Source organism: Bombina bombina, chromosome 1 (genome assembly GCF_027579735.1).
Source record: "Bombina bombina isolate aBomBom1 chromosome 1, aBomBom1.pri, whole genome shotgun sequence".
Taxonomy (NCBI): Eukaryota; Metazoa; Chordata; class Amphibia; order Anura; family Bombinatoridae; genus Bombina; species Bombina bombina.
In genome coordinates, this window is record NC_069499.1 from 167,151,039 (window position 1) to 167,223,127 (window position 72,089).

The window sequence follows — 72,089 nt, forward strand, 5'->3', positions numbered from 1 at the left end:
AGCACGACGTCTTGCCATTTGGATGAAGACTTCTCCCGGCTTCGTTGAGGACTTCTGCCCGCTTGGATGAAGACTTCTCCCGGCTTGATGAGGATGGATGTCCGATCTTCAAAAACTGTAAGTGGATCTTCGGGGGTTAGTGTTAGGTTTTATTAAGGGTTTATTGGGTGGGTTTTACTTTTAGATTAGGGGTTTGGGCACAGAAAAAGAGCTAAATGCCCTTTTAAGGGCAAGGCAATCAAAATGCCCTTTTCAGGGCAATGGGGAGCTTAGGTTTTTTAGATAGGATTTTATTTGGGGGGTTTGGTTGTGCAGGTGGTGGGTTTTACTGTTGGGGGGGTTGTTTGTATTTTTTTTTTTTTTACAGGTAAAAGAGTGATTTCTTTGGGGCAATGCCCTGCAAAAGGCCCTTTTAAGGGCTATTGGCAGTTTAGTTTAGGCTACGTTTCTTTTATTTTGATAGGGCTATTAGATTAGGTGTAATTAGTTTAAATATTTTTTTTTATTATTTTGTGTAATTTAGTGTTTAATTTTTTTGTTATTTAGTTAATTGTATTTAATTAATGTAATTTATTTAATTTTAGTGTAATCATAGGTGTCAGTTATGCAGGTTAGTTTTTTTTTTTTTACAGGTAACTTTATATTTATTTTAACTAGATAGTTAGTAAATAGTTAATAACTATTTACTAACTAGTCTACCTAGTTAAAATAAATACAAACTTAGCTGTGAAATAAAAATAAAACCTAAGATAGTTACAATGTTACTATTAGTTATATTGTAGCAAGCTTAGGGTTTATTTTATAGGTAAGTATTTAGTTTTAAATGGGAATTATTTAGTTAATGATAGTAATTTTTTATTTAGATTTATTTTAATTATATTAAAGTTAGGGGTGTTAGGGTTAGACTTGGGTTTAGGGGTTAATAACTTTAGTATAGTGGCGGCAGTGACATTGGGGGCGGCAGATTAAGGGCTAATAATATTCACAGAATTGCCTGGTATTTCGGCGCTGGACTGTCATTGGGCAGGGTCAGACTGATATGCGTCAGGATTTATTTTTCTTTCATGTAATTAGCAAGAGTCCCATGAGCTAGTGACGTATGGGATATACATTCCTACCAGGAGGGGCAAAGTTTCCCAAACCTTAAAATGCCTATAAATACACCCCTCACCACACCCACAATTCAGTTTTACAAACTTTGCCTCCTATGGAGGTGGTGAAGTAAGTTTGTGCTAGATTCTACGTTGATATGCGCTCCGCAGCAAGTTGGGGCCCGGTTTTCCTCTCAGCGTGCAGTGAATGTCAGAGGGATGTGAGGAGAGTATTGCCTATTTGAATTCAATGATCTCCTTCTACGGGGTCTATTTCATAGGTTCTCTGTTATCGGTCGTGGAGATTCATCTCTTACCTCCCTTTTCAGATCGACGATATACTCTTATATATATATATATATATATATATATACCATTACCTCTGCTGATTTTCGTTTCAGTACTGGTTTGGCTTTCTACAAACATGTAGATGAGTGTCCTGGGGTAAGTAAGTCTTATTTTCTGTGACACTCTAAAGCTATGGTTGGGCACTTTTTTATAAAGTTCTAAATATATGTATTCAAACATTTATTTGCCTTGACTCAGGATGTTCAACATTCCTTTTTTTCAGACAGTCAGTTTCATATTTGGGATAATGCATTTGAATCTATCATTTTTTCTTACCTTAAAAAATTTGACTTTTTCCCTGTGGGCTGTTAGGCTCGCGGGGGCTGAAAATGCTTCATTTTATTGCGTCATTCTTGGCGCGGACTTTTTTGGCGCAAAAAATCTTTTCTGTTTCCGGCGTCATACGTGTCGCCGGAAGTTGCGTCATTTTTTTGACGTTCTTTTGCGCCAAAAATGTCGGCGTTCCGGATGTGGCGTCATTTTTGGCGCCAAAAGCATTTAGGCGCCAAATAATGTGGGAGTCTTATTTGGCGCTAAAAAAATATGGGCGTCGCTTTTGTCTCCACATTATTTAAGTCTCATTATTTATTGCTTCTGGTTGCTAGAAGCTTGTTCACTGGCATTTTTTCCCATTCCTGAAACTGTCATTTAAGGAATTTGATCAATTTTGCTTTATATGTTGTTTTTTCTATTACATATTGCAAGATGTTCCACGTTGCAACTGAGTCAGAAGATACTTCAGGAAAATCACTGCCCGGTGCTGGAGCTACCAAGCTAAGTGTATCTGCTATAAATTTTTGGTATCTGTTTCTCCAGCTGTTGTTTGTATTGCATGTCATGACAAACTTATTAATGCAGATAAAATTTCCTTTAGTACTGTTACATTACCTGTTGCTGTTCCGTCAACATCTAATTTTCAGAGTGTTCCTGATAAACATAAGAGATTTTATTTTTTTAAATCCATTAAGAAGGCTATGTCTGTTATTTCTCCTTCTAGTTTACATAAAAGTCTTTTAAAACTTCTCTTTTTTCAGATGAATTTTTAAATGAACATCATCATTCTGATACTGATAATGGTTCTTCTGGTTCAGAGGTTTCTGTCTCAGAGGTTGATGCTGATAAATCTTTGTATTTGTTCAAGATGGAATTTATTCGTTCTTTATTTAAAGAAGTATTAATTGCATTAGAAATAGAGGATTCTGGTCCTCTTGATACTAAATCTAAACGTTTAAATAAGGTTTTTTTAATCTCCTGTAGTTATTCCAGAAGTGTTTAATCTCCCTGATGCTATTTCTGAAGTAATTTCCAGGGAATGGAATAATTTGGGTAATTCTTTTACTCCTTCTAAACGTTTAAGCAATTATATCCTGTGCCATCTGACAGATTAGAGTTTTTTGGGACAAAATCCCTAAGGTTATGGGGCTGTCTCTACTCCTGCTAAATGTACTACTATTCCTACGGCAGATAGTACTTCATTTAAGGATCCTTTAGATAGGAAAATTGTATCCTTTCTAAGAAAAGCTTACTTATGTTCAGGTAATCTTCTTAGACCTGCTATATTTTTAGCGGATGTTGCTGCAGCTTCAACTTTTTGGTTAGAAGCTTTAGCGCAACAAGTAACAGATCATAATTTTATAGCATTATTATTATTCTATAACATGCTAATAATTTTATTGGTGATACCATCTTTTGATATCATTAGAGTTGATGTCAGGTATATGTCTCTAGCTATTTTAGCTAGAAAAGCTTTATGGATTAAACTTGGAATGCTGATATGTCTTCTAAGTCAACTTTGCTTTCCTTTTCTTTCCAGGGTAATACATTATTATCTCAACTGTTTCTGGAAGGAAGGGAACTTTTTTACCAAAGGATAAAAAATCTAAGGTAAATTTAGGTCTAATAATCATTTTCGTTCCTTTCCTCACAACAAGGAACAAAAGCCTGATCCTTCATCCTCAGGAGCGGTATCAGTTTGGAAACTATTTCCAGTTTGGAATATATCCAAGCCTTATAGAAACCTATAGCCAGCTCCTAAGTACCCATGAAGGTGCGGCCCTTATTCCAGCTCAGCTGGTATGGGGCAGATTACGTTTTCTTCAAAGAAATTTGGATCAATTCCGTTCTCAATCTCTGGTTTCAGAACATTGTTTCAGAAAGGTACAGAATTGGTTTCAAGTTAAGGCCTCCTGCTAAGAGATTTTTTTCTTTCCCGTGTCCCAGTTAACACAGCAAAGGCTCAGCATTTCTGGAATGTGTTTCAGATCTAGAGTTGGCTGGAGTAATTATGCCAGTTCCAGTTCTGGAACAGGGGCTGGGGTTTTATTTTATCTCTTCATTGTACCAAAGAAGGTCAATTCCTTCAGACCAGTTCCGGATCTATCAATATTGAATCGTTATGTAAGGATACCAACATTCAAGATGGTTACTGTAGGACTATCCTGCCTTTTGTTTAGCAAGGGTATTATATGTCTACAATAGATTTACAGGATGTGTATCTGCATATTCCGATTCATCCAGATCACTTTTAGTGTCTGAGATTCTCTTTTTAGACAAGCATTACCAGTTTTGTGGCTCTACCGTTTGGCCTAGCCTCAGTTCCAAGAATTTTTTTCAAAGGTTCTCGGTGCCCTTCTTTCTGTAATCAGAGAACAGGGTTTTGGTATTTCCTTATTTGGACGATATCTTGGTACTTGCTCAGTCTTCTCATTTTCGAAGAATCTCATACGAATCGACTTGTGTTGTTTCTTCAAGTTCATGGTTGGAGGATCAATTTACCAATCAGTTCATTGATTCCTCAGACAAGGGTAACCTTTTTAGGTTTCTAGATAGATTCAGTGTCTATGACTCTGTCCTTGTCAGACAAGAGAAGTTTAACATTGATATCAGCTTGTCAAAACCTTCAGTCACAATCATTCCCTTTGGTAGCCTTATGCATGGAAATTTTAGGTCTTAGGACTGCCGCATCAGATGCGATCTCCTTTGCTGAATCAATGGTGCAGGGATTACTCAAAGATATCTCAATTAATATCTTTAAACCGATTATACGACACTCTCTGACATGGTGGACAGATCACCATCGTTTAGTTCAGGGGGCTTCTTTGTTCTTCCGACCTGGACTATAATCTCAACAGATGCAAGTCTTACAGGTTGGGGAGCTGTGTGGGGGTATCTGACGGCATAAGGGGTTTGGGAATCTCAGGAGGTGAGATTTCCGATCAATATTTTGGAACTCCGTGCAATTTTCAGAGCTCTTCAGTCTTGGCCTCTTCTGAAGAGAGAGTTGTTCATTTGTTTTCAGATAGACAATGTCACAAATGTGGCATACATCAATCATCAAGGAGGGACTCGCAGTCCTCTGGCTATGAAAGAAGTATCTCGAATTTGGTTTGGGCGGAATCCAGCTCCTGTCTAATCTCTGCGGTTCATATCCCAGGTATGGACAATTGGAAAGCGGATTATCTCAGTCGCCAAACGTTACACCTGGGCGAATGGTCTCTTCACCCAGAGCTATTTCCTCAGATTGTTCAAATGTGGGAACTCCCAGAAATAGATCTGATGGCTTCTCATCTAAACAAGAAACTTCCCTGGTATCTGTCCGGATCCCGGGATCCTCGGGCGGAGGCAGTGGATGCAATATCTCTTCCTTACAAGTGTCATCCTGCCTATATCTTTCCGCCTCTAGTTCTTCTTCCAAGGGTATTCTCCAATATTCTAAAGGAATGCTCGTTTGTCCTGCTGGTAGCTCCAGCATGGCCTCACAGGTTTTGGTATGCGGATCTTGTCCGGATGGCCTCTTGCCAGCTGTGGACTCTTCCGTTAAGACTAGTCTTTCTGTCTCAAGGTTCTTTTTTCCATCAGGATCTCAAAACCTTAATTTTAAGGTATGGAGTTTGAACGCTTGATTCTTGGTCAAAGAGGTTTCTCTGACTCTGTGATTGATACTATGTGACAGGCTCGTAAATCTGTATCTAGAGAGATATATTATAGAGTCTTGAAGACTTATATTTCTTAGTGTCTTTCTCATCTTTTTTCTTGGCATTCTTTTTGAATACCGAGAATTTTACAGTTTCTTCAGGATGGTTTAGATAAAGGTTTGTCCGCAAGTTCCTTGAAAGACAAATCTCTGCTCTTTCTGTTCTTTTTCACAGAAGGATTGCTAATCTTCCTGATATTCATTGTTTTGTACAACCTTTGGTTCGTATAAAACCTGTCATTAAGTCAATTTCTCCTCCTTGGAGTTTGAATTTGGTTCTGGGGGCTCTTCAAGCTGCTCCTTTTGAACCCATGCATTCTTTGGTCGTTATATTACTTTCTTGGAAAGTTTTGTTTCTTTTGGCCATCTCTTCTGCCAGAAGAGTCTCTGAATTATCTACTCTTTTTTTGTGAGTCTTCTTTTCTGATTTTGCATCAGAATAAGGCGGTGCTGCGAACTTCTTTTGAATTTTTTACCTAAGGTTGTAAATTCTAACAACATTAGTAGAGAAATTGTGGTTCCTTCATTATGTCCTAATCCTATGAATTCTAAGGAGAAATCATTGCATTCTTTGGATGCTGTTAGAGCTTTGTAATATTATGTTGAAGCTACTAAGTCTTTCCGAAAGACTTCTAGTCTATTTGTCATCTTTTCCGGTTCTAGAAAAGGCCAGAAAGCTTCTGCCATTTCTTTGGCATCTTGGTTGAAATCTTTATTTCATCATGCCTATGTTGAGTCGGGTAACACTCCGCCTCAAAGGATTACAGCTCATTCTACTAGGTCAGTTTCTACTTCCTGGGCGTTTAGGAATGAAGCTTCGGTTGATCAGATTTGCAAAGCAGCAACTTGGTCCTCTTTGCATACTTTTACTAAATTCTACCATTTTGATGTGTTTTCTTCTTCTGAAGCAGTTTTTGGTAGAAACGTACTTCAGGCAGTGGTTTCAGTTTGAATCTTCTGCTTATGTTTTTTCATTAAAATTTTATTCTGGGTGTGGATTATTTTCAGCAGGAATTGGCTGTCTATTTTATCCCTCACTCTCTAGTGACTCTTGCGTGGAAAGATCCACATCTTGGGTAATCATTATCCCATACGTCACTAGCTCATGGACTCTTGCTAATTACATGAAAGAAAACATAATTTATGTAAGAACTTACCTGATAAATTAATTTCTTTCATATTAGCAAGAGTCCATGAGGCCCGCCCTTTTTTGTGGTGGTTTTGATTTTTTTGTATAAAGCACAATTATTCCAATTCCTTATTTTATATGCTTTCGCACTTTTTTCTTATCACCCCACTTCTTGGCTATTCGTTAAACTGAATTGTGGGTGTGGTGAGGGGTGTATTTATAGGCATTTTAAGGTTTGGGAAACTTTGCCCCTCCTGGTAGGAATGTATATCCCATACGTCACTAGCTCATGGACTCTTGCTAATATGAAAGAAATGAATTTATCAGGTAAGTTCTTACATAAATTATGTTTTTATCTGTGAAGGGGCATAGTGTGCAAAAAGAACGCGCACCCTGAGGAATTCTCTAAAAATGAACAGACATGGAAGTTATTCTGGCTCTCGTTCTATCTCATGGAGTGCTGTTCTCTCTTTCGATTGTTAATAATATTTAACTAGTGTTTGCGAAGCGGGAGTGCATCGGTTTAGGGGTTAATATGTTTATTATGGTGGCGGGGATGTCTGGAGCAGCAGATTAGGGGTTAATATTTTTATTATAGTGTTTGCGATGCGGGAGGGCCTTGATTTAGGGGTTAATAGGTAGTTTATGGGTGTTAGTGTACTTTGTAACACTTTAGTTATGAGTTTTATGCTACAGCTTTGTAGCGCAAAACCCATAACTACTGACTTTAGATGGCGGTTGTCAGGAAGCTACTATATAAAAAGAAATTGTATGTATACTTCAGTTATATAATTTGTAGTTTTGTGGCTGTCTCTTTAAATCCTTAAGCATATGTAATTGATGCATAAGGTGTTACCATAAGAGAAAGCTGTTTTTACTGAATACACTTTAGAAGGTAGGGGTTTTCATAAAGTGTTTACTGTAGCAGACAAAAGTTATGTTTTAGAGCAGGGATCAGTAATTAAAGACTTGAATCAAATGTTTGTAGCACAGTTAAGGTAGCACTTTTCAGAGACAGTGGTAGGGTTTACTGAGGCTGTGGGAGTAGCGAGTATGTCGGGGGTTAACTGAACAGCATATGAGGCACAAATATTTAGGCATATAGTAAGCAGAGCTGTTAGTGTAGCAAGTAATGATTAGAGCAAATAGTTAGGAATACAGTCTCACAAGCAAGGCTCTATTTAGTACTTAGTTTCAGTGTTTAGCAGAGGCAAACAGAATCTTGTTAGGACACAGTCTTTAGAGGAAATACTTGCGGTTTGGAGACAGCTTAGTTGTGAGAGGTGACGTCTGGTTGAAGCGGATCACGGAGGAGCTGCAGAGAGGAGCGGCTGTGGTATCCGGTGAGCGGTTGAAGTTGTTAGACCTCAAGTGCAAAGGCTAGGCGTCTGGGGTTGTGAGATGACGTCACAGGTACCAGGAAAATAGTAGAAGCAATGTAACTGACACATTACTAAAGGGCTGAATCCAGTTAGCGACTTTTAAAGGTGGTAAGTAAGTTTCATAAAACAAACTGTTGACAGACTTCTCAGAGAGCGAGGTACAAAGTGCAATCACTAGTAGCTATGCACTTCAATAATCAAGCAAAGAACAGGTGTGTGTGGGTTGATAATTTATAGCCAAGTGAGGAGAGGGCAGGACTATTTCTTAAAGGTACAGAATGTGACAGCGGTACGAATCTTGTCGGTATAGGCTGTACCGCTCACCTTTTGGCCTCCCAGGCAAAACTCGTAATACCGGCGCTATGGAAGTCCCATTGAAAAAGGACTTTTTGAAAGGTGCGGTAGTTGCGTTGCGTTACGGCCAAAAAATTGACTCATAATACCAGCGGTAGTGAAAAAGCAGCGTTATGAGCCATAACCCAAAACTAGTAATCTAGCCGTATGTTTCTTTGGTTTGCCCTGGGTTTGCTTTTGAATTCTACTCCTGCTTTGATATTAGTTCAGACTATTACCTGTTTGTGACGTCTACTCTGTCATGCATTTACTTCTGGATCCTGCTCAATATGACTCAAGTTTATGAGATGACCTGTGGCCTGGCTGACATTTTTGTTCCTGTTCTCACCAGTTCCTTCCACACCTCATCTATGAGATACTTATTCATTTTCCTTCATCCTCCAGTCCTGGCTCAGTGATTTACATTGTGAGGGGTACCTCTCACATGGCCCAGTCCTTGCCTTTCCTTTTGTGTCATATGCAGAAGATGCAATTGCAGTTTAAGGTTGCAATACCAGCGAGCTGCTGATGGGTACTTTTGTTTCATCTCGATGATCACATACTTATCTGCAAAACCCCCCATAAAACGTAACCAAGTTATGTCCAAACCATTTATTATATATATATATATATATATATATATATATATTTCATACACCCTATAGTGTGACATCAGTAGTTGATGTGATTTGGACAAATATATGCTGTAATGAAACTTACAGTTTGGTTATTTATTGGCCCATACTTTGTTTTAAACCTTGTCTGGATGACCTTTTTTATTTTTTATGATTTTTATTTTGGTTATGAATACATATGTAAGTTTTTTTTAAAGTGTTTTATCTACCTTTTTTTCCTTTTTTTTTGTGTTTTCTTCAGTATAAAGCCAAAAACAGCAGTTCTGTAATATGAGAAATTGCACTATTTATGTCACAAAGCGTTTTTTTTTAATCTGATTTCACACAAAAATAAAGACATTTTGAAAAATCTTTAAAATCCACTTGTTTTTCTCCTTATAGCTATTTAGTTCTGGAATTGATCCTACTTGTCTGCTCCAATAGCTGTAGGCCATTGGATGATATGAACAGAGTTTCTACTGCAGCTGCAAATGTCTGCTCCACAAACAAGGCGGTTTTACAGCCGAACAGCCAGCAGCAAATACAGCCCACCGTCTACAGTTGAAGCCAAAACCTCCCATTAATTTAGTCTTAGAAATTATTATTTTTATGACACCCTAGTGTACAAAAACGTTTTATTGAGGTTTATTTAATAAGAACAAGAAAAGAGCTAAATAACAAACACTATAGATAAGCTATGCAAGATGCTAGGTTGTAGCTTATTTTCTCAATAACGCCTTTTTGCCAGCTTGGCTCTATCTTTGGCCAGTTGGAATACGTACAATCATTTAGTTCACTTTATTTTCCATTGGTAAATAGGGGAAAGGGGGTAAAAGAGCAAAAAAGAAAAGAAATAAACAGTAAAATAAAACAAAATTATTTTAAGTGTAAACACACAGGTATGTATACCTTAACACCTTAATAAAAAAAGGAAATAGTCATAGTTCTCTAATGTGAAAAAAGATACATAGGGGCCTAGTTATCAAGCCCTCTACTTTACCTGCCTTTGCCGGTTCAATACGCCCGCCTAAGCTCGCCTACCATCGCCGCCGCGGACCTGCAAAATTTCGCCTAAGTTATCAAAAAAGCTGTCAAAAAGCCGCGCACCAAGTACGGGGCGATGAGCAGCGTACTGTGAGAGTTATCACTCATCCGATCTTGCTGCTCTTCGGCTTTTTGACAACTTTATTGATACCCCTGTCACTAAGCAACCACACTAACTACACTGTTCTACCCCCTATACCGGAGCCCCCCGCAACTAAATAAAGTTATTAACCCCTAAACCGCCGCTCCTAGACCCTGCCGCAACTCTTATAAATGTATTAACCCCTAAACCGCTGCTCCCAGACAACGCCGCCACCTACATTATACCTAGTAACCCCTATCCTGACCCCCCTATACCGCCGCCACACATAATAAAGTTATTAACCCCTATCCTGCCGATCCCGGACCCCGCCGCAACCTATCTTAAACTTATTAACCCCTAATCTGCCCCCCTACACCGTCCCCAACTATAATAAATTTATTAACCCCTATCCTGCCCCCCCTACACCGCCGCCACTGTAATAAAATTAACCCAAAAACCTAAGTCTAACACTAACCCTTACACCCCCCTAACTTAAATATTAATTAAATAAATCTAAATAATATTTCTCTTAACTAAATTAATCCTATTTAAAAATAAATACTTACCTTTAAAATAAACCCTAATATAGCTACAATATAAATAATTATATTGTAGCTATCTTAGGATTTATTTTTATTTTACAGGCAACTTTCAATTTATTTTAACTAGGTACAATAGCTATTAAATAGTTATTAACTATTTAATAGCTACCTAGTTAAAATAAAGAGAAATTTACCTGTAAAATAAAAACTAACCTAAGTTACAATTACACCTAACACTACACTACACTATACTTTAATAAATTATTCCTATTTAAAACTAAATACTTACCTGTAAAATAAACCCTAAGATAGCTACAATATAATTAATAATTACATTGTAGCTATTTTAGGATTTATATTTATTTTACAGGTAACTTTGTATTTATTTTAGCTAGTTAGAATAGTTATTAAATAGTTATTAACTATTTAATAACTACCTAGCTAAAAGAAATACAAAATTACCTGTAAAATAAATCCTAACCTAAGTTACAATTAAACCTAACACTACACTATCATTAAATTAATTAAATAAATTAGCTACAAATAACTACAATTAAATTAAATAAACTAAAATACAAAAAGTAAAAAAATAAGTTACAAACATTTTAAAAATATTACAATTTTAAGCTACTTACACCTATTCCTACACCCTATTCTACATTAAAAAGTTACCAGCTCTATTACCTTACCAGCCCTTAAAAGGGCCGTTTGCGGGGCATGCCCCAAAGAAAACAGCTCTTTTGCCTGTAAAATAAAAATACAACCCCCCAACATTAAAACCCACCACCCACATACCCCTAATCTAACCCAAACCCCCCTTAAATAAACCTAACACTACCCCCCTGAAGATCATCCTACCTTGAGCCGTCTTCAGCCAGCCGACCACCGAAGGAACCGAAGAGGAGATCCGGAGCGGCAGAAGTCATCATCCAGGTGGCGCTGAAGAGGTCTTCCATTCGATAGAAGTCTTCATCCAGGCGGCGTCTTCAATCTTCATCCATCTGTAGCGGAGCGGAGCCATCTTCAGACGAGCCAACGCGGAGCCATCCTCTTCTTCCCGACGACGAATGAAGGTTCCTTTTAAGGGACATCATCCAAGATGGCGTCCCTTCAATTCCGATTGGCTGATAGGATTCTATCAGCCAATCGGAATTAAGGAAGGAAAAATCTGATTGGCTGATTGAATCAGCCAATCAGATTGAGCTTGCATTCTATTGGCTGATCGGAGCCATCCTCTTCTTCCCGACGACGAATGAAGGTTCCTTTTAAGGGACATCATCCAAGATAGCGTCCCTTCAATTCCGATTGGCTGATAGGATTCTATCAGCCAATCGGAATTAAGGAAGGAAAAATCTGATTGGCTGATTGAATCAGCCAATCAGATTGAGCTTGCATTCTATTGGCTGATCGGAACAGCCAATAGAATGCGAGCTCAATCTGATTGGATCAGCCAATCGGATTGAACTTCAATCTGATTGGCTGATTCCATCAGCCAATCAGATTTTTCCTACCTTAATTCCGATTGGCTGATAGAATCCTATCAGCCAATCAGAATTGAAGGGACGCCATCTTGGATGACGTCCCTTAAAGGAACCTTCATTCGTCGTTAGTCGTTGGGAAGAAGTGGATGGCTCCGCGTCGGCTCGTCTGAAGATGGCTCCGCTCCGGATGGATGAAGATTGAAGACGCCGCCTGGAAGAAGACTTCTATCGGATGGAAGACCTCTTCAGCGCCGCCTGGATGATTACTTCATCGGATGGAAGACTTCTTCAGCGCCCCTTGGATGATGACTTCTGCCGCTCCGGATCTCCTCTTCGGTTCCATCGGTGGTCGGCTGGCTGAAGACGGCTCAAGGTAGGATGATCTTCAGGGGGGTAGTGTTAGGTTTATTTAAGGGGGGTTTGGGTTAGAGTAGGGGTATGTGGGTGGTGGGTTTTAATGTTGGGGGGGTTGTATTTTTATTTTACAGGCAAAAGAGCTGTTTTCTTTGGGGCATGCCCCGCAAAAGGCCCTTTTAAGGGCTGGTAAGGTAATAGAGTTAGGTGTAATTGTAACTTAGGTTAGTTTTTTATTTTACAGGTAAGTTTCTCTTTATTTTAACTAGGTAGCTATTAAATAGTTAATAACTATTTAATAGCTATTGTACCTAGTTAAAATAAATTGAAAGATGCCTGTAAAATAAAAATAAATCCTAAGATAGCTACAATATAATTATTATTTATATTGTAGCTATATTAGGGTTTATTTTAAAGGTAAGTATTTAGTTTTAAATAGGATTCATTTAGTTAATAAGAGAAATATTATTTAGATTATTATTTAGATTTATTTAATATTGAAGTTATGGGGGTGTTAGTGTTACTTAGGTTTAGGGGTTAATAATTTTATTACAGTAGCGGCGGTGTAGGGGGGCAGGATAGGGGTTAATAAATTTATTATAGGTGGCGACGGTGTAGGGGGGGCAGGATAGGGGTTAATAGGTATAATGTAGGTGGCGGCGGGGGAGCAGCGGTTTAGGGGGTAAACACTTTAGTTGCGGTGGTGTAGGGGGGAGAGATTAGGGGTGTTTAGACTCGGGGTACATGTTAGGGTGTTAGGTGTAGAAACTACCATAGGAATCAATGGGATGTCTGGCAGCAGCGATCATGAACTTTCGCTATGGTCAGACTCCCATTGATTCCTATGGGATCCGCCGCCTCCAGGGCTGGGCTGGAAAAGTGCCGAGCGTACCTGCTAGTTTTTTGATAACTAGCAAAAGTAGTCAGATTGTGCCGCACTTGTGTGTGGAACATCTGTAGTGACGTAAGCATCGATCTGTGTCAGACTGAGTCTGGCGGATCGAAGCTTACGTCCCAAAATTCTACTTTTGCCGGTGTCTAGGGCTTGATAACCAAGGCGAATCAGCCTTGCCATAAATACGCTGCGGAATTCCAGCGTATTTGAGGTTGACGCCTTGATAACTAGGGGCCATTGGGTACATTATTGAGACCGATAGGGATAAATTACTTATGGGTGAGAAGTAATGTTACAGGAGTATAAACGTTAAAAACTAACAGCTAGATTACAAGTTTTGCGTCATGGGTGAAAAAGCATCATTATGCTTCATAACGCTGCTTTTTCCCTAACGCCGCTATTACAAGTCTTGTAGGTATAGGTGTACCGCACACCTTTTTGGCCGTTGCGCAATGTCAGTACCACACTTTTTCAATGGGATTCCCATAGCGCCAGTGTTACAAGTTTGCCTGGGAAGCCAAAAAGTGAGCGGTACACCCTATACTGACAAGATCCGTACCGCCATCTAAAGTCAGTAGTTATGAGTTTTACGTTACAAAGCTGTAGCATAAAACCCATAACACCCATAAACTACCTATTAACCCTTAAACCGAGGCCCTCCCGCATCGCAAACACTAAAATAAAATAATTGACCCCTGATCTGCCGCTCCGGACATCACCGCCACTAAAAAAAAAATGATTAACCCCTATTCCACCGCTCCCCAACATCGTCGCCACTATAATAAATCTATTAACCCCTAAACCACTGCCCTCCCGCATCGCAAGCACTATTTAAATATTATTAACCCCTAATCTGCCGTCTGCCCACACCATCGCTATAATAAACCTATTAACCACTAAACCGCAAGCCCCACACAACAAAATATATTTAAATAAATCATTAACCCCTAAACCTCTGACCTACCACATCACTAACTCTACATAAATATATTAACCCCTAAGTCTAACCCTAACATAACCCTAACACCCTCTAACTTAAATATAATTAAAATAAATCTAAATAAACCTTACAACTATTAACTAAGGCCTAGATTTGGAGTTTTGTCGGTAACGACCCGAAAAACTAACGCCGGCTTTTTTCTGGCCGCACCATAAAAATAACTCTGGTATCGAGAGTCCACATAAAGGCTGCGTTAGGCTCCAAAAAAGGAGCGTAGAGCATTTTTAACGCAGCTTCAACTCTCGATACCAGAGTTGCTTACGGACGCGGCCAGCCTCAAAAACGTGCTCATGCACGATTCCCCCATAGGAAACAATGGGGCTGTTTGAGCTGAAAAAAAACCAAACACCTGCAAAAAAGCCGCGTTCAGCTCCTAACGCAGCCCCATTGTTTGCTATGCGGTAACCCTTCCTACGTCTGCACTTAACACTCTAACATGTACCCCGAGTCTAAACACCCCTAACCTTACACTTATTAACCCCTAATCTGCCGCCCCGCTATCGCTGACCCCTGCATATTATTATTAACCCCTAATCTGCCGCTCCGTAAACAGACGCTACTTACATTATCCCTATGTACCCCTAATCTGCTGCCCCTAACACCGCCGACCCCTATATTATATTTATTAACCCCTAATCTGCCCCCCCCCAACGTCGCCTCCACCTGCCTACACTTATTAACACCTAATCTGCCGACCGGACCTGAACGCTACTATAATAAAGTTATTAACCCCTAATCCGCCTCACTAACCCTATCATAAATAGTATTAACCCCTAATCTGCCCTCCCTAACATCGCCGACACCTAACTTCAATTATTAACCCCTAATCTGCCGACCGAATCTCGCCGCTATTCTAATAAATGTATTAACCCCTAAAGCTAAGTCTAACCCTAATACTAACACCCCCCTAAGTTAAATATAATTTAAATCTAACGAAATTAATTAACTCTTATTAAATAAATTATTCCAATTTAAAGCTAAATACTTACCTGTAAAATAAATCCTAATATAGCTACAATATAAATTATAATTATATTATAGCTATTTTAGGATTTATATTTATTTTACAGGTAACTTTGTATTTATTTTAACCAGGTACAATAGCTAAAATAGTTAAAATAATTACAAATTTACCTGTAAAAGAAATCCTAACCTAAGTTACAAATAAACACTAGACTATCAATAAATTAATTAAATACAATTGCTACAAATAAATACAATTAAATAAACTAGCTAAAGTACAAAAAATAAAAAAGAACTAAGTTACAAAAAATAAAAAAATATTTACAAACATAAGAAAAATATTACAACAATTTTAAACTAATTACACCTACTCTAAGCCCCCTAATAAAATAACAAAGCCCCCCAAAATAAAAAAATGCCCTACCCTATTCTAAATTACTAAAGTTCAAAGCTTTTACCTTACCAGCCCTGAACAGGGCCCTTTGCGGGGCATGCCCCAAGAAATTCAGCTCTTTTGCCTGTAAAAAAAAAACATACAATACCCCCCCCCCAACATTACAACCCACCACCCACATACCCCTAATCTAACCCAAACCCCCCTTAAATAAACCTAACACTAAGCCCCTGAAGATCATACTACCTTGTCTTCACCATACCAGGTTCACCGATCGGTCCAGAAGAGCTCCTCCGATGTCCTGATCCAAGCCCAAGCGGGGGGCTGAAGAGGTCCATGATCCGGCTGAAGTCTTCATCCAAGCGGGCCAGAAGAGGTCTTCCATCCGATTGAAGTCTTCATCCAAGCGGCATCCATCCAGAGCGAAGCGGCAGCATCCTGAAGACCTCCACCGCGGAACATCCATCCTGGCCGACGACTGAACGACGAATGGCGGTTCCTTTAAATGACGTCATCCAAGATGGCGTCCCTCGAATTCCGATTGGCTGATAGGATTCTATCAGCCAATCGGAATTAAGGTAGGGAATATTCTGGTTGGCTGATGGAATCAGCCAATCAGAATCAAGTTCAATCCGATTGGCTGATCCGATCAGCCAATCAGATTGAGCTTGCATTCTATTGGCTGATCGGAACAGCCAATAGAATGCGAGCTCAATCTGATTGGCTGATCGGATCAGCCAATCGGATTGAACTTGATTCTGATTGGCTGATTCCATCAGCCAACCAGAATATTCCTACCTTAATTCCGATTGGCTGATGGAATCCTATCAGCCAATCGGAATTCGAGGGACGCCATCTTGGATGACGTCATTTAAAGGAACCGTCATTCGTCGTTCAGTCGTCGGCCAGGATGGATGTTCCGCGGTGGAGGTCTTCAGGATGCTGCCGCTTCGCTCCGGATGGATGCCGCTTGGATGAAGACTTCAATCGGATGGAAGACCTCTTCTGGCCCGCTTGGATGAAGACTTCAGCCGGATCATGGACCTCTTCAGCCCCCCACTTGGGCTTGGATCAGGACATCGGAGGAGCTCTTCTGGACCGATCGGTGAACCTGGTATGGTGAAGACAAGGTAGGATGATCTTCAGGGGCTTAGTGTTAGGTTTATTTAAGGGGGGTTTGGGTTAGATTAGGGGTATGTGGGTGGTGGGTTGTAATGTTGGGGGGGTATTGTATGTTTTTTTTTACAGGCAAAAGAGCTGAATTTCTTGGGGCATGCCCCGCAAAGGGCAATGTTCAGGGCTGGTAAGGTAAAAGAGCTTTGAACTTTAGTAATTTAGAATAGGGTAGGGCATTTTTTTATTTTGGGGGTCTTTGTTATTTTATTAGGGGGCTTAGAGTAGGTGTAATTAGTTTAAAATTGTTGTAATATTTTTCTTATGTTTGTAAATATTTTTTTATTTTTTTGTAACTTAGTTCTTTTTTATTTTTTGTACTTTAGCTAGTTTATTTAATTGTATTTATTTGTGGCAATTGTATTTAATTAATTTATTGATAGTGTAGTGTTAGGTTAATTGTAGGTAATTGTAGGTAGTTTATTTAATTAATTTATTGATAGTCTAGTGTTTATTTGTAACTTAGGTTAGGATTTCTTTTACAGGTAAATTTGTAATTATTTTAACTATTTTAGCTATTAAATAGTTCTTAACTATTTAATAGCTATTGTACCTGGTTAAAATAAATACAAAGTTACCTGTAAAATAAATATAAATCCTAAAATAGCTATAATATAATTATAATTTATATTGTAGTTATATTAGGATTTATTTTACAGGTAAGTATTTAGCTTTAAATTGGAATAATTTATTTAATAAGAGTTAATTAATTTCGTTAGATTTAAATTATATTTAATTTAGGGGGGTGTTAGTATTAGGGTTAGACTTAGCTTTAGGGGTTAATACATTTATTAGAATAGCGGTGAGCTCCAGTCGGCAGATTAGGGGTTAATGTTTGAAGTTAGGTGTCGGCGATGTTAGGGAGGGCAGATTAGGGGTTAATACTATTTATTATAGGGTTAGTGAGGCGGATTACGGGTTAATAACTTTATTATAGTAGCGCTCAGGTCCGGTCGGCAGATTAGGGGTTAATAAGTGGAGGCGACGTTGAGGGGGGCAGATTAGGGGTTAATAAATATAATACAGGGGTCGGCGGTGTTAGGGGCAGCAGATTAGGGGTACATAAGGATAACGTAGGTGGCGGCGCTTTGCAGTCGGCAGATTAGGGGTTAATAAGTGTAGGCAGGTGGAGGCGACGTTGAGGGGGGCAGATTAGGGGTTAATAAATATAATACAGGGGTCGGCGGTGTTAGGGGCAGCAGATTAGGGGTACATAAGGATAACGTAGGTGGCGGTCGGCAGATTAGGGGTTAAAAAATTTTTTTAGAGTGTCGGCGATGTGGGGGGACCTCAGTTTAGGGGTACATAGGTAGTTTATGGGTGTTAGTGTACTTTAGAGTACAGTAGTTAAGAGCTTTAGAAACCGGCGTTAGCCCAGAAAGCTCTTAACTACTGACTTTTTTCCTGCGGCTGGAGTTTTGTCGTTAGATGTCTAACGCTCACTTCAGAAACGACTCTAAATACCGGAGTTAGAAAAATCCCATTGAAAAGATAGGATACGCAATTTACGTAAGGGGATCTGCGGTATGGAAAAGTCACGGCTGGAAAGTGAGCGTTAGACCCTATTTTGAGTGACTCCAAATACCGGCGGTAGCCTAAAACCAGCGTTAGGAGCCTCTAACGCTGGTTTTCACGGCTAACGCCAAACTCTAAATCTAGGCCTAAATAATTCCTATTTAAAACTAAATACAAACTTACCTGTAAAAAAAAAAAACCTAAGCTAGCTACAAAATAACTAATTGTAGCTAGCTTAGGTTTTATTTTTATTTCACAGCTAAGTTTGTATTTATTTTAACTAGGTAGACTAGTTATTAAATCGTTAACTATTTACTAGCTACTAGTTTAAATAAATAAATACAAAGTTACCTGTAAAATAAAACCTAACCTGCCTTACACTAAAAACTAACATTACAATAAAATGAAAAATTAAATTAATAAAATAAAATTTAATAAATTACAAAAAATAAAAAATGAATTACTACTAATAGCCCTATCAAAATAAAAAAAAAACCTAGCCTATACTAAACTGCCAATGGCCCTTAAAACGGCCTTTTGTGGGGCATTGCCCCAAAGAAATCAGCTCTTCTACCTGTAAAAAAAAAAATACCCCCAACAGTAAAACCCACCACCAACCCCCCCCCAAATAAAAACCTATCTAAATAAACCTAAGCTAACCATTGCCCTGAAAAGGGCATTTGGATGGGGAATAGTTGCAGTAATCTGAGGATTCGGGGAGTCCCCAAGGATGTTGCCCAGAAAATATAACAACCTATCTCCTCCAACTATTTAAATATCTTGCTCCCTCATTGGAACTATCAGAGTCCTCCATCGAAAGAGCCCACAGAGTACTGAGACCGAAAACAAATCCAGCTAGTCCCCTAAGGGACATAATCTTGAAATTTGCTTTCTTTCAACAAAAGGAAACTATATGGAAACAGGCAAGAGCCTAGCACTCCATATCCTTTCAAGGGATAGATCTCAACGTAACCTTCCCTCAACCGCAACAACAGGGACAGGACATCAGCGATAAAAGCTCTGGTAACCGAATCAAACAGCAAAATTCAAGATGGACCTTGGTGTCCAAAAAGAGAACTAGAGACCCACCTATTAAATGAAGAGACACTGTCCCTAATCTGGGAAGATCCTTTACTTAGAAGGTTACTCCAACCTACAAAGGTCATATGTTTAAACTGCTCGCAGAAAATTGCAAAAAGTTTTTACAGAGTTATATTTCAACTTTATTTAATATTTATTCTCTATATACAGGGAGTGCAGAATTATTAGGCAAGTTGTATTTTTGAGGATTAATTTTATTATTGAACAACAACCATGTTCTCAATGAACCCAAAAAAACTAATTAATATCAAAGCTGAATAGTTTTGGAAGTACTTTTTAGTTTGTTTTTAGTTATAGCTATTTTAGGGGGATATCTGTGTGTGCAGGTGACTATCCATCTGGCCCATCGAGACTCACTCTCATTTCATCAGTCCATAAAACCTTAGAAAAATCAGTCTTGAGATATTTCTTGGCCCAGTCTTGACATTTCAGCTTGTGTGTCTTGTTCAGTGGTGGTCGTCTTTCAGCCTTTCTTACCTTGGCCATGGCTCTGAGTATTGCACACCTTGTGCTTTTGGGCACTCCAGTGATGTTGCAGCTCTGAAATATGGCCAAACTGGTGGCAGGTGGCATCTTGGCAGCTGCACGCTTGACTTTTCTCAGTTCATGGGCAGTTATTTTGCGCCTTGGTTTTTCCACACGCTTCTTGCGACCCTGTTGACTATTTTGAATGAAACGCTTGATTGTTCGATGATCACGCTTCAGAAGCTTTGCAATTTTAAGAGTGCTGCATCCCTCTGCAAGATATCTCACTATTTTTGACTTTTCTGAGCCTGTCAAGTCCTTCTTTTGACCCATTTTGCCAAAGGGAAAGGAAGTTGCCTAATAATTATGCACACCTGATATAGGGTGTTGATGTCATTAGAGCACACCCCTTCTCATTACAGAGATGCACATCACCTAATATGCTTAATTGGTAGTAGGCTTTCGAGCCTATACAGCTTGGAGTAAGACAACATGCATAAAGAGGATGATGTGGTCAAAATACTCATTTGCCTAATAATTCTGCACTCCCTGTATAGATGTTAGAGGCACAATTATGGGCCTGAAGTTATCTGTTCCAAGATTTTTACTGTATTTTTTGCATTCTGTGTTATACCTTGATCTTAAACTGTCTAACAAAATGGGTGACTTCCGGTGGGAGGGACTAGCGGATAGCAGCAGAGAACGAGAGCTCCGACATTCAGAGTAACTACAAACTGATTTACTTTACTTTCAGCTGCTACCCCGCTTTTTCCCCACAGCTATATCTTGTTGGGCACCCTTAGCTAGGCTATCGCCAACCGATTGCACACCTTGTGTAGGGCTTACCACCAGCTCTAACCCCCGGGAGTGATAAAACAACTATACCCACATGGACGGCCATACTACACGGTACCACATAACCTACACACTACAAATCTGAGAGAATAACTCAGGTGAACCAGGGGCACTTTCGATCCACCCTCCACTCGTTTACATTAATACGAGTGACCTGGTGCACGGAAGGTCGGCTGGATTCTACTGAGGCCTGGCGGCTACTTCTCTGACCACGCAGCTTGGGCGCAAACATCAAGTGGGTAACAGGCAAGGAGCACAGTCAACAGAGAACTCGGAGGCTGTCGCATGCTCGGCAGGACCCTCACCTCATAGAACTGGGTGATGGTAAGCACTACTCTCTCTTTTACATTGTCCTGGCCCCACTCTTTCCTCACCTGGCCCAGTTCTACACACACAGACCTACCCTGCCACGAGGGAGTACCATATAATTGGGGCTCATACCACCCTTGCGACTGGCCTAGAGGTGCTTGCAATCTCTGGAAAAATAAACAGAGACGTTGTGTTTTTGCTTCTTACGTACCCACTTGCTAGTTAGACCAAGTGCATACTGCATATCAATCCTCTTCTCCTAACACTCTCATGACAAGTACTTCTCCAAGATTCCATCTACCTTTCCTGACAGTATGAGTGGTAGGTCAAAAATGTCTGACAAGAAAACTTGCCATGCGGCAGAGATACATGCTGACAGCACCCCTAGGCATGATCAATCTATGTCACACTCAGGAGATCACTCTGCCCTGATGCAGGATTTAAAATCCTTTCTACCAAAAATTGACTTGTTTCAATCAGGAATGGACAATTTAACCAGTGAGGTACGGCAATTTTCCACTCGCTTAAATGCTGCAGAGTCATGTATCTCTGAGACAGGTGACAGACAAGCTAACATGGATGTTTCACTCAAAAAAAATACTGAAGCAAAACCAATATCTCTTGGATAGGGTCGAGGACCTTGAGAACAGGAGCCTAGTAGAGATGCCCGAGACAATAAAGGGTAAAGCGTTAATGGAATTTGTCACTACTACCTTTCCCAAGCTCCTAGGTATACAAGCTGAACAACTGCCCATTGATGTAGAAAGAGCCCACAGGGTGGGCCCTGATAACCCTTCAGATCAATGCAATAGACCACGACAAGTGATCTTTAAATGTCTCCATTTTCAAGAAAAGTTGGCCCTCCTCAGAGCCTATAGATTGCAGTAAAAAGTTATTTTTGAGGACTGCCGGCTTGTGATATTCTAGGACTACTCTGCTGAGGTTACCAGACAAAGGAGGGACTTTGCCTCACACTGCTCGAAGCTTCATGAACAGGGTAGACAAGTGGCCCTATTATACCCTGCAAAACTTTGACTGATGACTACCTTTGGCCCCAAAATGTTTCTGCATTTCTAGGGGACTGTAGCTTGGCACAGTGGATGACCACATCCCAGAAAGAGATATGTAATGTATACACCCTATATGTGTTTCTTGTTGCTTTGTTTTTTTGTTGTTTAGCTTACAAGCTACTAACAAATGTGCCAAATCATCTTGCACGAACATAATATAGTCTATCCCTAATATCTTACACATTTATACCTATTTTGGTTGGTCTTCACCCCTCCATCCTAATCACACATGCTATATCTCCGACCTACACATGGATAGGGACTCTCCCACAGCTGTTCTGGGAGACCGCTAAAACGGTCCTTTTCAGGACATATTATCTCATATCTAGCCAATTTGAAACACAAAATTCAATATAGATATAATACGCTACAAACTAATTTAGGACAGGCATACTTGAAATACTGCACTTTAAAATCTCGCCCAACTTATGATGATTACATTGTTGCCAAAACGGAAATGGATGCATTTATTCAACAGCAGGCCACTACTGGCCTTCTTAAATCAGCGGGTAGATTTTACCGCTTTGGTGGAAAGTCTGGTGGATTTTTAGCCACACTCATGAAAGCGAGATCAGCAAAGAAAGACATCGCCGCCTTGAAATGTGGAGGGAAAGTTTACCGGACTCCTTTATAGATAGCTGGCTGTTAAGCAGATTATTCCTTTAATCTATATAAAAGGTAACAGCCGAAAACCTCAGACTCCTTTCATACCTTCTCACACACCACTCACACTTCCCCGCCTCACTCAGGACCAAATAGACACATTAAATGCCCCAATTACCTTGGAGGATATCCAACACACCATTAAGTCTCTGTCCCTAGGGAAAGCTGTGGGCCCGGATGGACTCCCTACTGAGTTCTACCAATTACTGCTGCCCCAGGTCTCCCCAATCTTATCCACTCTATTTAATAGCATGTTTATCTGAGAGGGGAAGCCATCTGGATATTTTACAATGGCCCATATCACCTTGATCCCAAAACCAGGAAAAGACCATGCACTCCCTGAGGCATATCGCCCCATATCTTTATTAAACACAGACTACACAAATCTGATGAAAATACTGGCCACTCGATTAAAGGGGATTCTTCCATTTTTGGTGCACCCAGATCAGTCGGGCTTTGTTCAAGGTAGATAGTCTGTAGTCAATCTAAGAAAGGTACTTCACGCCCTCAATCATTTCTGGACCAGACCCACTGTTAAACATTGAAATGGAGTTCAGGAGGCCTTCCTGCTGTCCTTGGACGCAGAGAAGGCCTTCAATAGAGTCGAGTGGTCCCACCTCTTTAACACTCTTCAGCAATTCTATTTTGAGGGCCCTTTCCTTGATTTTATCCGTAAGCTCTACTCCTCTCCTACTGCAAGCATCCTGGTTAATGACCTTAATTCTTCAAATGTCATCCTTGCAAGGGGTACACGCTAGGGCTGCCCACTTTCCGCTTTATTATTTGACTTGGCCCTAGAGCCACTTGCCCTAAAATTAAAACAAATCTTCCTGGTATTTGCTAATGGGAATGCCCACTTAACTAACTATCGGGTCAGAGATCATCTTAACCCTTTTGGTGCAGCTCAGCGGGAACTTAAACTGTTCCCATTGGTGGCACATTGGCTCCTGACTGCACTTGTAGTCCCCTCAATCGGCTTGTGACTGCATGTGTAATCAGTGAGTGGGACAGCAGTATGTTTGCAGCATGGGCAGTAGTCAGTCGGACTCTCAGAGCTCTGAGGGCAGCAGCTTCAACGCTGAGCTGAAGTCAGAAGTCAAAGGTTTTTTGCAGCTAGCTCCCAGTAATGCATTGCTGCTCCTGATATATGGATAGGAAGTGGAAGCTTAAAAATGCTTGATGATGAAATGCGAGTGTCTTTATCTAATATTACAACAAATATTCAGAAACTGTGTTCATCCCATCAACCTCATACATCCCAATAAAATGGTAAGTATTTATTGGTGATATTAAACTTTTTTTAATTCTTGCACATACATACTGTTACTTGTAAATACATTTCGCTATTATATCATTTATGTATGTGTCCGTATCTCTTAAAACAAGTTAGTTTAACCTCCTGTTTGCTAGTACAACTGAATTACTGTGTCGCGAAATGATGTAAGTCTAAAAAGTGTGTCACCAACATGAAAAGCTTGGAAAGCTCTGCCCTAGGTCTTTAGAAGCACATATTATATTGTTGCCTAAGCCAAATAAACCACTGGATCATCCATCTCACTACAGACCAATCTCACTGATAAATTCAGACATAAAAGTATTTGCAAAAGTATTGGCAAATAGATTGAATCGCATACTCCCCAAGCTAATTCATCGGGACCAAGTGTTCATCCCCAAACGGGAAGCTAAGGATAACACGGTCAGGGCATTAAACCTTACTCACTATGCGCAAGACAGAGGAATCCCAGGACTTCTTCTGTCTATAGACGCAGAAAAGGCCTTTGACCGTGTTGATTGGGAATTGCTACGCCTAATACTAACAAATATGGGACTGGGACCCCAGATGTTAAATAGAATTTTTTTCCCTATATTCCTGCCCAACGCTAAACAACTTATCAATGGCACACTGTCAGAGACATTCACTATAACCAACGGAACTTGCCAAGGTTGTCCCATCTCCCCCCTTCTATTTGCCTGCTTTATCGAAACTATAGCGATCAAGATTAGACATAACCCACATATAAAAGGCATCCAAATTGGCCAGCAATCATATGTAATGTCTCTTTTTGCGGATGATATTCTTTTTTCACTCACCGAGCCAGAAACTTCTATTCCCCCCTTGTTACTAGAATTCCAAAGGTTCCACTCACTCTCCAACTCAGAAATACTAAATTTTAACCTTGATGAACAGACCATACATAGAGTCCAAATATTGACCCCCTTCACTTGTTGCAAACACTCACTCCGCTACCTAGGCATTGAGCTAGCAAACACAATAGAATACACATTTAACAGAAATTATGTACCAATTAGAAAATCCATTATTAGAGATCTTTCCTCGTGGCTGTCAATTTTTTTATTGTGGATGGGCAGAATAAATGTCATCAAAATTAATATCTTCCCCTGATTACTGTACATCCTCTAAACCATACCGATCCCGCTACCCTAAAACTTTATCTCATGCATACAAAAAGCATTTGGTGATTTTGTCTGGAACAAAAGACCCCCCTAGAATCAACAATAAAATTATGCAAACTCCCAGGCTCCAAGGTGGATTACCTAACATAGCATTCTATAGACAAGCCATCTTCTTGCAAAGATTAGTTGACTGGCACATACACTACAATCACAAGAGATGGGTCCAAATAGAACACCTAATAACTGATACCCCCCATTTGGGAAGACTATGCTAGAGCATGGAAAAGCCCAACAACACATTGCTACACAAAGCCCCACTGGTAAAGGAAACCTTCTCAATGTGGGGGCTCATCCTAACTGCACAGACTAACATGTTGTCTATACCATCACCTCTAACTTCATTGATAGAAAACGGGCAATTCACAATAGGATGTAATGCTTTCCTAGACGCGCCGGACAATCCCCCCTTGCGACATTGCAATCCACATGATAACAGCTGGGGAAAGAGTTCTCCAACAAACAGAACTTATAGAAAGGGGATATGCGTGTTTCCATAATTGGTTCACATACCACCGTACCTTCCGTTACGTCACCAAGCATACACAAACCAGAAATATGACCAGACCGCTAACAAATTTTGAAATTTTATGTGTTCGAGAACCACCAATCACACACACCCTGTTGGAGATCTATAAAATACTTACCAGAAACGCTCCGAGTTACATACCACCTTATCTCGAAAGATGGGAGGATGACCTGGAAATAATTAATCTACCACAAACGGGTGTATCAATATTTCACAACATAACAAAAACATCTCTGATAGAGATTAATCTAAAACTTTTACATAGATGGTACCTGACCACCAAAAAACTACATTGCTTGTCCCGCACTAAACCTGACCTATGCTGGAGATGTGGCCACAGAGGTAGGAAGATGGCACACGTGGTGGTGCAATGTGATTCAAAACTTCTGTAGAACGATCATATCAGAAATTGAAACAATACTGGAAACTCAGTTCAGCCTGGACCCTTTGGTTTGGTTACTAAACAATCCTCCAAAAATGAAACGCAAACCCCACATAAAATTATTTTACATAATGATAAATAGTGTTAAATATTTGATAGCTGGAGAAGCAGAGATGCCCCTAATTTGAATATGTGGAAACACAGGGTATCAGAATTTTAGACCTAGAATATTACTGTATGATAAATGCCAAAATGGATGTCTATACTGAAGTGAGGGGCCCATGGGAACATTACCTCAAACACAAAGCCAACAACCTAGAGATTCAGATATGACAACTCCAATTGTGAATACTACTCAATCCAATACATATAAAACAATATATAATAGTGTATTACAGATAAGACAGTAGTATAAAAACTCTTAAATTCATGGATCCATGATACCTTAACATGAATTGTAGATAAAACTAATACAGGGATTAAATAAAAATATTACAAACAATGTGTGGAAACAGAATGGATATAAACAAATGGTAAGTGCAAACAATACAGATAAGTAAATGTATAATCCTTAGCGAGGGTAGCGATAGTCCTATGTTTCCTTTAGATAAATGAACTGTGATTCTGAAGTTATCCAAAGGAAAAATGCATAAAAAACAATTGGTGATATAACCGTGAATCAAAAAATGTGGATACAGAGTTGATACAAAATCAAATGTATGTGAAAAAATGAAAAAATAAAAATAGTCAAAAGTCTGTGTATCAAAAAATATTGTGGAAGAGGGAAGAAAAAAATCCAGAAAAAAAAATATATATATAGAAAAAAGTGTCCGATTCAAAATGATTAAGTGAAATAACTGAGTGATGAAAAAGTCTAGTGAATGACAAAAAAAACTTGTGTGAAAAAGTCCTAAAGGTGCTTGGCAAACTTGATAGAAGCAAATGATGGGGTGCGACTGGGGGACAAATTACGGTCTCCTCAATACATAAATGTTATTACTGCTATAAACAACCAGTTAGCGTTTGTGTCGACAAACACTAACTGGTTGTTTATAGCAGTAATAACATTTATGTATTGAGGAGATCGTAATTTGTCCCCCAGTCCCACCCCATCTATTCTTGTGATATTTGCTTCTATCAAGTTTGCCAAGCACCTTTAGGACTTTTTCACACAAGTTTATTTTTTGTCATTCACTAGACTTTTTCATCACTCAGTTATTTCACTTAATCATATTGAATCGGAATTTTGATTCACGGTTATATCACCAATTGTTTTTTATACATTTTTCCTTTGGATAACCTCAAAATCACAGTTCATTTATCTAAAGGACACAAAGGACTATCGCTACCCTCGCTAAGGATTATACATTTACTTATCTGTATTGTTTGTACTTACCATTTGTTTATATCCATTGTGTTTTCCCACATTGTTTTTAATATTTTGATTCAATCCCTGTATTATTTTTTATCTACAATTCATGTTAAGGTATCATGGATCCATGAATTTAAGAGTTTTTATACTACTGTCTTATCTGTAATACACTGTTATATATTGTTTTATATGTATTAAATTGAATTTTAATATCATATCCACTTGCACGTTTTAGTACCTGCCTCCGTTTGGTAGGAGCCCGGGCATAGCCACTATCCATTACTATCCTCTTGGTGTTTGCTAGGTTGCACCCCTCCTAGGCTATAGGTACAAGTAGGTGCTTAGCCCACTCTTCTTTCATACTTTTTTTAATACTACTCAATCCTATGGAATCAATTAACAAAGGGCAAACCTAGTTAACAACTATAGAACAATTTAACGCTTTCATGTAGTCAAATAGTATATTCATCAAGTCAGGAATCCGCAACACCTTATACTAGCTACAATACAACCTCTTGAACAGCTAATCAAGCAGCAATTCTTTATTCTCCTTCTTTCCTTCCCTATTTTCCCTCTCCTTTTCCTCCTCTCTTCCTCTACTTTCCACTACCATGATGTAAGTAATCCAACTGGCGTCACTATGTAGACATTGGGGAGCTGCACCTCCCAAAACTGTAATATTTTATACTCTAAAGTCAGTTTAATAAAAAAAAAAAGAACCATAAACTCAACCAATCAGCCAAAAAAAAAAATCTTGATTTAGTCTTGGTGAAGTCAGGGGGCGGTGGATTAGGGGTATTTAGACTAAGGGTTTATGTTAGGGTGTTATATTTATAATAAAATTTCTTGTCTCCATAGACATCAATGGGGAATGCATTATTCGGATCACCATTCCGCAATAGCAGGTGTTTGTTTTCGTTTTTTTATGGGGGGATACGTGCACAAGCACGTCAAGTCAGGACTTGGCTTTTATGCGGTATGGAGCTTAAGGCACCATACTACACATCAAAAGAAAGGTTGTTTTTTTTTTGTAACTTACAATGGCTGCGGTATAGAAATAGCGGAACAGACCCATTTTGCGCGGTGTGTACGCTACGGCTATACTGCACAACTTGTAATCTCGCTCAGTGTTTTTTATTACACTAAAATGTGTTATATTTGTTAAAGGGTTATTGTTAAATGTGTTATATTTGTAAGTAAAAACTTTGCAATATAGATATTAGACTGAAATGGACTTAGACTGAAGTGGAGCCTATGCAATACATCTAGTGTACAAGGAACATGAAACAAACAGAATACAAGGAGAAATAGAGCTAAGAGGGAGGTAGGAAGAAGAAACAGAAAATATGATTATTCCAGTCTAGTCAAGGAGCCAAATCTTATTTTTTTTTTCTGAATGTAATGTGGTACTGGGTAGATCTGGTGCATAGGAGAAGTTTATGCAATTGACAAGTCCATATGATATATGCAGACCACTAGTTTCTTTTTATTCTAGTTTGAATGAATATGTTCAGTAATCAGAGATGTGAGAGGTGTGTGCTGTTGCATTGGATACCACTTTTTTAGAAGGCCTAGTGGACCATCAAGAGCAACTTGAATGTTGCACATTGTTTTATGGGTAACCATTATAGTTTCCTTAGTTTCAGACTTGGAAGAAATCACGTAAAACCTTTGGGATTTTTTAGGCCTTATATTGTAATGTAGGGGTCTCTCTTTCACATCCAAAACCCTCTGTAGTGAGAGAAACAATTCTGAAGCTATAATTTACATTTCAAAAACGGAGGCACCTCACCATACTGACAAGACTTTTTAGATCATCTTGCCAGAGCAGAGAGCTTTAGATCATCGAGCCCTAGGTCTTGCTTCCACTTTCCGGAGGTAATTTGAGCTGCAGGGATGAGAAAGTGTACATGACTAAGGGCCTACAGCAGGCCTGAAACGTTGTATTTCTTTTTCTATGGACCCTATGTGAAACAATAAAGGTCTTTTTTTAAATTTTGGAGGCTGGAATAACCTTTTTTTGCTGATGATAAAAAGAAATCAGGATTTGCAGAGAATGGTAGGTGTCATATACTGTGGATAATCCACAGAATCTTCAGCAATAACTGTGTAGCTGCCCCAGTTTGACAATTTAATGTAAAATAATATTTGTAAATTTTACATAGGTGCATCCAGGGACATATCCATTGATATTACTTTTGATAATTTGGTCTCATCAATCAAAGGCTCTAGTGACCAACCCATTATTTTCAAAGGTGGTGTACTCCCAAGTGCTTGTTGCAGTCCTACTAGGGATATCCTTAAAGGTTAATTTATCAGTTTACTGTCCCTTTAATTAACTTTATAATGTTTACTATTTCACTATAATACACTATTATACATTATTGTTCTGGTGTAAAAATCTAATCACATGAATTTTGTACATGCTCTGGACATGCATCATAGTCTTTAGATTGAACTACACCATGGAAAAGATACACTAACTTTCAAATTCGTATCTCATATTACAGGACACAGCTAAGTAATCTCAATGGATTTCAATACTTGGGAGAAATAAGCTTCAGAATAGTTTGAACTGTAAAATGAAATGTTATTCATTAACATGGGAATTAGCCACTAGGACTATGATTCATGATAAATTGGACACTTTAGCAATACACCAATTTCATTAACTTTTTTGTTAATTGGATTGAGACTATGAACCTATCAACCAGCAAAAAACAGGTCTGTTTCCATCCATTAGAAGAGCTGTCTTTTTTTGTTGGGTTTTCACGTTTATGAATGTTCCAATTGATTAGACATATTTTAGAAACCCCAGTTATTGTGAGGTTTTTTTAGTGGCTTTGCACCATGTTAACTTTATTTTAACATAGTTCCAAACAATCTCACATATGGCGGGATTGTGATTCAAGAGCTCTTCCCCTCTGTCCCTCCTGCAATGTTCCCTTCAAAGCAAATCTTCATGTTTACAAAGCATCCAGAAACTGCCCTGACTCCACCCACAGTCCAGCCATACTCTTCCCACAGTCTGCCCAACCTAAGCCCAGGTACACCTGTGGCGCCGCTCTTTTGTTCATGGCTTTACCCACAGCACACTCAAGGCCCCAGCCCACAGTTCTCCCTTACCTTCCATTACCAGAAGGCCTTTGTTAAATGTTGGGAGATATGTGATATGTGTTAACTCCAATAGTAAAAGTACAATTCAACAGCAGTATTAGATACATCAGAAAATCCTTATAAGTAGCTTTTCAGATGATTTTGGGGTTTTAATTTTTCAACAAGCTTGACCTTAGGTAAAAATATGTTTACCTCTTTTAAACAGTATATATTGGCCTCTATGCATGAAGCCGTCTACTTTCCTGCATTCGACGGCCCAATACGCTCGCCTAAGCTCGCCTACCATCGCCGCCGCGGACCTGAATACGTTTGCCAAAGTTATCAAAAAAGCTGTCAAGAAGCCGCGCACCAAGTACGGAGCGATGAGCAGCGGACTGTTGTTAACTGACACTCATCGATCTCGCTGCTCATCGGCTTCTTCGCAGCTTTTTTGATAGCCTGTCACTAAGAACCCACACTAAACTACACTGTTTTACCCCCTAAACCGCCGCTCCCGGACCCCGCCGCCACCTACATTATACCTATTAACCCCTAATCTGCCGCCCCCTATACTGCCGCAACCTACATTAAACTCATTAACCCCTAAACCGCCTCTCCCGGACCCCGCCGCAACTAAATTAAATGTTTAACCCCTAAACCACCGCTCCCGGACCCCGCCGCCACTTATATTAAAGTTATTAACCCCATCCTGCCCTCCCATACCGCCGCCACCTATATTAAAATTATTAACCCATAAACCTAAGTCTAACACTAACCCTAACCCCCCATAACTTAAATATAAATTTAATAAATCTAAATAATATTACTCGTATTAACTAAATTATTCCTATTTAAAACTAAATACTTACCTGTAAAATAAACCCTAAGATAGCTACAATATAACTAATAGTTATATTGTAGCTATTTTAGGATTTATTTTTATTTTACAGCAACTTTGTATTTATTTTAACTAGGTACAATATTTATTAAATAGTTATTAACTATTTAATAACTACCTAGCTAAAATAAGTACAAAATTACCTGTAAAATAAATCCTAACCTAAGTTACAATTAAACCTAACACTACACTATCATTAAATAAATTACCTACAATTAAATTAAATAAAATAAATTAAACTATAGTACAAAAAAAATAAAACACTAAATTACAGAAAATAAAAAAGAATTACAAGAAGTTTAAACTAATTACACCTAATCTAAGCCCCCTAATAAAATAATAAAGCCCCCCAAAATAAAAAAATGCCCTACCCTATTCTAAATTACCAAGTAACCAGCTCTTTTACCAGCCCTTAAAAGGGCTTTTTGCGGGGCATTGCCCCAAAGTAATCGGCTCTTTTACCTGTAAAAAAAAATACAACCCCCCCAACATTAAAACCCACCACCCACATACCCCTACTCTAACCCACCCAAACCCCCCTTAAAAAAACCTAACGCTAACCCTCTGAAGATCATCCTACCTTGAGTCGTCTTCACCCAACCGGGCCGAAATCTTCATCCAAGGTGCGCAGAGGAGGACCTTCATCCGGTAGAAGTCTTCATCCAGGCGGCGTCTTCAATCTTCATCCATCCGGAGCAGAGCCATCTTCAAAGGAGCCGACGCAGAGCCATCCTCTTTAACCGACGACTGAACGACGAATGAAGGTTCCTTTAATGGACGTCATCCAAGATGGCGTCTCTCGAATTCCGATTGGCTGATTCTATCAGCCAATCGGAATTAAGGTAGCAAAAATCTGATTGGCTGATTCAATCAGCCAATCAGAATGAAGTTCAATCCGATTGGCTGATCCAATCAGCCAATCAGATTGAGCTCGCATTCTATTGGCTGTTTAGATCAATAGAATGCAAGCTCAATCCGATTGGCTGAATCAGATTTTTGCTACCTTAATTCCGATTGGCTGATAGAATCCTATCAGCCAATTGGAATTCGAGGGACGCCATCTTGGATGACGTCCCTTAAAGGAACCTTCATTCGTCGTTCAGTCGTCGGTTGAAGAGGATGGCTCAGCGTCGGCTCCTTTGAAGATGGCTCCGCTCCGCTCTGGATGGATGAAGATTGAAGACGCCGCCTGGATGAAGACTTCTACCGGATGAAGGACCTCCTCTGCGCACCTTGGATAAAGATTTCGGCCCGGTTGGGTGAAGACGACTCAAGGTAGGATGATCTTCAGGGGGTTAGCGTTAGGTTTTTTTAAGGGGGGTTTGGGTGGGTTAGAGTAGGGGTATGTGGGTGGTGGGTTTTAATGTTGGGGGGTTGTATTTTTTTTTTACAGGTAAAAGAGCTGATTACTCTGGGGCAATGCCCCGCAAAAAGCCCTTTTAAGGGCTGGTAAAAGAGCTGGTTACTTGGTAATTTAGAATAGGGTAGGGCATTTTTTTTATTTTGGGGGGCTTTATTATTTTATTAGGGGGCTTAGATTAGGTGTAATTAGTTTAAACTTCTTGTAATTATTTTTTATTTTCTGTAATTTAGTGGGGGGGGGGTTTGTACTATAGTTTAATTAATTTAATTGTAGGTAATTGTAGGTAATTTATTTAATTTATTTAATGATAGTGTAGTGTTAGGTTTAATTGTAACTTAGGTTAGGATTTATTTTACAGGTAATTTTGTAAGTATTTTAGCTAGGTAGTTATTAAATAGTGTACCTAGTTAAATTAAATACAAAGTTGCCTGTAAAATAAAAATAAATCCTAAAATAGCTACATTATAATTATTAGTTATATTGTAGCTATCTTAGGGTTTATTTTACAGGTAAGTATTTAGTTTTAAATAGGAATAATTTAGTTAATACGAGTAATATTATTTAGATTTATTAAATAATATTTAAATTAAGGGGGGGTTAGGGTTAGTGTTAGACTTAGGTTTATGGGTTAATAATTTTAATATAGGTGGCGGCGGTATAGGGGGGGCAGGATAGGGGTTAATAACTTTAATATAGGTGGCGGCGGGGTCCGGGAGTGGTGGTTTAGGGGTTAAACAATTTATTTAGTTGCGGCGGGGTCCAGGATCCGCAGGATAGGGGTTAATAAGTTTATGTAGGTTGCGGCGGTATAGGTGGCGGCAGATTAGGGGTTAATATGTATAATGTAGGTGGCGGCGGGGTCAGGGAGTGGCGGTTTAGGGGGTAATAAATTTAGTTGCAGCGATGTAGGGGGGGCAGATTAGGGGTGTTTAGACTCGGGGTACATGTTAGGGTGTTAGGTGCAGACATCTCCCATAGGAATCAATGGGATATCAGGCAGCAGCGAACATGAGCTTTTGCTATGGTCAGACTACCATTGATTCCTATGGGATCCGCCGCCTCCAGGGCGGCGGATTGAAATCCAGGTACGCTGAGCCGGAATAGTGCTGAACGTACCTGGTAATAGTTTGATAACTACCAAAAGTAGTCAGATTGTGCCAAACTTGCGTTCGGAACATCTGTAGTGACGTAACCATCGATCTGTGTCAGACTGAGTCCGGCGGATCATAGGTTATGTCACTATATTCTACTTTTGCCGGGCAGTAGGGGTTGACAACTAAGGCGAATCAGCCTCTCCACAAATACACTGCATAATTCCAGCGTATTTGCGGTTGACGGCTTGATAACTAGAGGCCATTGTCTGTATGCATATTTTTGCACATACGCAGATCAAATATTAATATACACAAGTGTTTTTTGGTTTAATAAAAAAATAAACACATGGCACAAATTGTATTTTTAAACTACGAAAGTTGTACAAATTTAAATCATTATTATTAGAATGTTAATTTATGACTGCAAATAAGTGCTGGAGTGTTTTACAAATGTAAGTTATATAATTACACAAAACTATATTAAATTAACAAATGACCATATCATATCATAAACTGATATTTGTGATTAAAGGGACACGGAACCCAAAAATTTTCTTTTATGATTCAAATAGAGCATGACATTTTTTAGACACTTTTACATTACTTTCTTTCGCAAGATCTTTGTATTTTCTCATGAATTGAAAAAAGTTTAAAAAAAAATGTTCCCTCCAAGTTTTCATACTATTTTTTTCGCACAGGAATTGTGATGGATTTGAATTGTAAGTATGGCTACTATTTTTTGTTAGAAATTATTTATGCGTTTGTATGCACCCAACCTATTACTGCTACAGTGTAACACTGCTTATTTCAGAAATAAACGATGGCCGTCTGCAATAAAGTTGTATTTGTAAAAGAAAGCAAATGATTTGAGGTTAAACCAAAATAGGATAAAAATCTTTCAAACCTAATCCACAGAGCTGAACCATTAAAGGGACATTAAACACTTTGAGATGGCAATATAAAAAAATAAATCATATATATATATATATATATATATATATATATATATCCTATATTATAAAAGACAAGAGTTTGTCTGAAGCCGTCATGCGCAGTTCAGACAAACTCTTGCCGCTGCACGCGCACCCTTGGCCAGCTGTTCGCACGCGCAACCCACTTAGCATTGTTTGTTAGCACCCCGCACGCGCCTTACCGCACACTCTCAAAACTGATTTGAGCCCCATTGTTTGTGAACCTTACCGCACACTCACAAACTGATTTGAGCCCCATTGTTTCACACTCACAAACTGATTTGAGCCCCATTGTTTCACACTCACAAACATTTGAGCCCATTGACCCCCCTTGCTGCGCACGCACACTTTGAGCCCCCCGCACGCGCACGCGAACCCGTGAAGCCCTAGCCATTGACTAGCCGTTAGACTACTAGCAATGCGCACGCGCACGCGAAGCCCTAGCCATTGACAACCCACTTAGCCTCAATGCGCATGCGAACCCACGCGCACGCAACAGAGACCGGGAGGTACGGGGGGAAGTGCAGGAGCGCCATAAAACACAAGATTTTCTCTTCGGAGTCGCTCACACTTCTTGGCCCTCCTGCATAAATTCTACATAGCCGGTCCACGTGGTACATTGGGGCCTGGGCTGCCGGGCCTGTGGGAGACTTCTTATAAAGTTAGCTGGGCCTCCTTAGCCCCTGCCATACATCTGAACCTCCCTGAGGACCCCTTAACCCCTCAAGTAATTGCAGAAAGTGAAGAAGGCCTTAGGCAACCCTATAGGCCCCTTACATAGAGAGGGGGGGGGAAAGAGGGGGAGAGAGAGAGGGGGGGAAAAGAGGGAGAGGGGGAAAAGAGGGAGAGAGAGGGGGGAAAAGAGGGAGAGGGGGAAAAGAGGGAGAGAGAGGGGGGAAAGAGGGAGGGAGAGAGAGGGGGATAGAGGGGGGAAAAGAGGGAGGGAGAGAGAGGGATAGAGGGGGGGAAAAGAGGGAGGGAGAGGAGGGGAAAAGAGGGAGGGAGAGAGAGGGAGGGAAAAGAGGGAGAGAGAGAGAGGGGGGGGGGAAGAGGGAGAGAGAGGGGGAAAAGAGGGAGAGAGAGACAGGGGGGGAAAAGAGGGAGAGAGAGAGAGGGGGGGAAAGAGGGAGAGAGAGGGGGGGGGGAAAGAGGGAGAGAGAGAGAGGGGGGGACAGAGGGAGAGGGGGAATAGTGAGAGAGAGAGAGGGGGGGGAAAGAGGGAGGGAGAGAGAGGGGGGGAGGGGGGGAAAAGAGGGAGAGAGGGGGAGAGGGATGGAACCGCGGTACATAAAAAATTGGCCCGTGTACACGGGCTTTAAGACTAGTATATATATATATATATAAGTCTACAATATATTTTCATTATTTGTTTTGTCATCTTTCCTGTAATTCTATTCTGAAATTGTGAGCTTTTCAATTCCTGTTAGAAGAGGAAGTGCAGAACACTGTTATATTCCACACAGCCATTGGCTGCACTCTCTAGTGACCTATTGAAAACTGTCCCTAATTGGCCACAGCAGAGAAGGTAACTTAAGTTACAACATGGCAGCTCCCATTATTTTATAGACACAAAGGGGTCAATTTATCAACGCGTCAATCTCAGTGCATTCGCCGGCGTCAATGCGCTCGCCAGACATCGCTGACGCAGATCTGAATACGATACCCTTATTTATCAAAAAAGTCATCAAAAACACGCGCGTTAAGTACGGTGAGAAGAGCATTGGACTGTTGTTAACTAACAGTCATCAATGTTGTGATTATTCTAGTTTTCCCCAACTTTATTAATACCATTTCATTATTGTCCATGAACAAGCAAATTTCTCTAAAGCTAATCTTTTATTTTTCAACTGTTAATGTCCAAGAAATAGCTTCATTTATACCTCAACAAACAATATCTCATAGAAAGTTATTTTTATATTTATTTGTTATACAAAAAAAATCTGTTATATGATGCTTTCACATAAATTAATGTGTGTGTGTATATATATATATATATATGTGTGTGTATATATATATATATATATATATATATATATACACACACACACACACACACACACTCCCAGTATCCCAAACCTGGCCAAGGATAAATGGTAATACCGATGAAACAGACAAGACAGTGTCAAGTACAGAAAACTTTTTTTTAATCCACAATAAGGGGAAAACAAGTAGGGCCTTAACCCATAATGTTTTGGTTCTGGTTAGAACCTTTCTCAAACGGCCTCCATTTGAGAAAGGTTATAGCCAGAACCGAAACGTTATTGGTTAAGGCCCTACTTGTTTTTCCCTTATTGTGGATTAAAAGGCTTTTCTGTACTTGACACTGTGTTGCCTGCTTCATCGTTATTACCATTTATCCTTGGCCAGGGTTGGGATACTGGGACTCTGTATATCTATACTTACATCAGTGCACCAGGCGGTTGATTGGATAGTGTGTGCTACTTCCCTTGTACAATATATATATATATATATATATATATATATATATATATATATATATATATATATATATATATATGTGTGTGTGTTATGTCAGAAATCTTTTGCAAACATATTTACATGTCCCTAAATTCCTTTTTTTGTTCTAAACAATGTTGTCTTTCATATCTCTGTTTTTATTTATAACATGTAATCAGGGTATCATATGAATTTATTTGCAATCAATGGATATTTTAAGAGCTGGGCCAGTTTTCTCTCTGTACCTATGTAATCTCTCCTGATTGCAATCTAGTTTTAAAAACCACTCCTTCACAGGTGTTCTAAAATGGGCTGGCATATAAGATGACATTTCTTACTGAAAAATAAATTCAAGAGAAGGAAGAAATACGCTGAAAATAGCATGACAGTAAAGAGGTGATTTTAATTTCTGCTGTATCTGAATCATAACAGTTTAAAGTTAGGTGGGCTATCCCTTTGAGCTATCAGCTTAAGATTCTTTTGAATCAAACATCAATTCAAATTTTAAAATCCTTGTCTAAAATATTACAGTGTGTGTCCTAATGCCAGCTTCAATGTTTATCTTTAATTCTAAATTCACACATACATACTGTGAAAGTATAATACGTAATGTAACAAATGGTACTTACAAGTTCTGATGATTGATCAATGATACAAGTATCGAGCATTAGTGATAGTTTAAAATGTATATTTGAATCAGATTGGCTGATGTCATAAATCATGTGATTATGCATATTCCAATCAAAAGTGGTTGAAAAATTCACTAGTGTGTGGGTTGTTTAGGAGTTTGCGTCAAATTGGTGTGAAAAGTGTTGCATCAAATTTGGGGCGAAGTGGAGATTGGGACTTGTATTAAATGGCTTAAATATGGTGGTATATAAAGAACAGAAGAACCCTTTGCTCCATAAAACAATGTCTTTATTTCAATTCTTTAAAATTGGGATAGCAAGACATCCAGTACAAATTGGAAGGGAAAGCACAGCACACCGGCTTACGCGTTTCGGCGAGATGCCGTATGCGTTGTTACGTTTCATTTAAAAAAACATAAAAGCAATTCTCATTGGTTATCGGAAAGCGCTGACCCTGCCACTTAATCCATTGCATCAAGGAATGTAAAATGACAGTTAGTTATTCATTGACCAGTACCATGAAAATTGGTATATATCAGATTATACAGCCAATGGTTATAGCAAATATAGCAGCTGAAGTAAAAGATATTAATCTAACCAGCATGATTATAGTAGTCTGAACTAACATGTATCCTAGATAACTATAGGAATATTACTTTTGCACAGAGTGAAGTTATGGAATATCAAAACAGATTTGGATAGCATACTACACATTTAGACAATAATTGTCAAATTAACTTTGAATGTGTTGTAATCATAATATCCAACCATTTAGTCATAAACGTAAAAAGTATATACAAAAATATCCTACATATACTCTAAAAACACTTTAGTGTCTCAAATTATGTGTGTATTTATCACACAGACTGTGACCCCAGTCCTATACTAATAACAATCCTAACAATAGTCAGACATACAGACTGAGGATATTAATCTATCTAGTTAGTAGGCTAGTAGTTGAATATACTATTTAGAATAATATATGTGTTAAAAGGTCCTATATAACTATACACTTACTATGTGACAAGAGTTGATATTAAGTTGCTGTATTAAGTTAATTACAAATTTAACTAAAATAACACCCTTGGAATATATCCCTTATGCGTGTATTTGTTTGTTAAACATCATGGCTAACTAAGGAAAACACACATCTATGGCTAGGTAGTAGAGATAAATTAGTGTTTTCTTATTCCCAATAATTAATTAAATCATATCTGGAATTTAATCCTTCTGGGTGTCTAGTTCTCAACTTGAACATCCAGAAGATCTCTCTTTTGGCCAGTAATTTGTCAAAGTTTCCACCTCTCTTGGGTAGTTTGACATGTTCAATAGCACACCACTTTATTGTATATATTTTTCCATTGTGTTTTTCTACAAAGTGGTGTACTAGGGGAGTGGTGAATTTGCCCCATATTATGGTTGAAATGTGCTCACGAATGTGTGACTTTATATCTCTTGAAGTAAGTCCAATATATTGGACCCCACATGTCTGACACTTCAATAAATATATAACTTAGGATGACATGCAATTCATACATGTTCTAATTTCAAACTCCTCTCCAGTTATATAAGATGTGAAGGTCTTAGTTTTTTCAAGGAATTTGCATGGGCGACACTCCCTGTGGCCACAGCTGAACATACCTCTACTGCTCATCCATGTATTTGAACTGTTCAGATTTAAGTGCAGTAGGGGAAAGCAGTGTACCCAAGGTTGAACATTTCCTGGAGGTACACCTGACCCCTGCCTTTATTAAATGAGTCAGTTTGTCATCTGCTGCTAAAATTGGAAAATGTTTCCAAATTATAGCAGCAATCTGAGGGAATTGGGCACTATAGCTTGTTACAAAGTTAACTCCTTTAAAGGTCATATTTTTTTGTGATTTCTTCTGTAAGAGAGACCCTCTGTGGCAACTGTCTACCTGATACCTTGCTTTAGTAATTCCCTGGCTTTATGGCAATCAATCAAGTGAATTCTCCTTTGGTTAGGATGACAGCTCTTACCATGAAGCAGGGAATTACCACTGATTGGTTTTCTATAGACTTTTGTCTGAATTGTTCCCGTTTCAGATCCAACCAAAGTGAGATCCAAATAATTGATCTCCCTAGTGTGACATTCATATGTAAATTTGAGGCCAATTATATTGGAATTCAAATGATCTACAAATTTTACAACATCCAATTGGGGACCACTCCATATAAACAGAAGGTCGTCAATGTACCTCCCGTACTTGCAAATGTATTTAGTATAGGGGTTTCTATCTCCAAAGATGTGGAAAAATTCCCACCAACCTAAAAATAGGTTGGCGTATGATGGGGCAAATTTTGCCATCATCGACGTTCCACATCTCTGGAGAAAGAAAACCGCCTGAAACTCAAAAAAAGTTGAGTTAGTAAAAATTTGTTGATTTTTAGCACATAATCTTGAAATTCTCCTGAATAGTCAGTATAGTTTCTAAGAAAAAATGCTTTTGCCTTCAGTCCTTTCTCGTGGGGAATGGACAAATAGAGGGAGACAGCATCAACGGTTACCCAACTATATGTTTCTTCCCACTGAACTTTCTCCATTATATTTAGAACATGTTTGGTGTCTTTAATATATGATGGTAAGGAAGTTACAAGTGGTTGTAGCATAGTGTCCAGCCATTGGGACAGGTGTTCCAATAATGAACCTATCCCACTTACTATAGGACGACCTTGTACCTGAGTTAGCGTTTTATGAACTTTGGGTAAATGGTGGAACGGGTACTCTAGGATTCTCCACATTGACATATTCTACTGTCTTAGCATCCAGAAACCCCTGTTCTTTACCATCATCCAAAATTTGATTTAAATCCTTTTTAAAAATACTAGTTGGATCCTTTGGCAATACTGTGTAGTTATCTGTATTAGTAAGTTGTCTTAGGGCATCTTCAATATAGGTGGATTTCTTGCAAACAACCACCGTACCTCCCTTATCCGCATTTTTTTTATTACAATGTCTGTGTAATTGTTTTAGGGCTTTATCTTCTCTTTCTTACTTAGATTATGTTCAGCAGAATATTCAGTAGATTTTAAACTTATAAGATCTTTCTCTATTCAATTGAAGAATGTTTTGATTATTCCTCCCCTACTATGTATAGGATAGAAACTTGATGTGGGTTTGAAAGAATATGGTGCACATCGATTTTTCACCAAAAATAAAAAGGAAGTTAGCTATATTATGCTGTGTATTTATTTAATTTTTATATCTATTAGTGCAACAAGTTTGGGGCAAAACTTTTCAACAAATTTGTAGAAATATTGTCCCCTTGCTTTGTAATGAGAGACAAATTTGTAGCATAATCCATAAGTAGTAATGTCTTTCATTTGTATCCCTATATCTACTAGTAAACCAAATGTGGAGCAATAATATTGTTTGATTTAGAAAGGGTATACAATTTTAATAGTTTCTAATTTACTTTTATTATGTTATATACTTCATTCTCTTGCAGCATCGAACATAAGCTTTCTGTGTTTTCAGACTCCGATTGAGTTCTATGGCATCCGTGACCTCAAGGGTGGCGGATTGAAAACTAGGTACGCTACATCGGAATACACGTGAGCGTACCTGTTAAATGTTAAAAGTGTCAAATAGAGTCGATGTGAATTCAAAACATCTGTAATTACGTAAGCATCGATCTGCGTCGGATTGAGATTGCGGAATCGTATTTTGCGTCACAAATTTCAACATTTGCCAATCTTGATGCTTTGATAACTACGGCGGATCAATCTTGTGACAAATATGAAGCGGAATTCAAGCATATTATCAGTTGAGGCTTTGATAAATTGACCCCTAAAACTTTACACTTAGTTCAATATTTAAACAGCTAATGAAACTTTAAAAAATACATCTACATGTTATTCTCAGATTAATCCTTTCTGTGAATGCATCATTCTATCTAGCATTTATTTAGTGTTTAATGTCCCTTTAATGTCCGTGACCTCAAGGGTGGCGGATTGAAAACTAGGTACGCTACATCGGAATACACGTGAGCGTACCTGTTAAATGTTAAAAGTGTCAAATAGAGTCGATGTGAATTCAAAACATCTGTAATTACGTAAGCATCGATCTGCGTCGGATTGAGATTGCGGAATCGTATTTTGCGTCACAAATTTCAACATTTGCCAATCTTGATGCTTTGATAACTACGGCGGATCAATCTTGTGACAAATATGAAGCGGAATTCAAGCATATTATCAGTTGAGGCTTTGATAAATTGACCCCTAAAACTTTACACTTAGTTCAATATTTAAACAGCTAATGAAACTTTAAAAAATACATCTACATGTTATTCTCAGATTAATCCTTTCTGTGAATGCATCATTCTATCTAGCATTTATTTAGTGTTTAATGTCCCTTTAAATGTAAACTTGTATTAATATAAGTAAACTCCAGATGAAAACTCCCGCAGTCCATTAGGCCAAGCATCTATATTGCATGAACAAGTTCTTTGAGCAAGTTTCCTTTTTTCGCAGCCTCTGTTTCACTCTCCCCAGGGTTAGTTAATATGTGCCAACTTTTCACACCCTCAACGGTTTCCTGATGCCGACACTAATCACGTTTTAGGGAGCAGGTCAGCAGTGAAGGAGTTGAAATTCGTGTGAACAAATTCTCAGGATGGCCTTGGTGTCTCACACCTGCATTCTCTATTCAGCTGCACTGTTTACACATTGTCAGCCACAATTAATTCTTTACAAGAGCGCTCCAGTGACTGCACTCCCAATGCACAGGGACCCCATCCCGAGCTCTTGTATGTGTTAAATTGAGCATAGGTCTCAGTGATTAAATTAAGTTTTGTAACTCCAATCCCCTCCCTCCCTAGTCTATCTCTATGTGAATAACGATTGCTGGTGATTGTGATGAGCTGGCAGTGGAGAAAAAAGTTAATTATAGACATTCCAAACTAGCGAGAAGTAGAATTTATATATCTTCAAATATGCACCAGTTATGCAGATGTCTAGGGCAAAGACAAGATCAACTTGTAGAAAGATTAAGAGCTTTCAAGATCTGTGAACCAGAATCAAATGACTCTGTATTTGTTTTACAGCTAAAAATAATGAACTAAAAGTTTACTGCCTAGGTACATTTACAGAGCATAGAGTGTACAGTAAATGAGAATCCAGCATTAAGAGAAGCAATAAAACTGTTTTCATTAGTTTGATAAATTGTTAATTCAAAGCAAGATTTATCCATAATTATACTAATTGTAAACTAACCACATCCGTTCTAAGTGGTAATGAATAAATAAATAAACAGTATAGTCATATACACTCTAGATTCTAGGAAATATATTTCATATGATTAAAATGTTTACTTTGTGTCTTACTTGTTGCATAAAAAAACTCTGTTTTACATTATTTCTTCTTAACTCTCATATTTTAGATAAAATTAGTCTTTTGCTCATAGATTATTATTTGTTTTTTTTATTATTATTATTTTAAATCTAGAGTTACAATGACTTAATATTAAAAATAAACCATCAAAGGACAGCAATTAAATATGTAATCATTTTTTTTTTTTGGATCAAATAGGTTAAGTTAAAACGGTATAGAACAATTGCGAAACCAAGAGGAAGTGATTGTGCTTCCTAAGTACAGTTTGCTTACTGGCTGAAAAGGACAAATTACACAGCTCTATTGATAGACACATGGATTAAAACAAAAAGCAGCTTTTTCAGCACAGGGCAATCCAATAATACACCCCCCCCCCCCCCCCCAAAAAAAAAAAAAAAAAAACAACTAACAACAAAAACATGAAGTTCATTGTAAAACGCAGTCTTCTAGATTCCACAATTAAAAAATGGCATAAATGTCCCTTTAGGATTCATGCTAAAGTATACTTTTACTAATAGCAATGCGATATTGAATTATGTATATCCTTTTAGTCTTCCATGCGAGTACATTCATTCATCTTAATTTATTTGATCATAAATTTATACTTAAATAATAAACTTTTGACTGCATTGGCTATAGGAAACTCAATCATTTAGAATGTATTTATGCCTAATTTGTTGGGTATTAAATTATGGCTAATTGAAATTATGGCATTTAGGGCTGGAGTGCCCTAGCACTCGTATGGCTAAAGTTATTTTTTAACACTCAAGCGTTAGTGTAGGGAGCTCTAAATCCATCGCATAATAGACTTCTATGGGGGCACATGGTAAAATTCATATCAGATATTGCTCAAGCATTAAAACAATGGTGCACTAAGCAGAGGGTCTGTTAAAAAAAAATATTTATTTTGTGATTCAGATAGAGCATGCAATTTTAAGCAACTTTCTAATTTACTCCTATTATCAATTTTTCTTCGTTCTCTTACTATCTTTATTTGAAAAAGAAGGCATCTAAGCTTTTTTTGAGTTTAGAACTCTGAACAGCACTTTTTTATTGGTGGATGAATTTATCCACCAATCAGCAAGGACAACCCAGGTTGTTCACCAAAAATGGGCCGGCATCTAAACTTACATTCTTGCATTTCAAATAAAGATACCAAGAGAATGAAGAAAATTTGATAATAGGAGTAAATTAGAAATTTGATTAAAATGTCATGCTCTATCTGAATCACGAAAAAAAAATTAGGGTTCAGTGTCCATTTAAAAATAAAAGTTTACTTCAGGTTTTAAAAAGCGTTACATTTTACAGCAGTGTTTTTGGACTATGTTAAGATTCTTTGGCTAAAATATTTAAGCATCCATTTGTAATATTTGATTGTGCCATTATTCTTTGCATGAGGTTATTTGTCACGTGTCATCCAGGTCTCAGTTATCCATTCTCGTTTTAGCCATAGTGATGTTACAATCAAAAAATCACACTGTAAAATTGTTACTGCACTAGCATTACCTTGAAAACAATAAGGCCTCGATGACCAAAAGTGCTGCAAGGCTGCGATATATTCAAAAGGTATCCGATGTGATGTCAAAAATGCTGGCAGAATATAAAAAAGTGCCAACATTACTCTTTAAAGGCAACATCAGATAGGTGTTTTACTATACATTTCAATAGGTGCCGATACTGGTAAAATATTCAAAGCAGCATCGTCATTGGCGATGTAAAGTAAAGGATCCCTCTTAAATATATTGCATACAACCTAATAACTATACTTATGTACCCCTAAGCCAACATAACCCCCCACCACAAACTAACCCTGCACTAACTAAACCGCCAATATCCCACCGCAATTATCTTCCTAACCCCTATACCGCCAATAGCCCAAGGCAATTATCATCCTAACCTATTAACCCGTATACCTCTAATAGCCCACCACAAGAAACTTCCTAACCTATTAATCCCTATACCACCAATAGCCCACTGCAAACACCCCTACACTACTTAACCCCTATACTGCGAATACCCCTAACCTATTAACCCCTATACCGCCAATAGCTCACTGCAAACACCCCCTACTCTACTTAACCCCTATACTGCCAATACCCACAAACCTATTAAACCCTACACCGTCACAACCCACCAACGCAAACTACCCCTACACTACTTAACTACCCAACTCCTAACCCCCCCACCTCTAACCTAAAACCCCCTAAATTGCCAAATATAATCAACACTAATATAACAGAAAATTAGAGCAGGACCGGTACAGCCAATAGGATTTCAGCAGCTCTCATCCTATTGGCTGATTTCAAAATTTCAGCCAATAGGAATGCAAGGTACCTAAATGGGGTACCTTGCATTCAATATTCAGTATGCAGCGGCAACCGCATGAAGTGGATCCTCAATGCCGGTCCTGCTTCGTGACAGCCGTTCCTGCTCTGTGACCTCCAGTCTTGCTGCATGGTCACCTCTGCTCCGGGATCACCTCTGCTCCATGCCGCCTTCGCTCCGGATAAAGATAGAAAATGTATGAAGACCTTCACAGCCTGGAGGAAGACCAGTGCCACCGGGCTTCAGAAACTTTGAGTACCTATTTCGGGGTTAGACTTTTTTTTTATTTTTTGGGGTGTTTTTTTTTTTTAGATTAGGTATTTATGTATTTTTATGGGCGCAAAAGAGCTGTCCAAAAAATTCCCCTTTAGGGTAAATGGGTAGCTTAGGTTTTTTTCGGAGGTAATTAGTACATTTTTAGGTAAAAGAGCTGTTTAACTTAGGGTGATGCACTACAAATCATGATCTGTTCATTTACAGCCAATCAATTATAACGTACATGTTTAAGGAAAGAACTTTTACTCATTAAAAACATATTTTAAATGTTTTTAAAATAAAATATACGCTGTCGGCATTTAACATTGCACAAGCAGTTGTGGTGAACTGCTTGTGCACTGCTGCCCCCTGCAAATTTGCGTCCGCTAGCAGGGGGTGTCAATCAGCCCGATCGTATAGGATCGGGCGGATTGCAGACCGCAGCCTCAAAGGCAGCGGACCAGTTATGGAGCAGCTGCTTCATAACTGCTGTTTCCGGCGAGCCTGAAGGCTTGCGCGGAAACAGGGGCATCGGGGGCCATTCGGTCCTTGATAAATCAGCCCCCTTGTGTAAAGTATAAGGGTTAAAAAAAAATGTCCAGCAAGTACAACATAAATACATTAAATAAAAGTGTTACACTCATATATCAAGTTTCTGATAACAAACATTTCATATAAATATTAATAAAAATCTATAAGGGTTATAAGGTATATGGTGTCTATATACACAAGTGTTTGACTTGAAAGAAATGAATTATTCAATTTTAACCCCTTAAAATATATATATATATATATATATATATATATATATATATATATATATATATTTAAAAATAAAAAGAACCTTTTCTTCTATGTGAAGAACATTAGAATGTTTGAAGTCTATTAAAGTGATTGTAAAGTTGATCGATTGAAATCCCAGAATTTAAAAATACTCTTAAAAACATGGGCACTTTAAGTCATTAAACTATACAATTACGCTTCTTTTTTTAAAATACTTAGGCCTAGATTTGGAGTTTGGCGGTAGAAGGGCTGTTAACGCTCCGCGGGTTTTTTTTCTGGCCGCACCATAAAATTAACTCTGGTATCGAGAGTTCAAACAAATGCTGCGTTAGGCTCCAAAAAAGGAGCGTAGAGCATTTTTACCGCAAATGCAACTCTCGATACCAGAGTTGCTTACAGGCGCGGCCAGCCTCAAAAACGTGCTCGTGCACGATTCTCCCATAGGAAACAATGGGACTGTTTGAGCTGAAAAAAACACCTGCAAAAAAGCAGCGTTCAGCTCCTAACGCAGCCCCATTGTTTTCTATGGGGAAACACTTCCTACGTCTGCACCTAACACTCTAACATGAACCCCGAGTCTAAACACCCCTAACCTTACACTTATTAACCTCTAATCTGTCGCCCCCGCTATCGCTGACCCCTGCATATTTTTTTTAACCCCTAATCTGCCGCTCCGTAAACCGCCGCTACTTACATTATCCCTATGTACCCCTAATCTTCTGCCCCTAACATCGCCGACCCCTATATTATATTTATTAACCCCTAATCTGCCCCCCACAACGTCGCCGCCAGCTACCTACACTTATTAACCCCTAATCTGCCGAGCGGACCGCACCGCTACTATAATAAAGTTATTAACCCCTAATCCGCCTCACTAACCCTATCATAAATAGTATTAACCCCTAATCTGCCCTCCCTAACATCGCCGACACCTAACTTCAATTATTAACCCCTAATCTGCCGACCGGAGCTCACCGCTATTCTAATAAATGTATTAACCCCTAAAGCTAAGTCTAACCCTAACACTAACACCCCCCTAAGTTAAATATAATTTACATCTAACGAAATAAATTAACTCTTATTAAATAACTTATTCCTATTTAAAGCTAAATACTTACCTGTAAAATAAATCCTAATATAGCTACAATATAAATTATAATTATATTATAGCTATTTTAGGATTAATATTTATTTTACAGGCAACTTTGTAATTATTTTAACCAGGTACAATAGCTATTAAATAGTTAATAACTATTTAATAGTTACCTAGTTAAAATAATAACAAATTTACCTGTAAAATAAATCCTAACCTAAGATATAATTAAACCTAACACTACCCTATCAATAAATTAATTAAATAAACTACCTACAATTACCTACAATTAACCTAACACTACACTATCAATAAATTAATTAAACACAATTGCTACAAATAAATACAATTAAATAAAATAGCTAAAGTACAAAAAATAAAAAAGAACTAAGTTACAAAAAATAAAAAAATATTTACAAACATAAGAAAAATATTACAACAATTTTAAACTAATTACACCTACTCTAAGCCCCCTAATAAAATAACAAAGCCCCCCAAAATATAAAATTCCCTACCCTATTCTAAATTAAAAAAGTTACAAGCTCTTTTACCTTACCAGCCCTGAACAGGGCCCTTTGCGGGGCATGCCCCAAGAATTTCAGCTCTTTTGCCTGTAAAAAAAAACATACCATACCCCCCCCAACATTACAACCCACCACCCACATACCCCTAATCTAACCCAAACCCCCCTTAAAGAAACCTAACACTAAGCCCCTGAAGATCTTCCTACCTTGTCTTCACCATCCAGGTATCACCGATCCGTCCTGGCTCCAACATCTTCATCCAACCCAAGCGGGGGTTGGCGATCCATCATCCGGTGGCTGAAGAGGTCCAGAAGAGGCTCCAAAGTCTTCCTCCTATCCGGCAAGAAGAGGACATCCGGACCGGCAAACATCTTCTCCAAGCGGCATCTTCGATCTTCTTCCATCCGGTGCGGAGCGGGTCCATCTTGAAGCAGGCGACGCGGATCCATCCTCTTCTTCCGTTGTCTCCCGACGAATGACGGTTCCTTAAAGGGACGTCATCCAAGATGGCGTCCCTCGAATTCCGATTGGCTGATAGGATTCTATCAGCCAATCGGAATTAAGGTAGGAATTTTCTGATTGGCTGATGGAATCAGCCAATCAGAATCAAGTTCAATCCGATTGGCTGATCCAATCAGCCAATCAGATTGAGCTCACATTCTATTGGCTGATCGGAACAGCCAATAGAATGCGAGCTCAATCTGATTGGCTGATTGGATCAGCCAATCGGATTGAACTTGATTCTGATTGGCTGATTCCATCAGCCAATCAGAAAATTCCTACCTTAATTCCGATTGATCGGAACAGCCAATAGAATGCAAGCTCAATCTGATTGGCTGATTGGATCAGCCAATCGGATTGAACTTGATTCTGATTGGCTGATTCCATCAGCCAATCAGAAAATTCCTACCTTAATTCCGATTGGCTGATAGAATCCTATCAGCCAATCGGAATTCGAGGGACGCCATCTTGGATGACGTCCCTTTAAGGAACCGTCATTCGTCGGGAGACAACGGAAGAAGAGGATGGATCCGCGTCGCCTGCTTCAAGATGGACCCGCTCCGCACCGGATGGAAGAAGATCGAAGATGCCGCTTGGAGAAGATGTTTGCCGGTCCGGATGTCCTCTTCTTGCCGGATAGGAGGAAGACTTTGGAGCCTCTTCTGGACCTCTTCAGCCACCGGATGATGGATCGCCAACCCCCGCTTGGGTTGGATGAAGATGTTGGAGCCAGGACGGATCGGTGATACCTGGATGGTGAAGACAAGGTAGGAAGATCGGTTTAGGGGTACATAGGTAGTTTATGGGTGTTAGTGTACTTTAGGGTACAGTAGTTAAGAGCTTTATGAACCGGCGTTAGCCAGAAAGCTCTTAACTCCTGCTATTTTCAGGCGGCTGGAGTTTTGTCGTTAGAGCTCTAACGCTCACTTCAGAAACGACTCTAAATACCGGCGTTAGGAAGATCCCATTGAAAAGATAGGATACGCAATTGGCGTAGGGGGATCTGCGGTATGGAAAAGTCGCGGCTGAAAAGTGAGCGTTAGACCCTATTTTGAGTGACTCCAAATACCAGCGGGCGGCCAAAACCAGCGTTAGGAGCCTCTAACGCTGGTTTTGACGGCTACCGCCGAACTCCAAATCTAGGCCTTAGTTTTGTTACGGTTAACTTACCCCGATCTTCCGCATCTCCTTAAGTATTGAGCAGATCGATGACGAATCCGGCATCCTTCAATAGTTGTGTGTCCCGTTTGGCGTCCAGCTCATGAGGCACACAATGATTGGAGGAAATCAGATCAGCATCGATATGCTAAATACTGAAGGAGATGTTGGCCGAGGTTCGTCAGTAAGTTTACCGTAACAAAAAGGTAAGTATTTTAAAAAAGAAGCGTTATTGTAAACTTTAATGACTTAAAGGGATAGGAAAGTCAAAATTAAACTTGCATAAAGCAGATAGAACGTGTAATTTTAAGACACTTTTAAATTAACTTCTATTTTCAAATGTGCTTCTTTTTCTTGGTATTCCTTGTTGAAAAAGAATACGAACATATCCTACACTAGTGGGAGCTAGTTGCTGATTGGTGCTTGCACACATTTGTCTCCTGTGATTGGCTTACTAGACATGTTCAGCTAGCTGCCAGCAGTGCAATGATGTTCCTTCAGCAAAGGATAACAAGATAATGAAGCAAATTTTATAATAGAAGTATACTGTAAAGTTGTTTAAAATTGTATGTTCTATCCAAATCATGAAAGAAAATGTTAGGGTTTCCTATCCCTTTAAAGTGCCCATGTTTTTAAGAGTGTTTTAAAAGGGACAGTCTAGTCAAAATTAAACTTTTATGATTCAGATAGGGCATGCAATTTTAAACAACTTTCCAATTTACTTTTATCATCTTAGGTAGGCTCAAACTGATTTCTAAACAGTTATAAACAGTTGAAAACAGCCTCTTAGCTCAGAGCATTTTGAAAGTTTTTCACAGTTAGACAGGGGTAGTTCATGTGTGTCATACAGATAACATTGTGCTAACTCCCGTGGAGTTATTTAGGAGTCTGCACTGATTGGCTAAACTGCATGTCTGTCAAAAGCACTGAAATAAGGGGGCAGTCTGCAGAGGCTTAGATACAAGGTAATTACAGAGCTAAAAAGTATATTAATTTAACCGTGTTGGTTATGCAAAACTGGGGAATGGGTAATAAAATGATTATCTTTTAACACAATAAAAATTCTGGTGTAGACTGTCCCTTTATACTGGGCTTTAAATCCTTCAACTTTACAATCACAGTTAACGCAGACACAATATCCGAAGTCCTGAAGCTAGAGTGCATCAGGTTTGGCTCACGTACTAACTTTTTACTTTCAACTTTTAATACCTGTGCATTAAAATTTAACTTTTAGCGGTGTTAGCGTGAGAGATAAAAATATATTTAGCATGACACTTGGCCCACAAGTAATCTGGCCCACAATTAGGAGCACCTCAAAGGCTAGTGTGAATGCAATATTGACATCAACTTTAATGAACAATAGTCACAGTACAATCGTTATATACGACAATTAACAACAGGATAAACAGGTAGCAAATTTGCTACCAGACCTTTATTCATTAAAGTGATATGCTTTTGAACATTGCTTAGTCAAAATGCCAGGGGTCTTAACTCAGCCCAAAAACGCTCTCTAGCCATGCGAGACCTCCGTAGGAAGGGAGGCGATATAATCTTTTTACAGGAGACTCATTTTTTAAAGAGCAAAGAACCAGGTTACTTTGGGGGATACTATACACAATGTTTTCATAGCTCTTATGATCATAAACGTAACGGTGTCGGTATCCTCTTGAGCAAACATTTACCCTTCGCCCCCATACAAACGTACACAGACTCCGAAGGCAGATTTTTGTGTGTCACAGGCTTATGGCTCCCCTGTAACTTTGGTCAGTATGTACTCTCCAAATACTAGACAGCTCCCTTTCTTAAAAAAATGCCTTACTCAAGTATTAGACCATGGGATTGGGGCCCTTTACATAGTGGGTGACTTCAATATTCCTTTGCAACCGAACCTTGATACCACAAACCCCCGACCTTCAATCTCAAAGTATACAACCAAGCACCTATGGCGGATAATGCTAGAGCAGACACTGTTTGACGTTTGGAGATTTAAAAATCCGGGAAAGAGGGATTATACCTTCTTCTCGGCTCCCCATCGCTCCTATAGCAGAATCGACTATCCCATAACAAACCAGAATGGCTTAGCCTATGTCCTCTCTTCCCGGCTCTCTCACACCGTTTGGTCAGACCACTCTGCAGTCCTCATACAGCTCCAGTGGCCCTCAGTCCCTAAATCCACCTTCCTCTGGAGGCTGGACGACAGCTTACTAAATTTTCCCGACTTTAAAGACAAGATAGAAAAACTTCTCCCCGAGTACTTCCAGTTCAACTACTTACCCGAGACAGACTCCCGGATTGTGTGGGAAGCTCACAAATGTTTTATCAGAGGGGAATTCATAAAATACAAAGCCCAGATTAGACAGAAAGCGCGTTCATTATATAAAACCTCTACTGAACTGTTATCTAAACTAGAATATGAACACAAATGTGCCCCCAGTTCCCCACAAATTCTCGCAGACCTAGAAAAGGCAAGAAAGACAGTACACAACCAACTTTTGCAGGAGGCAAATGTCTTGGCCTTAAAAACTAAGCAGAAATTTCACTTTGAGAGCAACCGAGCTGGCAAACTTTTGGCCCGCTCCCTCAAACTGAAAAAGTTAAAATCCTTCATACACGAGGTTCGTACCCCTACACAACAAAAAGTGAACACTACGCCTGAGATTCTCACTCAATTTCGGACGTACTATTCTGAATTATATAATTTACCAAAGCCTATCTCGCCCAGCGATAGAGTAAGCGCCATAAAAGCATATTTACTAAATACACCTCTCCCCCAACTTACCACCGCGCAGGTGGAGGAGCTGGAAGCTCCTTTCTCAACAATGGAAATATCTGCTGCACTTAAACAGCTCCCTATGGGCAAAAGCCCAGGCCCGGACGGTTTTACCGTAGCATATTATAAGAAATTCGCACCAATTCTCCTCCCTCATCTATGCACCTTATTCAACGCCACAGATAATGACCATCCCTTCCTCCCCACCATACTAGAAGCCCATATCGCTGTTATCCCTAAGCCTGGCAAGCCTCCTGACACCCCATCCAATTTTCGTCCTATATCACTATTAAACGTCGATGTAAAACTTTATGTGAAATTGATAGCCATTAGAATCAATAAGTTCTTACCGCTACTGATACACCTCAACCAAGTTGGTTTTGTGCCTAATAGAGAGGCAAGGGACAATATGCTCAAGGTTCTTAACCTGGTAGAATATTCACAAACTCACAACATACCCTCTATCTATTTAGCAATAGATGCCGAGAAGGCCTTTGACAGGCTGGACTGGCTATTCTTGAGGTCCACCCTGGAAAGGTTTGGTATGGGGGAGGTCCTGATAGGGAAGATATTTGCTCTCTATAACACCCCGAAGGCCCGTATTAAGCTGAATGATACCTTGTCAGACCCCCTTCCCATAAAGAATGGCATGAGGCAGGGTTGTCCCCTTTCCCCCCTACTTTTTATCCTTGCAATGGAAGTGCTAGCAGCCAGGGTCCGAGAGGATGATAAAATACATGGCATCCAAATCGCAGACACACAATACAAAACTACCCTTTATGCCGATGATGTGCTGTTCTCAATTACCTCCCCTATACAATCTCTTACCGCACTAATGCCGGCCATTAAACAATATAGCAATCTATCAAATTTTAAAATTAACATGTCCAAATCTGAATTCCTAGGAGTGGGGATCACTGGGCAAACAGCCCACCAGATTGCTTCACAATTCCACTTTACACAGAAACAGGACTCCATAAAATACCTAGGGATACAGATCTCGCTTTCTAAGGATTCCCTTCTCCAAAGGAATTTCCAGAGCTTACTTAAAAACATTAGTTCGGACCTGCTGACATGGCGGAGTAAAAGTCTCTCATGGCTGGGCAGGATTCAGGCTTTTAAAATGAGTATTCTACCCAGCTTTCTTTACCTATTTCAAACTGTTCCCATACAACTACCCCTCCAATATATAAGAGCCGCACAGGCACTTGTGAATGATTTCACTTGGGCACACAAGCATCCCAGAATGTCTAAGTCCATACTTTATAGAAATAGAGACAGAGGAGGCCTGGGAGTACCCAACCTCCTATACTATCACCAAGCAGCGCAACTGACTAGAATAGTAGACTGGTGTAAAAATATAAAAGATAAGGAATGGGTGAAACTTGAACACGATTTAGAGGGTATTAAAAGCTTGGGGGCACTCTGCTGGATCCCCAGGCACCATAGAAATAGATCACCACTCTCACCTACCCTAGTGTCAGATACGCTCTCCACATGGGATAGCCTAACTAATCATCAGAGGGGGATTTCATCAATCCCCTCCCCACTGACCCCCCTACTTTATAATGATGATTTCCCACCATTGAAACACAGCTGGATAGGGGATTCTTATATGATTTCAACTGGCCTTCCTTGCTGTCAGGTTATAGAGAGTGGAACTATATTGTCTAAAGCTGCGATAGCAGATAGGGGTATACCTTTCTTTGCTAGATGGCTGGAGTACCTCCAACTCTCCCACTTCCTCTCAAGCCATAAAAACAAGTCTAACCTTGTCCACAGTTTAAATCCTTTTGAGGCACTCTGCTGGTCCCCACAAATGTCAAGGGGCATACTCTCTGCAACGTATAAAATTTTACTCGTAAATCACTCTAAGAGTCTACAGTCCTACACCAAAGCCTGGGAAGCAGAGTTGGTTCAGTCTGTCCCGCCAAAAACTTGGGAGGTTATATTCCAACAAATGGGTAAGGCACCCTCATCAATGAGCATCACAGAAACCAATATGAAACTATTAGGGAGGTGGTACTTATACCCCAACAGGCTAGCTAAGATTTATCCACGGACTGACCCCCTTTGCTGGAGAGGCTGTAAACATCCCGGTACTCTTAGTCATATTTGGTGGGATTGCCCTCTGCTCCAACCGTTCTGGAAGGCCGTTCATGGGGAGATTCAAAAAGTTCTCACACAATCTATTCCCATGGACCCCTGGACGATGTTATTTAATAAACCACCCAGGATTAAATGCAGATACAAAACTGTTCTGCTTTACATCATGCTTAGCAGTGCTAAGCAATTAATCCCCAGACTATGGAAACAATGCGTCATACCCTCTATGCCCGAGTGGAGGCACAACGTCACGCATCTATTATCCCTAGAAAAATTCCACTATCACAAAACCAACAGACTAGATTTCTACTGCTCTATGCTGTTTTACTGGGAGACCTATACCCACTCAGACGTTGAGCCATTACCCCAACCCTCCGACCCAGTAATAACACCTACCCTGACTTAAGCTCAAAAGTTACAATAAAAGTGCAATAAAGTCCCTGACAATGATAGTGATAGTTACACTTGTTCTGCATATTGGGCAAAAGCTTTCCTGGATAGATTTTCCTGCACAAACTGTTGTTCAATAATTGGCGCAATCTTATCTGGTGTGAGCCTCCTGCTGCGCAGCAATGTTTAATGTTTGAAGTTTCTTTTTTCTCTTCTTTTTTTTTTTTTTCTCTACTCCTCCCTTTTTTTCATTCTTCTTTGATTTTTCGTTTGGCTAATCATCATAATTTACTGTTATTTTGTTTAAATGAAAAAACACCAGCAGACTTTTGAACTCATCGAAATTTAATGGTGTATTGTATCTAGGCTTTGCTGACTTGAACGTAGAGGACTATGATTAAGAGTCCCTCCGTTTATTTTGTAATCGTCTTTTATATGCCTTGTTGCAAGCCGGTTTGTTGATACGGCTCATGTAAACTCTGTACACCTTTCTTTTGATCTGAAATAAAGCTTGTTGGGAAAAAAGAAGAGAAGGAAAAAAAAAAAAAAAAGTGATATGCTTTTGGCGGTTAATCCACTCCCGGAACCTCAACATACTTGGCTAATATTCTTTATTTAAGCAAAGCTTTTTAGAGCAAATATCAGTTTTGAGAAAGGCTCTTTTTAAGGCCAAAACATGTAGATCTTGCTTGAGTTTTCTCTTATACTAAAACTTAATTTTGGTCTGGTAAGCTTTTTTTTATGGACTGGGATTTTTTTTTTGGTTAAGCCAGACATCCCAACTCTCCCTGAAGTTCAGGGAGTCTCTCTCCTTGTAATAGCGGCTCCCTCCCTGACGCCCGCAAATGAAATGCAATCTCCCTGAAACTACAAGTAACATGATCCAATGTGGCCCAAATCCAGAAACAGTGTTTCTTTAAGGAATGCCTTTAGTTGCTGTTATGTTCTGGGACACTATGGAACCCTCAAAGCATGCATCAGTAACAAAAAAGCTCCCACTGATTTTAATAAAATAAAACACAAATACTACCTTATTTACTGCATGTAATTAAACTTCGTATTCTAAAATATTTGAGCATTCAACAAGCGTACGATCACTGGAAAATAGGTTTGTTGTTTGTGGTTGTGCAATAAAGCTACTTTTTTTTAAATGTGAGTTTAGTGGGAAGCTACTTTAATGATAAGGGGCATATTTAACAATGTGCGAGCGGACATGATATGAAGTAGCATATCATGTCCGCTGCACATCGATATATGCTGACATCATTGCACCAGCAGTTCTTGTGAACTGCTGGTGCAATACCGCCCCCTGCAGATTTGTGGCCAATCGTATTCGATCGGTTTGATTTCTGTCCGTCGCCTCAGAGCAGGTGGACAAGTTATGGAGTAACTTCTGTTTACGGCGAGCCTGAAGGCTCGCTGGAAACACGGGGCATCAAGCTCCATACAGGGCTTAATAAATTTGCCCCATTGTCTCTATCTTATTTAGGGTTTCCAGGTGTCCAGTATATAACCAGGGCGGGGGTGCAGTAGCCGATGAAGCCACCTCCCTGAAATGAGTTTTTGCATGTTGGGATGCCTGTTGTTTATATTAATTTTTTAGGTGATTTTGGGCACAAACATATTATTTGAAGATCTATTAAGGATCGTCACTGAATATTTTGGATACACTGAATATTTTGGACACCATATGAAACAATATAATCATTCATTTTTTTTCCTTTGGACACATTTTGTGTAGCCATTTTATATATGTGCATATATGTTTTTAATTATGATTATTATATGTGATTTTCTTTTATTTTGGATGCATTTATCCTGTTGTTAATTGTCATATAGCACGATTGTACTGTGACTATTATTCCTTAAAGTTGATGCCTTTGAGGTGATCCCAATTGTATGTATGTGACATTTTCGGATCCAATCTTTTGGGTGGCCTGTGTGAGTACATTTGGTTCCAAATTATATACTATATATTGTTTATATCACAGGTTATCAAACCTAAAATTGGGTCACCAAGAAACGTATGGGGTCACTATAATTTTTTTATATTGACTCCACTTTAGTGACTTACTTATGATCTATTTTGTATGCATGTCTTTAGCAATGATGCTTTAACTACAGATGCATGCAATAAATATATTTAAAAAAATTAAATGTCTCTTTAACACCTCAATTTCGCCTGTCTTCTATGTTTTTTAAAGGATGCTTGACCCTAATTAAATTATGCACGGCCTATATTTTATAAACAGTTTACAATGTGGTCATAGTTCAGACAGATCACTTCAAAATAATAATATTGTAGAACCATCTTTGACACACTCTAAAAGTGATACCTTTGTGTAAAAGCAATTAAAAATAAACCAAGCCTAAATTGATGTTTCTCTGAGAGGATACTGATTTTTTACAGGTTTACATTTGCTCAAAATTCATGCATGCTCAATTCACTTTTTTAAAAACATAAAAATGCTACATTTAGTTTAGACACTCACTTGTCTGCTGATAAAAAAAAATTGTCTCCACAGGTGACCTGTTAAAAGCAGTTATTTTTGTTATACCTATACTGCTTGAGGGGGACTGTATCAAAGACTCAATTTTAAAGGTTGATTACATACAATGATTTTCACACAGAAAGGTGATAGTGTGTATAAATGTTATAAAGCAATAATAAATTAAAGTCTTAATAATTAACAATAAGGTATTGACTGTGGTGATCCATGTTTGGTTTGAATCATTGCCTTTGGGCCCATGACTTAATAGGAAAGCTTTCTAGAAGTCACATGATCTTCCTGAATTGCCTTGGGATAAGAATTGCAGGTGCATAACCTCAATGATATTATATTGTTATATACTCAACACACACACTTTTTTCCTTAATGACTGGTTAAGCTGTGATATCAATTTGTGGTGAAACACTTTGACAGAACACTCTTAAAGAGACAGCAAAGTCAAAAGAAAACTTTTATGATTCAGACAGAGCAGGCAATTTTAAACTTATCGATATACTTCTATTATCTATTTTTTTAAATTTTCTTTTAATCTTTTGTTGTAAAGCATACCTAGGTAGACTCAGGAGCAGCAATGCACTACTGGGAGCTAGCTGCTGATTGGTGGCTGCACACATTTCCTTAACAACACGCACTTTAAGATGATTAATGGACATGAAATATGAAGTAATTGTATTTTTGTCTGATAATAACTCTGATTTTAAAAACCTTTTTCACAATCACACTTTGCAAGTTATCTGATTTATCAGACATATCTGGTAAGCTCAACCAATTAAATTTGTCTCTGCAGGGAGACAATACTATTATTTTCCTACTGGAAGATAGAATCCAAGTATTTCTGAAAAAAAATCAAGTTGTGGGAAACTAAAATTATTTATTTGATATATCACCTTCTATTTATGAGTTTATTAGTGAAACTAATTTAACCCCTTAAAGGGACAGTACACTGTAAAATTGTTTTTCCATAAATGTATTTTAAATGACTTGTTATACCAACTGCAGAGTATAAAATATTTGAGAAATTGCATTTTCGGGTTTATTTGTGTATCTGAAGTAGCTGGTTTTGTGCTTTGAAACCACAGCCTATTACAATGGGTTGAGCTTCAGGTAATATCAGATCTCATTATGTTATCACTTTCATGTACACATACTTGCTTCCTTATCTTATATTTGTCTGGAACACCAAAGCTCAATACATAGATAGAACAATGGAAACGTATAATTTTATTACTTAACTATCCTGTATCCCACTGAGGGTGTAATCTCTTCTGCTGGCTGTGTTTACTTAGGCTTGTCAATAGCATATACGCCAGTATCAAAACTTTCAGTATAGGTTGGGAAACTACAAGCTAAATCAGCTATTTCAAATGCTGAAATATGAGTAAAGGAGCTACTTGCAACCAATTTAATACACTCTAGCAGTAAAAAAGATCATTGGGAATAATTTAAAGGGGAGAAAGTTTTTGGGTGAACTGTCCCTTTAAGGACCAGCGATGTACCCTGTACGTCGCTGGTCTTTCTATTGGGCTTACATTTTGTGGCCATCAGCGACAAGACCACCTTATTTACGGTGGTCAGCTGGATGGAGGGTACGTTGTGGTTGTTAAGTCACAATTTGATACAACCTATTATACGCAATCATTTGACGAGCTTGAATAATCAGTTTTGTTCATATTTTTTTCCAGATTTTAAAACTGAGCATTTTGATTGGACTGAAAAGAAAATGTTCATTGTACAAATACAGAACATTTTAGTGACACGAATATTGAGCTTGAATTCCCCTAGGGGTAAAAAACAGGTGAGGGTTGAGCTGTCTAAATCCAATAGGTGCACTCACTCTTAATTGTTTTTCACTTGAATTCCCCTAGAAATGTTTAAATGAGTTTTGGCTTAGTGTTAAAACTGACTATCCATTACTTTCTGACCTGGCAATGAGAGCACGTTTTCCATTCGGTACTGCATATTTACGTGTGTCAGCATTTTCAACATTGGCTGCAATAGAGACGAAAAAATATCAAAGTTGCTATGAAACCTCCACTAATTAACCTTTTGCCAAGATTTAAACTGTTGTGTTAAAATAAACAAGCTCATCCATCACATTAAAAATGTTGGGGCAGATTAGAAGTGGCACACTAAATAACTGAGCTCAGAGAAAAAAATTAGCACTGCCAGGTTAGCGTGCGTATAAAAAGTTGAAAGTACAAAATTTAGTGTTCAAATGAAAGTCCTATGCTTGCTAACTTCTATGGGGCACGCTGTAAAAACAGTTATCGTTCTTGCACTAACCCTACACTACGTTCAATGAACTGCACTAAACCCAAAATGAGTTAGATATACTTTACATAGAAGTAAATATTCTTTTTTCTTCTAAGTGAAGAACATAGGAATTTCAAGTATCTCTATTAAAAACTTTTATTTATATATATATATATATATATATATACAGAGAGAAGTGCACTCACAGGAACGAACAACCAGCTCAATACCATTGTTAGCCTGTTCTATGGCGATTTACCACCTGGGTGCAACTTCTTTTAGCCCAGTAATGCTTTTCATAGAGAAGAACTTTCCTGTAGTATATCAGTCTGATCCCACCTATTACGATCAGGCCAGCGCCGAAATACCAGGCAATTCCTCTCTGAACAAGGAACACAGCAACCCCAGACGATCGTTTCGGCCTTCATTGGGCCTCGTCAGTGAGGTGTAGCAGTATTCCTCTAAGCACACTGAGCAAGGAGTCCACGTCTGGTTGCCCCTTTTTCCCATAGGGAGACTAAATACACACAGAGAGAAGTGCACTCACAGGAACGAACAACCAGATTAATACCATTGTTAGCCTGTTCTATGGCGATTTACCACCTGGGTGCAACTTCTTTAGTTCTTTGGTGTTGCTGTGTTCCTTGTTCAGAGTGGAATTGCCTGGTATTTCGGCGCTGGACTGACCGTAATAGACAGGATTAGACTGATATACTACAGGAAAGTTCTACTCTGTGAAAAGCATTGCTGGGCTTAAAGAAGTTGCACCCAGGTGGTAAATCGCCATAGAACAGGCTAACAATGATATTGAGCTGGTTGTTCATTCCTGTGAGTGCACTTCTCTCTGTATGTGTATGTATATGTATGTGTATATATATATATATATATATATATATATATATATATATATATATATATATATATATATATATATATATATATATATATATAAAACTTATAATATATACTTTATATATTTAAAATTAAAAATATAAACAACCCACAAAAAAACACATTCACTTTGTTTCAAATGGATATTTTATATGTCAAGGTGTTTGACTGGGAAGGGCTCAAAAATTATATATATATATATATATATAGCAAGAAGAACAGAGCGCAAACCCACATCAAGGTAGATGTTTTAAGTTTTATTTTACACACAACGGTTAAAAACACTTACCTGTCACACTCCAGTGTTTAGACGCCTTGATCCTTCTCTGATATCAATCTGTCCTTAGGAGCCTCATCAAGCTCCGCCCCAGCGCGTTTTGTTCGCCTTATGCAAACTTTTTTCAAGAGGAATTGGTTTCAATGATTGCAACCAATTCCTCTTGAAAAAGTTTGCATAGGGCGAACGAAACGCATTGGGAGCGGAGCTTGACAAGGCTCCTAAGGACAGATTGGTATCAGAGAATGATCAAGGAGTCTAAACACTGGAGTGTGACAGAGACACCCTTTTTAAATTGGACCTGGACCCTCTCTCATTCTCATCCCTATATTGGGATACAGGCTTGTTATTTTTTTTTTTATCCTGTAAGTGTTTTTAACAGTTGTGTGTAAAATAAAACTTAAAACATCTGATTGGAACAGCCAATAGAATGCCAGCTCAATCCTATTGGCTGCTTGCATCAGCCAATAGGATTGAACTTCAATCCTATTGGCTGATTGCATCAGCCAATAGGATTTTTTCTAACTTAATTCCAAATGGAATTGAATGGAGGCCATCTTGGATGACGTCATTTAAAGGAAGAGGATGCTCCGCGTCGGATGTCTTGAAGATGGACCCGCTCCGCGACAGATAGATAGATGAAGATAGAAGATGTCGTCTGGATGAAAACTTCTGCCCGTCTGGAGGACCACTTCGCCCGGCTTGGATGGAGACTTCTCCGGGTAAGGTGATCATCAAGGGGTTAGTGTTAGTTTTTTTTAAAGGGGGTATTGGGTGGGTTTTAGAGTAGTGTTGGTTGTGTGGGTGGTGGGTTTTAATGTTGGGGGGGGATTTGTAATTTTTTTTACAGGTAAAAGAGCTGATTACTTTGGGGCAATGCCCCGCAAAAGGCCCTTTTAAGGGCTATTTGTAATTTACTGTAGGGTAGGGCTTTTTTTATTTTGGGGGGGCTTTTTTATTTTGTTAGGGGGATTAGATTAGGTGTAATTAGTTTAAAAATCTTGTAATTTGTTTATTTTCTGTAATTTAGTGTTTGTTTTTTTTGTACTTTAGATAATTTAATTGTATTTAATTGTATTTAATTTATGGAAATAATTTAATTATAGTGTAGTGTTAGGTGTAATTGTAACTTAGGTTAGGTTTTATTTTACAGGTAAATTTGTATTTATTTTAGCTAGGTAGTTATTAAATAGTTAATAACTATTTACTAACTATTCTACCTAGTTAAAATAAATACAAACTTGCCTGTAAAATAACGAGTGACTTTGGGGGCGGCAGATTAGGGGTTAATAAATGTAGGTAGGTGTCGGCAATGTTGGGGGCGGCAGATTAGGGGTTAATAATATTTAACTAATGTTTGCAAGGCGGGAGTGCGGCGGTTTAGGGGTTAATATGTTTATTATAGTGGTGGCGACGTTGGGGGTGGCAGATTAGGGGTTAAAAAATGTAGGTAGGTTGCGGCGACATTGGGGGCGGCACTTGGGGGTTAGAGTTAGGTTTTTTTAAGGGGGTATAGGGTGGGTGTTAGAGTAGGGGTGTGTGGGTGGTGGGTTGTAATGGGGGGGTTGCTCTTTTTTTTTACAGGTAAAAGAGCTGATTAATTTGGGGCAATGCCCCACAAAAAGGCCCTTTTTAAGGGCTGGTAATAGAGCTGATTACTTTTTGTAATTTAGTTTAGGGTAGAGACATTTTTTTATTTTGGGGGGCTTTGTTATTTTATTAGGGGGCTTAGATTAGGTGTAATTAGCTTAAAATTCTTGTAATCTTTTTTATTTTTTGTAATTTAGTGTTTTTTTTTGTAATTTAGTTTAGTGTATTTAATTATATTTTAGTTTAGATAATTGTAGTTTATTTAATTAATGTATTGATAGTGTAGGTGTATTTGTAACTTAGGTTAGGATTTATTTTACAGGTAATTTGGTAATTATTTTAACTAGGTAGCTATTAAATAGTTATTAACTATTTAATAGCTATTGTACCTAGTTAAAATAAATACCAAGTTACCTGTAAAATAAATATAAACCCTAAAATAGCTACAATGTAATTATTAATTATATTGTAGCTATCTTAGGGTTTATTTTATAGGTAAGTATTTAGATTTAAATAGGAATAATTTAGTTAATATTATTAATATTATTTAGATTTATTTTAATAATAATTACGTTAGGGGGTGTTAGGGTTAGTCTTAGGTTTAGTGGTTAATCGTTTTAATATAGGTGGCGGCAGTGTAGGGGGATTAGATTAAGGGTTAATCATTTTAATATAGGTGGCGGCGGTGTAGGGGGATTAGATTAGGGGTTAATCATTTTAATATTGGTGGCGGCGGTGTAGGGGGATTAGATTAGGGGTTAATAATTTTAATGTAGGTGGCGGCGGTGTAGGGGCTCACATTAGGGGGTTATGTAGTTTAAATAGGTGGCGGCGGGGTATGGGCTCACATTAGGGGGTAATGTAGTTTAAATAGGTGGGGGCGGGGTAGGGGCTCACATTAGGGGGTAATGTAGTTTAAATAGGTAACGGCGGTGTAGGGGGATTAGATTAGGGGTTAATCATTTTAATATAGCTGGCAGCGGGGTAGGGGGATTAGATTAGGGGTTAATAATTTTAATGTAGGTGGCAGCGGGGTAGTGGCGGCGGTGTAGGGGCTCCCATTAGAGGGTTATCATTTTAATATAGGTGGCGGCGGGGTAGGGGGCTCACATTAGGGGGTAATGTAGTTTAAATAGGTGGCGGCGGGGTAGGGGCTCACATTAGGGGGTTAGACATTTAATGTAGCTGGCGGCGGTGTAGGCAGCTCACATTATGGGGTAATATATATAATATAGGTGGCGGCGGTGTAGGGGGCTCACATTAGGGGGTGATACAGTTAATATAGGTGGCGGCGGGGTCCGGGAGCGGCGGTTTAGGGGTTAATATATTAATTGTTAGGAGTGAGAGGGGGGATTGCGGATAGAGGGGTTTACGTGTCGGGCTATATTTGGGAGGCGTGTTAGACAGTAACGGGAGATTTAATATTTTAGATAGTTTTTGTATGCGGCAGCAGTTTCTAAAGTGCCGTAAGTCACTGGCGACTCCAGAAATTTGTACTTACGCAGATTTCTGGACATCGCTAGTTTGTCTGACTTACGGCACTTTAGCAACTGCCAGCGCCGTATATGTGATAGCTCGCTGTACGAGCTGAAACTACGGGCGGCGCAGGTTTCCACGCTTGCGCCGAAACCTGTGCTGTATATTGGATCGCGCCCTAGGGTCCTAGGGGTATTTATTAACTATCATGTGCCAAAAGTAGCCTGGTTTACCAGTCCAATACTTCTGACATTCTTTAATTACACTTGTTATAGTGCTACATAAGTGCTACAGAAAGCTGTACATAAAGTCTAATTGCCTGTGTTGTATTTCTTTATTGTACTGTACATCATGATTTTTTTGTTGTTGCTAGTTTGACAAAAATGAGGATTGCTTGATATCTGGAGTTTGTAATGTATTTCTGTGTAATTCTCTTTGAAACATCAATAAAAATAAATATTAAACTTGTGCAAGTGTCTTTTTATTTGCAATATAAAGTTTGTATTATATGAAATTACTCTAAAAATAGTTGTATCAGTGACATACACATGTATTCTATGCATACACTGTGTTATAGTTGTCAACCGCAACTACTCAGAGATTTATTAGTGTTATTTTATATTATAGAACCCACTATTAGCTCTCTGTAAATGTGTGGTGTTTAATTATAGTTCCACAGGCCATCCACTGTATATGTGTGTATGCTGCAAACATTTTTTTTATAATAAAAGTATGTTTTAAAATAAATAAAAAAATTAAAATATGAAAAGCTTATGTGCACATTTAATTTTAACTATTATGCTCCTTGAAAAAACTGTTTTCTTTAAAATATACTTTCTTATTTATGTATATTATATAAACTAAACTGTTTATGTAATAAAAATGAAAATAAATAGTGCAATACTCATGAGTATGCAAAATAGTCTTCTTTCATTAATACATGTTTAAGACATATTCTTGTGATTGGAGATTTTTTTTTTTAACAATCTATTTAACTGAACACTCGTTAAGTGTAGCATTACTTGTATACAAGCCTTTTTTAACTCATAACTTACCAGGCAAATACAACAATATGTCTGAAACATTTTTTTAAAAGAAAGAAAGCATTTAATCAAAGGTGGAAAAGTGTTAGGTCTACAATTTTTAAAAATGTATGTGTAACATATGTAAATACATTAATAAAAAACATATGTAAAACATCAACAAAGGAATCATGTCAAATCTTTTTATTAAAGGGACAGTATACTGTAAAATAGTTTTTCCCATAATGTGTTGCCAATTACTTTTTTTACTAGTTGCAGAGTATAAAAAGTATGAGAATTTGCTTTTTAAGGTTTATTTGTATATATGAATTAGCTGATTTTGTGTTTTGAAGCCACAACCTAATAAAATGGGTTGAGCTTATAGCTATAATCAGTCTCATTACTTTATCACATTGTGTACATATACCTGCTTCTTTATCTTATATCTGTCCATAAACTAATCACCAAAACTTGGAGAGAACAATGGAAAATTAACATTGTATTACCTTATCTCTTCTATATCCCACTGAGAGTGTAATTTCTTCTGCAGGCTGTGTTTACACAGCTTATCTATAGCTTGGTCCTAAGGCCAAAAACTTTCAGAATAGGTGGGGATACCACAGGCTAATTCAACCATTTCGAACGCCAATATAAGGGTAAAGGAAATACTTGTAAACAATGTTATACACTCCAGCAGGTAAAGTGGATCATTGGTAACACATTTAAGGGGATACATTTTTGAGTAAACTGTCCCTTTAAAGGAACAGTCTACTTGAAAATGTTTATTGTTTAAAACATATAGATAATCCCTTTATTACCCATTCCCTAGTTTTGCATAACCAACATGGTTATATTAATATACTTTACCTCTGAGATTATCGTGTATCTAAGCCTCTGCAGACTGCCCACTTATTTCAGTTCTTTTGACAGACTTGCCTTGTAGCCAATCAGTGCTGACTCATAAATAACTTCAACGGAGTGAGCAAAATGTTATCTATATGGCACACATGAACTAGTGCTGTCTAGCTGTGAAAAACTGTTAAAATGCACTGAGATAAGAGGCGGCCTTCAAGGGCTTAGAAATTAGCATATGAGCTTACCTAGGTTTAGCTTTCAACAAAGAATACCAAGAGAATTTGATGATAAAAGTAAATTGGAAAGTTGTTTAAAATTTCATGTCCTATCTGAATCATGAAAGTATAATTTTGACTAGACTGTCCCTTTAAGAATTTATGACACCAAAATAAATTAATAAATTAAGACATTTCAAGAAAATGACAACATAAGTTTAATGTCAAATCATTTTCAGAACACATTCAAATAAGATGAAGAAGTTAGTTTCATGTCAAAAAAATTTTCAGAACACATTTATAAAGAAGATGACACAAGATTTATATCAAATGTTTATATTCATATGATGTTTTCTTTAAAAATCGATTTCTAAGATATGAATATTATTAAAGAGACATTATGATGAATACATTTAAAAATGTATTGTACATTAAATATTAACATGTTAGCATAATTGCAAATAATTTATCCTGACAATATATTACATCAGGTAAAATTATAATTATGTGAATAATTCTCTGAGGGGGAAGGGCCCATGCTGTATCTTGTCCCAGGGTGAGCAGAGTGTTGTCATCTCCCGGGGTCAGAGGGGACACATTAGCTACAGGTTGGGGTCCTGCATTCCAAAATGTGCTCCTCATCTTCCTCCAGGAATTGCAAGTAGGATCCTCCATGGCAGGGCCAATTCTCCTCACCCTGAGGTTTCTCCTCATGAATGGCCTCTTTACTCTGCTCTTGCGATGCTGCATAAAATGTAGAAATACTATATACATTTTTGTTCAGATTATACATAAATCTTCACTTTAAAGAAACTGAACACATAAAAATACATTTATAAAAAACAGAAACCTGTTTCAAATCCAAGAAAATAAAGAAATCTAAATGATACTGTGAATTGTCTATTATTATATTTAATCGATTTGGGCAGTAGGCATCTTTTTCAGTGCAATTTTAACCAAAATTGTTCGAGCATGTAACTTTAATAGCAGTAACCCTTTGATGCTATGTGTTTTACTCAAGCAAATGGGTTAAGCACATAGTAGAATAACCCCTCAGTACCCATATAAAACTTCTACTCCTGAATGGAAACTGCCATAGATCCAATCAGCAGCACTAGTCACACAGCTGAATTGTGCAACTAGCACTTCCAATTGGATCATTAGCACTTTCAGCAAAGGGACCAGTAGTATTTGAGAATTCTTTTTTTTTTTTTTTGTATACTTTATTTATGTCATTGTCCAAACAAAACACATGTTCATGCTGTTATTACATCTTCCAATAAAATGTATTTTACAGTCTTGGGTTTCAATGTCATCAGCAAAGTATAGTTTATAGATTTGACAATGTTTTATCAGGTGCAAAAGAAAAGGAGAGAAGAAAGAAAAAAAAAAAAAAGTAAGTTAGAAAATAAAAGTAGAAATAGTAGCAGTGCCGTGCTCGTGTCATCCCGACTTCAAGCTTTTTCCCGTTTCTGTTTACCCTTTCGTAGGGGTAAATTTTGCCAGTCTATTTCTAGTCAGTAAAGATCCATTTATCTCTTAATTGTCTTTGTAATATACACTCTGTGTGCATCAATGGAGTAATATTTTGTTTCTGTGTTGCCAATGGTAGTGTAAGAATGTAATTCCTCCCATTTTGAAATAAAAATTTCTGGCTTTTTTGTTGGATCTTGTATTGCTTCCCATTGTTCTGTTATAATTTGATTTAGTATGTGTGATTTTAATTCTCTAAGGGAAGGGGTTTTCCAGAAAGCCCAATATGTGAGAATCAGCCTCCTAGCTATCAGAATTGCTAAGGTTATACATTTGTTAGTTAGTTTTATATGTTTAGGAAGTTCAAAGAACAGGATTTTTTTTGGTATCCGGTGTAAGTTTAATTTGGAGTGTTGTCTGTATCCAGCATTTAAACGTTTCCCAAAAATTTTGAATGTAGGGACAATCTTTAAACATATGCATAAAGTCAGGGTTGGGGAAGCTGCATTTCAAGCAAATATTATCTGTTCCGGTTTCCATTTCCTTCCTAAGATAGGGAGAGTCCACGGCTTCATTCTCTACTCTTGGGAAATTACAACACCTGGCCACCAGGAGGAGGCAAAGACACCACAGCTAAAGGCTTAAATATCCCTCCCACTTCCTCTTTACCCCAGTCATTCTTTGCCTTTCCTCACGTTAGGAGGTGGCAGAGAAGTGTCAGAAGATTTGGAGAGCCCTGAAAAAGGGTATCTGCCCTTCAAGATAGGACTGGAGTTTTATTAAGTAGTCATGTCAACCTCTCAGTAAGAGTATTGATGAAAGTTAGAGTCTGGAGATGCAGGAAAAGTTTTTCTGCTAAACCATCCAGACTACTGCTAACAGCTCCTAAGCAATCAGTGTTGACGAGTTTGCCTGCTTTCTCTCACTCAAGTCCATGTCAGGAGCGCTGCTATAAGACTGTCACACTTGAGAGGCTGTGTTTTGTTCCTCAGCATGGATCCTGGAGGTAAGATCGTTTACATTTTTACACATAAAACGCTATAACAGGGTCACAGTTTGGCTCCTTTATACCTTTATAGGATCCAGGGTTTAAGGGGGTTAATTGAACAGTTGGGGTTCATTAATCTGTGTATTAATTATTTACATGCTGCTTTGTGTGATTTTTTTCCTGGGCTGATAGACTGTGTGTTTTTGGCTGGAACAAACAGGTTTCACTTTTAAGTTTCACTTTCATTTTTTAAAGTGTTGCACAGCTCCTATTACTTGCTGTACTTGTAATAACGGGGGTAGTACTGTCTTGCACTCCATGTGATCGGGTGTGGTTCATTTCCTCCATTCCGGCTGAGACTTGAACCTGAGGAGAGCATTTCTTCTGTTAACTGTCTGGGTCTAGGAGGTGGTGAGTGCCCCAGCCATTGGGAGTATAAAGGTGCAGTTTTCTATAATAAAAAACGTTTTTTATTTGTGTCCTTCTGTGGGTATAACCTGAGCTATGGAGGACTCTGACATGTTAGAAGGTACTCCTTCTGTACTTAATCGTACCTGTTTATATTTTGAGGAGGCCATGGTTTTCCCACCCACTCAATTATGTTCCACATGCCTTAACAATGTTATAAAGTCTAAGAAGGGAGACAAGCCTGCTAAGACTCTTAGTCCCTCTGAGCCGTCTACCTCTCAGGACTCGGTGTCCCGTGAGATTACTACCCTTGCTACATTATCCACTCCACATACAGTTCCCCGTAGCACATCTAATCCTCCATCCGGAGAGGGCCTTTATTCCTGCGGACTTTGCAGTGCAGTTACAAACGGCGGTGTCTGCGGCCCTCAGTGCATTACTTCACTCTAACAAATGCAAGAGAAAGGTTAAACATAGCTCTCTTGACCCGGAGTCATCTAAATATTTATCGGATTTAGCTATTATGTCTCAGTTATCCGATGATGAGTTAACCTCTGTAGCTTCAGAGATTGAACTTTCTGGGTCAGAGTCCTTACCGTCTAAGTCTTCTTGTGCAGAGGAACTGTCCTTTAGATTTAAAATTGAGCACTTGCGTTTTTTATTAAAGGAGGTTCTGTCTACATTAGAGGTTCCAGAGGCAGCACTGCCTGAAGAACCTATGATACCTAAATTAGACAGAGTTTACAAAGTTCCATTGACTTTTCCTGTGCTGGTTAAGTTGGCGGACATTATTAAGAACGAATGGGAAATAATTGGTTCTTCCTTTTCCCCCTTGTCTACTTTTAGAAAGTTTTTCCCGGTTCCAGACTCTCAACTGGATTTGTGGGGCTCCATTCCTAAGGTGGATGGTGCTATCTCTATGCTTGCTAAACATCCTACTATACATCTTGGTCTTGAAGATAGTTCTTCGTTTAGTGAGCCGATGGATAAGAAAAGGGAAACCTTTCTGAGAAAGATGTTTCAACATATGGGATTTTTGTTTCAACCGGCAGCTGCAGTTGCCGCAGTTGCCGGAGCGGCTACCTACTGGTGCGACTCTTTGTCGGAACTCATTGAGGTGGAGTCTTCCCTCGAGTATATTCAAGACAGAATTAAAGCTCTGAGAATTGCTAATTCTCTTATCTGTGATGCGATAATGCAAATTATTCAGATAAGACAGTTTTACGTACTAAATTAGGTTTTCTTCCTAAGGTTGTGTCAGATTGCAACATTAATCAGGAGATTGTGGTTGCTTCCTGGTGTCCTAATCCTTCGTCATCGAAGGAATGCTTACTTGACAATTTGGATGTGGTTTGCACCTTGAAGTTCTATCTTCAGGCTACTAAAGAGTTTAGACAATCTTCCTCTTTGTTTGTTGTCTATTCGGGGAAGCGTAAGGGGCAGAAGGCTACCTCGACTTCCCTATCTTCTTGGTTAAGGAGAGTCATCCACTTAGCTTACGATACAGCGGGACATCATCCTCCTGAGAGGATAATGGCTTATTCCACTAGAGCAGTGGCTTCCTCTTTTTCAAAATTTTACAAGTTTTATGTTTTTGCTTCGGCTGAAGCAGCTTTTGGGAGAAAAGTTTTGCAGGCTGTGGTGCCCTCAGAATAGGGTCCGCCTCTTCCTTTTTGTTCCCTCCCGTTATTCATTCAGTGTCCTCTGAAGCTTGAGTATAGTTTTCCCAACTGTAAGGAATGAAGCCGTGGACTCTCCCTATCTTAGGAAGGAAAATACAATTTATCCTTACCAGATAAATTCCTTTCCTTCTGGATAGGGAGAGTCCACGGCCCCATCCGTTTTTTCTTGTCTATGGGCAGTCCCCTATTATTTATTTTATTCTTCTGGCACAATTTATACCCTAATGTTTCTCCTACTTTTCCTTGTTCCCTCAGCAGAATGACTGGGGTAATGAGGAAATGGGAGAGATATTTAAGCCTTTTGCTGGGGTGTCTTTGCCTCCTCCTGGTGGCCAGGTGTTGTATTTCCCAACAGTAAGGAATGAAGCCATAGACTCTCCCTATCCGGAAGGAAAGGAATTTATCCGGTAAGCATAAATTATGTCTTTTGTAAGATCTTGGAGAGGATATATGCCTTGTGGAGTAATTTAGTGGGGGATTCTCTAAAGCCCATCGAAAGAGAAGCAGTCCTCACTTTTCTAATACTATCTATAATTATATTTGGTGTGAGTTCGGTTTGGAGAGTTTGTGACCAGCTGTCAGTTAACTGATTTATGTTATTCTCGTCATATGCTTGGATGGGGTTTTTATAAATATATGGGAGAGAGTGATTTCTATTATTAAAAAGTGAGACCCATACATTAACCTTATTATGTGATTCTGTCAGCTGTTGTGTTTGAAATAGTTGGTTAATATAATGTCTAAGTTGAAAATATGCAAATTAGTGTGTCGGTGGTAGGAGGTATTGCTCTTTAATATCCTGGAATGTTCTCATAATTCCTTGGTTGTCTAATAAGAACTAGTGTAGTGTTTTAAGTCCCTTTTCCTTCCAGTCTGCAAACGGTCTAGTAGTATATCCTGCCGGAAAGTTAGGATTTCCCCAGACTGGTAAAAATGTAGTAATTTTGTTGTTAATCTCTAATCATTTACAAATGTTTCTCCAAGCTATCAATGGTTCACTTAGTGGTAATACCCCATCCACTAATTTAAAGGATTGTACTAGTGGTAGATGTGGTAGATGTGGTAAAATTGCTAACGACATAGATGCAATGAATGCCTGTTCCAATCTCAGGTGACCTTTGTCGCTAAGCCAATCCAAAATAAATTTGCCTAA